This window comes from Leptodactylus fuscus, chromosome 5 (assembly GCF_031893055.1).
Source record: "Leptodactylus fuscus isolate aLepFus1 chromosome 5, aLepFus1.hap2, whole genome shotgun sequence".
Taxonomy (NCBI): domain Eukaryota; kingdom Metazoa; phylum Chordata; class Amphibia; order Anura; family Leptodactylidae; genus Leptodactylus; species Leptodactylus fuscus.
Genome location: NC_134269.1, coordinates 190,777,517 through 190,848,459, shown reverse-complemented (window position 1 = coordinate 190,848,459; position 70,943 = coordinate 190,777,517). Strand labels below are relative to the sequence as shown.

General features: G+C 44.9%; 3 protein-coding genes across 3 annotated transcripts in view; 1 reads left to right on the top strand and 2 right to left on the bottom strand.

The window, feature by feature from the left end:
• The window catches only part of LOC142204581 (poly(3-hydroxybutyrate) depolymerase-like), a 3,401-nt gene extending 558 nt beyond the window's left edge, over positions 1-2,843 (bottom strand). Inside the window, exons 1-4 of the mRNA XM_075275896.1 lie at positions 2,783-2,843; positions 1,955-2,074; positions 1,647-1,844; positions 635-726 (exon numbers count right to left, since the gene is read on the bottom strand). Coding sequence (XP_075131997.1) covers positions 635-726; positions 1,647-1,844; positions 1,955-2,074; positions 2,783-2,843 — 471 coding nt within the window. The remainder of the gene's footprint in view (positions 1-634; positions 727-1,646; positions 1,845-1,954; positions 2,075-2,782) is intronic.
• Positions 2,844-10,440: 7,597 nt separating this feature from the next.
• Positions 10,441-34,464, bottom strand: IPO8 (importin 8). The gene is made up of 25 exons (XM_075274818.1): positions 34,269-34,464; positions 33,829-33,910; positions 32,549-32,705; positions 32,304-32,462; positions 30,358-30,514; positions 29,939-30,028; positions 29,122-29,216; positions 28,393-28,477; positions 28,029-28,163; positions 27,810-27,909; positions 27,634-27,710; positions 27,448-27,564; positions 27,160-27,249; positions 24,010-24,175; positions 23,763-23,923; positions 23,524-23,649; positions 22,675-22,741; positions 14,858-14,983; positions 14,647-14,744; positions 14,415-14,510; positions 13,758-13,978; positions 13,406-13,608; positions 11,534-11,728; positions 11,344-11,460; positions 10,441-10,986 (listed from the first exon to the last, which is right to left on the bottom strand). The coding sequence occupies exons 1-25, from the start codon at positions 34,350-34,352 to the stop codon at positions 10,919-10,921; spliced, it is 3,072 nt and encodes a 1,023-aa protein (XP_075130919.1). The 5' UTR covers positions 34,353-34,464; the 3' UTR covers positions 10,441-10,918.
• A 1,988-nt stretch (positions 34,465-36,452) lies between these two features.
• Positions 36,453-47,902, top strand: CAPRIN2 (caprin family member 2). The gene is made up of 21 exons (XM_075276410.1): positions 36,453-36,650; positions 37,626-37,688; positions 40,974-41,060; positions 41,984-42,222; positions 42,376-42,458; positions 42,666-42,809; positions 43,056-43,102; positions 43,322-43,579; positions 43,860-43,916; positions 44,060-44,167; positions 44,387-44,518; positions 44,690-44,753; positions 45,030-45,091; positions 45,267-45,363; positions 45,436-45,542; positions 45,783-45,923; positions 46,157-46,334; positions 46,499-46,684; positions 46,776-46,876; positions 47,178-47,244; positions 47,340-47,902. The coding sequence occupies exons 1-21, from the start codon at positions 36,453-36,455 to the stop codon at positions 47,900-47,902; spliced, it is 2,982 nt and encodes a 993-aa protein (XP_075132511.1).
• The last annotated feature ends 23,041 nt before the right edge of the window (positions 47,903-70,943 follow it).

The following is a 70,943-nucleotide window of genomic DNA, read 5'->3' as shown; positions in this document are numbered from 1 at the left end:
CCAGTCGCAACCAAAGCTGTTGGAAAATTGAGCATTACAGTGGTTCAAATAAGAGCACAGGAACATGTCTGACAATGGAGACCCCATAGTATCATAGTGTTATCAAAGACAGCCAGAGAAATTTTGAGTTCAGCCCTGGATGTGGCTGCAGTACAAGATATCATTGTTCAATGGGGCAACATAGTGGCTCAGTGGTTAGCACTGTAGCCTTGCAGCATTGGAGTTCTGGGTTCAAATACTGCCAGGAACAACATCTGCAAGGAGTTTGTATGTTCTCCCCGTGTTTGCATGGATTTCCTCCCATTCTACAAAGACATACTGAAAGGAAGGGGAAAAAAAGTACATTGTGAACCCTATATGGGGCTCACAATCTATATTAATATATATATGTATATATATATATATATATTATCATAGTTCAATGTTAAATGTACATAGTAAAGGGCAGCTCAGTGGTTAGCACTGCAGCCTTGCAGCGCTGGAGTCCTGGGTTTGAATCCTGCCAAGGACAATATCTGCAAGGAGTTTGTATGTTCTCCCCGTGTTTGCGTGGGTTTCCTCCCACACTCCAAAAAGACATACTAATGGGGGGGGGGGGGGGGAATGTACATAGTAAAGATCCAGCTCTGCTCACCATTCCATGCTCTGCCGCAATATTATACACAGCTTTAATGGCTCCAGATGTAATATATGAGGCATAATATTCCTCCAGTTTTTTGGCCACACCTACAATATAATGGAACAGGGAGAAAGGAATAGAATGAAAATCTACTATTATGACACAAATATAACTTTATTATAGCAGGGAGAAATACACATGAACGGCTTATGTAATTAGATTGGTAGACAGTATCGCACATATGCCCCCTCTCTTGGTGGTCGGAAGAACTACTTGTATGGACTAATTGCTCCACCCTATCAATCATTGTGCCTAAAATGTACATTTCACCAAGGACAGCACGGTGGCTTGGTGGTTGCCACGGACAACATATGCAAGGAGTTTGTATGTTCTCCTCGGGTTTGTGTGGGTTTCCTCCCACACTTGAAAGACATTGATAGGAAATGTAGACTGTGAGCCCTATATGGGACAGTGACTAACAATGTCTGTAAAGCGCTGTGGAATATGATGGCGCTATATAAGTAAGAGAAATAAATAAATTTGGGAGCACCACTATAACCTGTGCAGCAATGGGTAGTGTAAGCAGTTGAGTGGTAAATTCAGGTGTGCAGGTATGCTGTGAATCCAGTAGGTGGCGCTGCCTCCTGTGACTGTTAGTATGAGGTACCACTTGCTATATCCACATGAAACCAGGTGGGTTAGAGTTACATATAGGACAGGCATAATTATCTTATACTTCAACAATGCAAAACCTAACACTGCCAAGGCAACTTGTGAGTTAGCTGTGACTGGATGACAGACAGCGCCTGCCAGATTGCATACCTAACACTTCCAGAGCCAAGGCAGCGCCACCTACTGGATCCACTGATTTAACTGCAGAGAAACTTGAGGACCTACACAGAATTACCATGTGACCACAGATCCTGCAGCATATAACAGAATAATAATGCAGTTTGACCTCTAGGTGGCAGCATATAAGGAAATTATAGTCCATATGTGAAAAGGCATTTAAGGGTTTGTGTCTCACCCTGGACAAGAACAGAGTCTTTACTTCCAGAGAAGATAAACACTCGACCACGTGCCAGATTTGACAAAGGATCTATTAACCCGGTACTGGCGCAGGTCTCAGTATAGACTTTTAGGGGAATAAGGCTGATGGTGGAAGGAAATTTCATACAAGCGCTTGTTGCGGTCACCATGTTCCCAATGGCGCAGTAGAATGGTCCTGTAAGAAAATATAAAAGTAAATAAAAAGGTATAAATATAAAAAAATACACATTAAAGAGCAACTCAAAAACAGCGTAAAAGTAAAAATATCACACAAATCTCTATTACCTCCCGCAAACAGCGCAGCTCCCACTACTTTGCCTGAATGTGAGACGTGGAACTGGTTGGCCATGTAAGCCCCAGAGGATATGCCCGAAACAGACACTAAACTTTCCAGGTTATACAAGCCTGCGGATGGGGAAGAGAAATGCATTTTACAAGGAAATCAGAGAAAATGACAATAATAAAAATAAGCATATAAAGTATCATAGAATACTAATACTACAAAAGTTATAATAAGTAGAGATGAACGAACACTCCCGTTTCGAATAGCACGCACCCATAGGAATGAATGGACGCAGCCGGCATGCAGGGGGTTAAGCGACCGGCCGCCGGCAAAGTCAGCGTGCCGGCCGCTTCCATTCATTCCTATGGGTGCGTGCTATTTGAAACGGCCGTTTCGAATAATGTTTGCTCATCTCTAATAATAAGTAATCATCATAGAAAACAGAAAGCTAATACTAGAAATATTAAACATTAGCTGTTAATATTATCAAATACTGAAATAAATGTAGTAAAAGTAGAGATAATACGTAATATAAAACACAAAGTAATGCGAAAAAATTTTGCAAAAACAAATGACACATTAATAAAAAATATCACTACTAGTAAAGATAGAGAGGGTCATATCTATAAAAAGAGAAATAATAATAGTAAAAAAATACAATTATATTTTAATACTAAAATATAAATTTGAAAATAAAATAATAGTATATAATAGAAAAATAAAACAGCAATGCTAAGATAATAATAAATAATAATACATTTTAAAAGTACCAATAATACAAAAATAGGACATAAATAATAATGGGGGAAAAAAATTCTCAGTGTTCCCACCCAGACGTGACTGTCCACTGCAGAAGCCAATCAAGGCCAATAAGAAAATGTACTGCTTCATATTTGCTATAAGGTGGTTGTTTGGTGGCGGAGCCCACTGACTATCCTCTGCTGACACCTGCTTTTATATCCTCCTGAAAGCAAGCTCTAATCTCAGCAGTGGCCAGGTGTTTACAGGACCATGTGAAAAGTGATCACTAATGATTAATCTCCAATAACCTTCTTAATCTGTCAATAACGTCCTTGAATGTGTGAAATAAAGGGTTAACATTAGTTTCCACTATGCTGACATTCTCCATACACGAAGCTGCAAAAATTTTGATTTATGTTGTTTGCAACACTAAAGGGAGGCATGAAGCTGAGGATGGTGGGAAGGAAAAGACCACCACCACCTGGGAGCGAAAGAATAAGGCGGGGGCAGGCTTGTACTTGTATATGGGTATATGGCCACGTGCCCAGGGATCTATACTCCAGGAAACCTCCAACACCCACTTTCTTTGCCCAGATGTTTCCAAGCTAGTGGTATCACTACTTAGGTTAATGTTGGACTCTGCCCTGCCAGGCTTCCTGACAGAACACCAGCAAAACAAACAAGGATCATACACAATGCTGAAATAATACTTTAATGTTGCCTGTCTTCTCACCATATTGATGAAACATGATTAGAAAGAGGCAACGCTTCTTCAGGAATATAGAAAAAGTCCGGACAGAAGAGGAATCCAGGATTTATGGCAAACATAATCATAGGGGGCAGTATTACAGTAGTTCTATTCTTATACATAGGAGCTGTATTATAGTAGTTATATTCTTGTACATAGGAGCAGTATTATAGTAGTTATATTCTTGTACATTGGAGAAGTATTATAGTAGTTATATTCTTATACATAGGAGCTGTATTATAGTAGTTATATTCTTGTACATAGGAGCAGTATTATAGTAGTTATATTCTTGTATATAGGAGGCAGTATCGTATAGTAGTTATATTCTTGTACATAGGAGGCAGTATTATAGTAGTTATATTCTTGGACATAGGGGCACTATTATAGTAGTTATATTCTTGTACATAGGAGCAGTATTATAGTAGTTATATTCTTGTACATAGGAGGCAGTATTATAGTAGTTATATTCTTGTACATAAGAGCAGTATTACAGTAGTTATATTCTAGTACATAGGAGGCAGTATTATAGTAGCTATATTCTTGTACATAGGACCAGTATTATAGTAGTTATATTCTTGTATATAGGAGCAGTATTATAGTAGTTATATTCTAGTACATAGGAGGAAGTATTATAGTAGTTATATTCTTATACATAGGAGCTGTATTATAGTAGTTATATTCTTGTACATAGGAGCAGTATTATAGTAGTTATATTCTTGTATATAGGAGGCAGTATCGTATAGTAGTTATATTCTTGTACATAGGAGGCAGTATTATAGTAGTTATATTCTTGGACATAGGGGCACTATTATAGTAGTTATATTCTTGTACATAGGAGCAGTATTATAGTAGTTATATTCTTGTACATAGGAGGCAGTATTATAGTAGTTATATTCTTGTACATAAGAGCAGTATTATAGTAGTTATATTCTAGTACATAGGAGGCAGTATTATAGTAGCTATATTCTTGTACATAGGACCAGTATTATAGTAGTTATATTCTTGTATATAGGAGCAGTATTATAGTAGTTATATTCTAGTACATAGGAGGCAGTATTATAGTAGTTATATTCTTGTACATAAGAGCAGTATTATAGTAGTTATATTCTTGTACATAGGAGCGGTATTATAGTAGTTATATTCTTGTACATAGGATCAGTATTATTGTAGTTACAGTGTCTCATCAAAGTGAGTATAACCCTCACATTTTTGTAATTATTTCATTATATATTTTCATGGGAAAACACTGAAGATCTGACACTTTGATACAGGGTACAGTAGTCAGCATACAGCTTGTATAACATTGTAAATTTGTTGTGTAATCAAAATCACTCAACACACAGCCAGTAATGTCTAAACCACTGGCAACAAAAGTGAGTACATCCATAAGTGAAAATGGACAAATTGTGCCTCACGTGTCAATATTTAATGTGGCCACCATTATTTTCCCGCCTTAACCCTGGGCATGGAGTTCACTAGAGTGTCTCAGGTTGCCTCTTCCACGATGACATCACGGAGCTGAAGGATGTTAGAAACTGCGCTCCTACACCTTCCGTTTGAGGTTACCCACAAATACCACTCCTGTCCACCAGTGGGACCTCAATATGGTCCATTCGGCACTATTCTCAAAACCTTTTGAGCCTCTTGAAGAAGTTGAACTAAAATTTCTGACCTACTAAACAGCATTTCTTCCGGCTAGAACATCAGCCAAAAAGGTCAGTGAGCTGCAAGCTCTGTCTTCAGAGGAGCCATATACCTCCTTTTTCCCGGATCGTGCTCAGCTTATATTCCTTCCAGGCTTTAGGCCCAAAATTCTTTCCTCAACATACATAAACCAGCTGATACCTTACCAGCATTTTTTCCATCTCCTTCCTCTGCTGACAAAGTAAATTTTCATACACTAGACCTTGGGAGATGCCTGAGGACTACCTCCAGCATACACAGTCCTACAGGAAGTCCATAAACCTCCTCATCAACTTCTTGGGGAGACACAAGGGGCTTAAGACATCCAAAGCCTCAATATCACGCTGGGTCAGGGAGACAATTAAAATCTCTTATTCAACCCAGGATTTGTCTCCTCCACCCCTTCTAAGGGCGCATTCCATGAGGTTGGTTTCCACCTCCTGGGCTGAGACAAAAGTTTTGTCTCTAAGTCAAATTTGCTGTGCTGCATCCTGGTCCTCGGAGTCAACTTTTGTGTCCCACTACCGCCTGAACACTCGGGCTTCAGAAGCTACTGCTTTTGGTCGCACAGTTTTAAGTGCAGTTTGTGGTGAGGACCCGCCCTAGGGGATTACTCGCTAACTCCCCATATTGTGCAGCTGGTAGGACGACAGGGAACAAGGGATTATGAAGATAATCTTGTTTCCCTTAGTCCTAACAGTGGCACAAGACTTCCCGCCCAGAGGGAAAAAAATAAATAAAATTTTTTCATTGTTATCAATATATTGTATTACCTAAGTATTATTATATTACTCTTGTATATACAAGGGGGTGGTCCTTGTGCCCTCTTATAGGGCAAGCCATGTATTTAATTGGCTAATTCAATTTAATTTCCAATATCCATAATCAGAAATTTTGAAGCTCACCACAGATGATCTAATGTCCTCTTCGGGGTGTACGATCTGCTTCCCGGACCAAGGAGCGAGACAACAATAACAAAAGAATATAGAGGTAGATCGGCACCACTGCAGAGGCAAAAATTAAAATATAACTTTTAATCCATATGAGTAATAAAATAAGTAATACACTTTAAATAAAGCTGTCTAATGAATCTATAGTAGAGAAAAATCCTCCTCATTAGGGAGGCTTATTGGATCTTGAAATTTAATTGTAGGTTCCCTTTAGGTATGAACATTACGACAGATCTTACTTATATTTATTGAACCTTTTCAGCTATTATATTACATTTATGAAATATCTCCTGTTTGCATTCTATCATTTTTATATACTTTTCTCTTATTGAAATATTCATGTAAAGATTGTTTGTGTATATATCGGCTTTTTCTATACGTGTGCTTCCTTAGATTACTATAAGCAAATATATATATATATATATATATATATATATATTTCAATATGTTTCCCTTTAAAATTGGTCTATATTAACGTATTTATAATATTTATTCCTTACCTTATTATCTCTGGGCCTTTGAGCCATCTTTATAGTCATTAAGTATCATCTTTAACCCTGAGCAGTTCCCTAACCCTAACCCTAACCCTGAGCAGTTCTAGTTCATTTGTATTGGTTAGCCATCTTCATCGATGAAGTAGCACTAATAGTAAAATGTGATTGGTCCAAAGTAGTCACGTGGTTTCGTTGTGAATGTACTGATAGTATCATTGTTCTATTGGCCTATGGGTTCCGCTTATGTGAACAGTAGTGGAATTTCATTGGCTTATTGTCATCACGTGACTTTTCTTTTCACGGCAATGGCCTTGTGAGTATTGCAATATTACGGAAATGAACATAGGGAACGTAGTATGTATGTGTAAATTAAGGTACTATTATGACTCTAAATAAGGTATTTTGTTTTATGTGAAATACGTGGTTTTTCAACTATTGATTCATTAGGCATTAGGCCGGGTTCACACGGAGTATTTTGGCTTGTGATTTGGTACGTAGACGAAGAAAATCATTGATTTGGTACGTAGAAAACAATGGGAGCGTATACGGCCCGCAAAAGCTCCCGCGGTGTCTACGTACCAAATCACGAGCCAAAATACTCCGTGTGAACCCGGCCTTAGACAGCTTTATTTAAAGTGTAGTACTGACAAAGAATTCATTAAATATGTAGTTAATCTAATTGGAAGCACATGTTTCTTTAACCGCATAGGTTGCTTTATTAACCAGCCTTTATCCATCATTTTGAGTTTCCATGACCAAGGAACTGAGTGTTCCTAAACGCGTTGGCGTTTTTTAATGTATTCTTCTTGTTTTTTCATTTCTTTTTTTGTATCCTTTTCTTATTTTATTACTCACTAGCATCTGCCCGCGACTTCGTCTGCGGGTTGGTGTTGGCACTGAGCCGCTTATATTTAGCCAATTGCTGTTGTGGATGGTCAGCCTGCTCCCACGTCTCGGCACTGCTACATCACTGCATATGCGCAGCATACTCAGTTGTATATGTATCTTTGCATATGGAGAGCATATTCAGCTGTGCTACAGCGCTGCCTAAGCTCTGCTACATATGGCTATTTGGATTAGAGGGGTGTTCTTATGTCAGTGTCTGAGCAGCTTCTGTGTTGGAAATGGCTGAACGGATGTTGCAGAAATTTGCCACAGTTCGATCAGCCTGCTCCTGCGTCTTGGCTCTGCTACATGTTTACATATGGAGAGCCTACAGAGGTGTGCTACAGCACTGCCTAAACTCTGCTACATTGGGCAATTGTGATTACAGGGGATTGGTTATGTGACTGTCTGAGCAACTTCTGTGTTACAAAGGGCTGAACGGATGTTGCTGAAATGTGCTAAAGTTCTCCCCCCTCCCCATCAGAGGCAGAACAACACATTCCCTGTAGTACTCACTGAAAATCTACACCCGATATACTCCTCTTGCCCACACACAGCCTGCATGTTCTGTAGTCTCCTGATCTTCTATGAGACTCCATTTTCTTCAGCTTTCACATTGTCCAGCTTCATCCTATATAGCAGGGGTAGGGAACCTTCGGTTCTCCAGCTGCTGTGAAACTACAACTCCCAACATGCTCCATTCACGTCAATGGGAGTTTCAAGAACAACAGAGCAAGTAAGCATGCTGGGAATTGTAGTTTTGCAACAGCTGGAGAGCCATACGTTCCCTACCCCTTCTATATAGCTTTGCCCACAAAATAGCGTGTAGCTCTGCCCACTGCCTAGCATGATCCTATCCTAGAATGGCTCAAGGACCTGTGATGACGTCATCACACGTCCTTTAGTGCTGTGTGACCCTAAATTCCTTCACTGCAGTCGTCTAGTGACGTCATTTACCGGGATAAAAAGTAACCTATGTTTTAATTGGGGTTCCTATCTATGTGTGTGCAAATTTCATGCAAATCCGTTCAGCCATTTTTGCGTGATTGAGGAACAAACATCCAAACTCACAAACATCCAAACACACAAACTTTCACATTTATAATATTAGTAGGATATGGATTAAAAGTTATATTTTAATTTTTGCCTCCAAAGTGATGCCGATCTACTTCTATATTCCTTCGTAATAAAAATTTCCGCCTGTACTACCAGCACACAGGGGCAAAAATACCCCATATTGTGCCGCTGTTAGGACTAAGGGAAACAAGATTATCTTCATAATCCTTCGTTCTTTACCATGAGATACCATGCTGAACTTCCAGTGACCAGTATGAGACAGTGTGAGAGCAACACCAACTTTAAAACATCTGCTCCCCATTTACACCTGAGACCTCGTACCGTTAATCACACGAGTTTCGCTTAGGGGTTTGTGTTAAATGATTTTCAGGACACAACAAATTTACTGTTACACAAGCTGTACACTGACTACTCTGTACTGTACACTGATACTACATTGTATCAAAGTGTCAGATCTTCAGTGTTGTCTTATGTAAATATATAATTGCAAAAATGTGAGGGGTATATTCTAGTACTTCGGAGGCAGTATTATAGTTGTTAAAGTGGTTGTATTAAACTAAATTCTCCCCCCCCCCCCCTCTAACTTCTAATTTACTTCAATCTATAATTACCCATATCCCTGGAGTGGTCATGTGATGTTCCGTTTCACAGATTCCGAAACAGAACATCACCATTACTCTTCCCCCTCCCCTATCTTCTAGCGGTGGGTGGAGTAGGTTAGCTAGGAAGACAGTGAGGTCGGGGCCCCACGGGACGTAAACGCCGTGATTTGCCCGCAGCGGAGACGCTGCAGGAAAAATCCCGGCATTTTACAGTGCAAGCAAAGGGGATGGGATTCATGCGAATCCCATGCCCACTTTGCGGAAGAAATCGCAGCGCGGACATGCTGCGAACTGCAAAGCCGTTGCGGAATATCAATTTTATCTACGGAAATGCCATCGGCTTTCCCGTAGATATAATGTTAAGAGAAAGTCCTCAGAGGAAAACTCAACTTTCTCTTAAAAGCGCTGCAGAAAGAACCGCAATACGTTCACGCCGCGGTTGTTTCCACAGCACTTTAGCGCTGCAATTACGGCCCATGGGGCCTTAGCCTGAAAGGGGCTAGTAATGAGCAGGATCGCTAATCTTAGTGAGACAGGGAAGGTTTTGTAACGGAGTGAGAGGGGGGGGGGCTGAGTGAGAGTGAACTAGTGTAGCAGCTACACAGGAAGCTAATACCATTTAAACAAAAGAGGAGGAGCCAGAGAAACTCAGAAATCACTCCAAACACCACTAAAGGTATACATATGTACATATTGGCCCATAACTAGCACTAACAGACCTTTCTTTGTTTGTTTGGTTTTTTTTTTAAAGATTTTCTGCCCAGAAAAGCCCTTTTAAATTCTTGGACATATGTAGCAGTATTATAGTAGCTATATTCCTGTACATAGGGAGCAGTATTATAGTAGCTATATTCCTGTACATAGGGAGCAGTATTATAGTAGTTATATTCTTGTACATAGGAGCAGTATTATAGTAGCTATATTCTTGTACATAGGGAGCAGTATTATAGTAGTTATATTCTTGTACATAGGAGCAGTATTATAGTAGCTATATTCTTGTACATAGGGGGCAGTATTATAGTAGTTATATTCTTGTACATAGGGGGCAGTATTATAGTAGTTATATTCTTGTACAGGGGAGCAGTATTCTAGTAGTTATATTCTTGTACAAAGGAACAGTATTCTACTAGTTATATTCTTGTACATTTAGAGTAGTATTATAGCAGTTATATTCCAGAACCTAGGTAACAGTATTACAGTAGGAGATTGTGAATGTTATATGAATATTACATTAATTATAATACTACACGGTTTATGTGTTTTTATTTTACTGTGGTGTTTCTCAGGGTGGTATGATAAAGATCTGGCAAAGTTTAAATTTTGTGCTGCAAATGAACACATTTCTTTATTTAAAGACAAAGATGGAAAAGACCAATCCTTCAGCGTTACATCAGTAATCAAACTTGAAAGACTTGTAATTTAGTCCATGCTCTGGCTCCTCAGGGGCGGGGCCAGCAGTACATCAGGTTTATCTACAGCCTAGGCTGTAGTGTTTTAGTCCGTTACAGATCAATGGTAAATGAGTAATGGTGCAGAAACCAAAAGAACCAGGATTCAAGCTTCCCTCTGTAGCCAGTCCTCAGTCTTTACCACAGTTAACCATATCCCCCCCACCCCCCCAAAAAAATCCCCTCATTCTTTATTACTACAAACAGATAGTCCAGAACTTGGCAGGCCATCTCCTCATGTCATAGGTCTGCTGCCATTTCCAATCTCCTGCACAATGTCATTAAGTTTTACAAAATACGTAAAAGGGACATCCCAGAGTTCCTTGTCATGTCCTCACTCACTGGCCCACAAGATGAGAGGCACAGACACTATGTGCTGCCAGCTGTTGTTCCAGCTTTCGTGATGCTGCGAGGAGAAAGAAAAATAAAGCTCAAATTAATCCGCTATCCAAAAATTCTAAAAAGATTATAGTATTATATTCATTACTCGTCTATATTGTCTCTGGGAGTTTCCCAGAATGCAGTACAGTGGGGCAGATTATAACAGATATTTTATGCAGCGGTTCTGACCCAGCTTCACCGAGAGTACTGATCGTAGGAGAGCCACCAATTAAAATATTACACATGCCCCTGCTTAAAGTGACTCATGGGAACGGCAACAGTTGCCAGACTCTGAACTGGCTTTGTTGCCCAAAGCAACACATTTCTTTTTCAAGTAGGCCTGTAAAAAGGCCTGTCATCTAACACCCCTCCCCCCACTTACCGGCTGCGTTCTTCCTCTGCTCCGACAACGTGTATATCTCCTGCAGCTGCTTTTTCTGGTCGTTGCTGAGAGTCGCTGTCAGGGAGTGATACCATGCAGGGTCTCTGCTCTGTACACCTGTGAACCAAAGCAGGTCAGATTTCTGCTCTGTATGCTGCAGGCTGCAATGGTTTGTAAGTCAGGCACTCACCTAGCAATACATCTGTAAAAAGCTGATATTCATCCAGGACCCCATGACAGTCCAGGGGTGTACTGAAAGCTTCCAGTGCCGTCTCCTCTAAAGCTTCATCATCCCAGTCCTCATCATCATCCTCATCGTCGTCATTGCCAGCATTCTCTTGCATGGCCTGGCTGCTGGACTCCTCCTCATCACTGGGGATCTCCTCTACATAATAATAATAATAATAATAATAATAATAATAATAATAATAATAATGTCAGTGTTACTATTCAACCTCACACACTAAAGTCTATTGAGCAGGGACAGGGGAGCAGAAAGCTGCTGCTACCACCGGTTATTAGTGACTTATTGCCATTCTGTAAAGTGGTAGAGCATGATCCTTCTAGATATAGAAAGACATACTGATAGGGAATGTAGATTGTGAGCGCTATATGGGACAGTGCCTGACAATATCTGTAAAGCGCTGCGGAATATGATGGCGCTATACAAGCATAATAAATAATAAATATAGTTGAGCCATGACAGCCCTCTCACTCACAGTGTAGGAGAGCTTAACTGATGTCTTCCCCCATCACCTCCTCCTTCCCTCTCCATAGACTTTATAAGATATATAGCAAAGTATTTTATATTCACCTATACTATTCATTTACAGTACACTTTAAGATATGATTACTGAAAGGTTGAGTATTGACTTACAGGTTAGCTATCCAATAGCTGGTGCTAGAGAGCAGACTTACTTCATCCTAGATGAGTAAAAGTTTGTATAATCTTATCCGCAGAAAATATTTCCTCTTAAAGGGGCTCTATCGTTTGAAAAAGTGATTTTTAACTAAGCACTTACTTGTATAGCCTTTAGAAAGACTATTCCACATCTACCTTTTGTATGTAAATTGCCTCAGTAGTTTTTGAATGATCCCGTTTTTATTCACAAGCTAATTAGCCTCTCTGTGCACCCTGGAAGTCTCATTGTGCACCCTCTTCTATTCTCTCCTATGTATGTATACAGCACAGGCTGCTGCTGACTCATCTCCCTGCTCGTGCACACAGATATATATGAGAAAATAGCAGAGGGTGCACGGTGAGAACTTCCTCTGCTCCCTGGAAGCTAATTAGCATATGAATAAGAAATGGGCTCATTCAAAAAAATACTGAGGCGATTTACATACAAAAGGTAGGTGTGAAATAGCCTATCTAAAGCCTATGCAAGTGTGTGCTTAGCTAAAAATGACTTTTCCAAATGCTAGAGCCCCTTTAAAAGGGGTATTTCAGTGCCAGGTGATTTTTTTTATTATCCTATCTATCTATATGTAATCAGCATACAGTCAGTGGGGGTCGAGACACAGACCTTGCATCTATTAGCTGATCTGTCAGCCTCCTGGCTCTGAAAGCAGCTTAGGATCTATTATAGTAATAGTTGCACAGCTGTGTCACCATCCACTGTCCAGCAGAGGCGCTGGGGTACAGCTTATATTATACTTAAGACCCGGGGGTAAAATATGTAGAGGCCATGCGGTGTTCGGTGTGTGTTCCCTGGCATCTTCAGTTCTCTTCAGGCCTTTTCTGTGATGTCACGAGCCCCAGCAGGACCAAATCATAGGTATCAGGGTTAACACTGGGCCGATGACATCACAGAAGACGGCTGAGGAGACCTAAAGGCAATGCAAATCAGACACCGCAAGGGAGCCCAGGAGAAGTGCGTGAATGTGAGCATCATTATTTTTTAGAACAGCGGTTTGTGGGTGCCAAAGCCAAAAATCTGAAGCGGCCTAACCCAGAATGTTTGGAAAATTGTACAGGAGCTTGCTAATTTGCATCTTGCTAGCCAAAGATAGCAAATAACATTGGCATGGAGACAGTCTTGCTGGATTTTGGTGCATTTACCATTTTCCTCTGTTTCAGTCTTCGTGGTGCGGGATGTTCTCTTGTCTGGATGGTCTCGATGTGCACAGACTTGTCTGATTCCAAGGAATAGGAGGAGAATGGAAGGCACGATGACAGAGGCCACGGCATTGACTGCAGGGGGTCGGTTGGGAAGCTCCATGAGGATGCTCAGACCGATTATACAGATCTTCCGGTCATGTAACCTGTGGAGGAACACAGCTGGTAAGTCATGGAGAAGAACAGGTGGAGTTCAGGTCTCTTAGATGGGACTCTAGCACCAGCGGCCATAAAGGGAAACAAATACAAATTTGAGATTTGCAGGTTGTAATCTACAAATAATGAGAGTACTTGCCCCAGGAAGCAGTCGGTGTCATTAACCCACTGATTGATGAACTGCGCAGTGATGGGCTCAGAGCTGTGCGGGAATCGGATCTGTTCCAAGGTATTCATGAGATATGGCGGATTATAGAACAGCGCAGCGATGACCACCTGAAGACACATGGTGCGCAGCTCGCTGGATTTAACTCCTCGCGTCAAGCGCTCCAGAACAGCTTCTACGAAGAGCGGGATGCACTGTGGGAAAACATTGACATCTCTCAAGTAACTGGGGTCACTGGGATACGCCCCTTTTAACTGGGAAGAGTTGTCAGTGACCAAAGTGGGAGGTGCATGGGAACAGCACACCTCACCTTACAGCGCCCTCTAGGTCGGGATTCAAATTAAACTCTATGGACTCATTTGAAGCTTTGGTTGCCTGGAATAAGACTATAGGGTGGAGTTAATATGTGTGAACACTAAGCCCCTCCCCTAGTTTCTGATTGGTCCTTGGATGAATTTATGCCACTATGTGGCTGTGCCTGATATTGCATATAAGCCCAGTTTATCTGACCGAAGCTGATGAAGTCTGTGGAAATAAAACTACTGGCAACGAAAATTCATGTGCAGGCAATATTAAGAAAATCTGCACAGTGTAAACCTTTATCAGACAATGAATCTTGCCCCATGTTACCTGATCGATCCCCCTTCCTTTACACTGCAGGATGATGACCTCCAGAAGCTTGGCTGCATGACACTCGGCATCTTCACCGGCTTCTCCTGTCAGCACCTGCATAAGAAATAGTTATTAGGACACAGGGTGAGGCACAAGATAGGGGATCATCCTAGTGTGGAGGTCCAACTACCGGACCCTTGTTCATATGGTCATGAACCAATGTATGGCCGTCCCAGGGTCACCTCCTCACCTTCTTACACATGGTGTAAATAATCTCCAGGTGCTTAGGGTTTGACAGCAGAGTCTCAGTGTCTACAGTAACGTAGTTGTGCAGCAGTGGCATCATATCTGCGGCAAAGAAAGAAGTGCATCAAAAACTGAAGATCCATATTCAAGTCTATGGGAGCAGCCCCAAAATGCTAAGGGAAGGGATGCTCAGGAGCCAAATAATGAGTCCACACCTGTAAAGTACTCATAGCAGTCCCTCTGAAAGACGTCAAACAGGATCCCGAGAAGATGCCACATCTGAGGTGAAATGGACTGACTAGTGAGGCTGTAAGCCAAGGAGAGGATCTCCTCATAGAACTCTGCAAAGAAAGACAGAGGGAGACTGATCCTGAGTTACATCCTGTATTATACTCCAGAGCTGCACTCACTATTCTGCTGGTGCAGTCACTGTGTACATACATTACATTACTTATCCTGTACTGATCCTGAGTTACATACTGTATTATACTCCAGAGCTGCACTCACTATTCTGCTGGTGCAGTCACTGTGTACATACATTACATTACTTATCCTGTACTGATCCTGCGTTACATCCTGGTAAAATACTCCAGAGCTGCACTTACTATTCCACTAGTACAGTCAATGTGTACATAACTTATCCATCAGATCATGAGTTCAATAGAGGATAAGTAGTGTAATGTATGTACGCAGTGACCTTTTAGGTATATTTCATGTATATTTTGTACTAGCTTCCACCCGTGACTTTGTGTGGTGTTGGTGTCGATGATCCGTCTGCTTTAAGAACTGCCTAACGCCTAGCTTGCTCAATCCTCCTCAGCTCCGCTTGAGGAGAAGTCTGTTGACTTTTGGCTACCTTCATACCTCTTGTTTTTGAGAATTTTGAGACAAATTAGATTTACGTTTTCACGACATGTTTAAAATTGGGAAACTACCAATTTGGATTAAAAGGGTTTTCCAGTCTCAGAACGCTGCTTGCAGTGTCTGCTTCTCACTTCAGAACACTTATGCAGATCAATTAATATACAGAAGCTTGTACAGAATGAACTTGTTGTTATCTGTGTGTTTACATAGAGAGATAATAGACCAGGCTTTATCAGCAAACTGCAATTAGCTGAATGATTGTCCTGCCGGCAAGAGCAGTTTAATACTAGTAGGATAGTATAGTATATTAACATAAATTGATAACAGTTGTGAAGTCATGTCATTTACCGGGATAAAAAGTAGCCTGTATGTTAGTCCAGGTTTCAAACTATCTATGTGCCAAATTTCATCCAAATCCGTTCAGCAGTTTTTGCGTGATTGAGTAGCAAACATTAGAGATGAGCAAACAGTGTTCTATCGAACTCATGTTCGATCGGATATTAGGCTGTTCGGCATGTTCGAATCGAACACCGCGTGGTAAAGTGCGCCATTACTCGATTCCCCTCCCACCTTCCCTGGCGCCTTTTTTGCTCCAATAACAGCGCAGGGTAGGTGAGACAGGAACTACGACACCGGTGACGTTGAAAAAAGTAGGCAAAACCCATTGGCTGCCGAAAACATGTGACCTCTAATTTAAAAGAACAGCGACGCCCAGCTTCGCGTCATTCTGAGCTTGCAATTCACCGGGGATGGAGGTTTCCGTCCAGTTAGCTAGGGGTTAGATTCTGGGTAGGCAGGGACAGGCTAGGATAGGAAGGAGAAGACAACCACAACAGCTCTTGTAAGAGCTAAATTCCAGGGAGAAGCTTGTCAGTGTAACGTGGCACTGACGGGCTCAATCGCCGCAACCCAGCTTTCCCAGGATCCTGAATGGAATACACTGTCAGTGTATTCCCGTATACCCGATATATACCCCCGATACCCGTTCCAACGGTGTGCCCCCCCACCTTCACCCCAGAAATACCCTGCAAGTCCCCTAGCAATAGAATTGGGGCTATATACACCCACTATTTTTGCTACTGCCATATAGTGCCATTGTCTGACTGGGAATTCAAAGAATATATTGGGCTTACATATAACTTCAATTCCAGGGAGAAGCTTGTCAGTGTAACGTGGCACTGACGGGCTCAATCGCCGCAACCCAGCTTTCCCAGGATCCTGAATGGAACACACTGACAGTGTATTCCCGTATACCCCATATATACACCCCAAATCCCCATTCCAACGGTGTGCCCCCCCACCTTCACCTCAGAAATACCCTGCAAGTCCCCTAGCAATAGAATTGGGGCTATATACACCCACTATTTTTGCTACTGGTATATAGTGCCATTGTCTGACTGGGAATTCAAAGAATATATTGGGGTTATAAATACCCACAATTTTTGCTACTGGTATATAGTGCCATTGTCTCACTGGGAATTCAAAGAATATATTGGGGTTACGTGCACCCACAATTTTTGCTACTGGTATATAGTGCCATTGTCTCACTGGGAATTCAAAGAATATATTGGGGTTACGTGCACCCACAATTTTTGCTACTGGTATATAGTGCCATTGTCTGACTGGGAATTCAAAGAATATATTGGGGTTACAAATACCCTCATTTCTTGCTACTGCCATATAGTGCCAGTTTCTGACTGGTAATTCAAAGAATATATTGGGGTTACGTGCACCCACAATTTTTGCTACTGGTATATAGTGCCATTGTCTGACTGGGAATTCAAAGAATATATTGGGGTTACAAATACCCTCATTTCTTGCTACTGGTATATAGTGCCATTGTCTGACTGGGAATTCAAAGAATATATTGGGGTTATGTGCACCCACAATTTTTGCTACTGGTATATAGTGCCAATTTCTAACTGGGAATTCAAAATGCGCAAGGCTCCCGGAAAGGGACGTGGACGAGGCCGTGGGCGAGGGAATGGTTCTGGGGAGCAAGGTAGCAGTGAAGCCACAGGGCGTCCCGTGCCTACTCCTGTGGGGCAGCAAGCATTGCGCCACTCCACAGTGCCAGGGTTGCTTGCCACATTAACTAAACTGCAGGGTACAAACCTTAGTAGGCCCGAGAACCAGGAACAGGTCTTGCAATGGCTGTCAGAGAACGCTTACAGCACATTGTCCAGCAGCCAGTCAGACTCTGCCTCCTCTCCTCCTATTACCCAACAGTCTTGTCTTCCTTCCTCCCAAAATTCCGAAGCTTTACAGAACAATAACCCAAACTGTCCCTGCTCCCCAGAGCTGTTCTCCGCTCCTTTCATTGTCCCTCAACCTGCCTCTCCACGTCACGATTCCACGAACCTAACAGAGGAGCATCTGTGTCCAGATGCTCAAACACTAGAGTCTCCTCCATCTCCGTTCGATTTGGTGGTGGATGACCAGCAACCCACCCTCATCGACGATGATGTGACGCAGTTGCCGTCAGGGCATCCAGTTGACCGGCGCATTGTGCGGGAGGAGGAGATGAGACAGGAGTTGGAAGAGGAAGTGGTGGATGATGAGGACACTGACCCGACCTGGACAGGGGGGATGTCAAGCGGGGAAAGTAGTGTGGATGTTGAGGCAGGTGCAGCACCAAAAAGGGTAGCTAGAGGCAGAGGTCAGCAGCTTAGGCGAAGCCAGGCCACACCCGGAATCTCCCAAGATGTTCCAGTTCGTACCCAGCCCCGAAAAACTCCCACCTCGAGGGCACGTTTCTCGAAGGTGTGGAGTTTTTTCAAGGAATGCGCCGAGGACAGATATAGTGTTGTCTGCACAATTTGCCTCTCAAAATTGATTAGGGGCTCTGAGAAGAGCAACCTGTCCACCACTTCAATGCGCCGTCATTTGGAATCCAAGCACTGGAATCAGTGGCAGGCAGCAACGGCAGGACAAAGGCCGCCTGCCGTTCACGCCACTGCCACTGCCTCTGCCACTGCCACTGCTGACTGTGCTGGCGATGCACTCCAGAGGACGAGCCAGGACACCACTTCATCTGCCTCCGCCACTTTGTTGACTTCTCCCTCATCCTCCCCTGTTCCTGTCTTATCTCCTTCTCCTGCACCATCAAAGGCACCATCAGGCGCTTCTTTACAACAACCCACCATCTCTCAGACATTGGAGCGGCGGCAGAAATACACTGCTAACCACCCACACGCGCAAGCCTTGAACACCAACATCGCTAAACTGCTGGCCCAGGAGATGTTGGCGTTCCGGCTTGTTGAAACTCCCGCCTTCCTGGACCTGATGGCAACTGCGGCACCTCGCTATGCCGTCCCTAGCCGTCACTACTTCTCCCGGTGTGCCGTCCCCGCCTTGCACCAGCACGTGTCACTCAACATCAGGCGGGCCCTTAGTTCCGCGCTTTGCACAAAGGTCCACTTGACCACCGACGCGTGGACAAGTGCATGCGGACAGGGACGCTACATTTCACTGACGGCACACTGGGTGAATGTAGTTGAGGCTGGGACTGCTTCCCAAACTGGCCCGGTGTACCTCGTCTCCCCACCTAACATTCCTGGCAGGGACACGAGAAGAACACCCCCCTGCTCCTCCTCCTCTACCGCCTCCTCCTCCGCCTCCTCCTCCGCCACCGCCTCCTCCTCCGCTGTTAGATTGACCCCAGCTACGAGTTGGAAACGTTGCAGCACTGGCGTTGGTAGACGTCAGCAGGCTGTGCTGAAGCTGATCAGCTTGGGGGACAGACAGCACACTGCCTCCGAGGTGAGGGATGCCCTCCTCGATGAGACGGCAATATGGTTTGAGCCGCTGCACCTGGGCCCAGGCATGGTCGTTTGTGATAACGGCCGGAACCTGGTAGCAGCTCTGGAGCTTGCCGGACTCCAACATGTTCCATGCCTGGCCCACGTCTTCAACCTAGTGGTGCAACGTTTCCTAAAGAGCTACCCCAATGTTCCAGAGCTACTGGTGAAAGTGCGGCGCATGTGCGCCCACTTTCGCAAGTCGACAGTAGCCGCTGCTAGCTTAAAATCTCTCCAGCAACGCCTGCATGTGCCACAACACCGGCTTTTGTGCGACATCCCCACACGCTGGAACTCAACGTTTCAGATGTTGAATAGAGTGGTTGAGCAGCAGAGACCTTTGATGGAATACCAGCTACAAAACCCTAGGGTGCCACAAAGTCAGCTGCCTCAGTTTCACATCCATGAGTGGCCATGGATGAGAGACCTTTGTGACATCCTACGGGTCTTTGAGGAGTCCACAAGGAGGGTGAGCTCTGAGGATGCGATGGTGAGCCTTACAATCCCGCTCTTGTGTGTTCTGAGAGAATCCCTGATTGACATCAGGGATAACTCAGATCACACAGAGGAGTTAGGGATAGCATCCGATCCGTCACAGCTGGAGAGTAGGTCCACACATCTGTCCGCTTCACTGCGTTTAATGGAGGAGGAGGAGGAGGAAGAAGAGTTGTCCGATGATGTGATGGTGATACAGGAGGCTTCCGGGCAACTTCGAATCGTCCCATTGTTGCAGCGCGGATGGGTAGACATGGAGGATGAGGAGGAAATGGAGATTGAACTTTCCGGTGGGGCCAGAGGAGTCATGCCAACTAACACTGTGGCAGACATGGCTGAGTTCATGTTGGGGTGCTTTACAACTGACAAGCGTATTGTCAAAATCATGGAGGACAACCAGTACTGGATCTTTGCTATCCTTGACCCCCGGTATAAAAACAACATCTCGTCTTTTATTCCGGTAGAGGGGAGGGCCAATCGCATCAATGCTTGCCACAGGCAATTGGTGCAGAATATGATGGAGATGTTTCCAGCATGTGACGTTGGCGGCAGGGAGGGCAGTTCCTCCAGTAGGCAACCAAGTTCTCACCGGTCCACACAAACGAGGGGCACACTGTCTAAGGTCTGGGACACCTTGATGGCACCCCCTCGCCAAAGTGCCGCCACGGAGGGTCCTAGTGTCACCAGGCGTGAGAAGTATAGGCGCATGTTGCGGGAATACCTTTCCGACCACAGCCCTGTCCTCTCCGACCCCTCTGCGCCCTACACGTATTGGGTGTCAAAGTTGGACCTGTGGCTTGAACTTGCCCTATATGCCTTGGAGGTGCTGTCCTGTCCTGCCGCCAGCGTCCTATCTGAGAGGGTGTTCAGTGCAGCCGGTGGCATCATCACTGACAAGCGCACCCGTCTGTCAGCTGAGAGTGCCGACCGGCTCACTTTGATAAAAATGAACCACCACTGGATAGAGCCTTCATTTTTGTGCCCACCTGTGTAAAGCACCCCAACATGAAACTCCATGTCTGTACTCAACCTCTCCAATTCCTCCGCATCCTCATACTCATCCACCATAAGCGTTGCACAATTCTGCTAATACTAGGCTCCCTCCACCCTGATTTCCCCCAACTCTGCTGGTTAGAGGCTCCCTCCACCCTGATTTCCACCAACTCTGCTGGTTAGAGGCTCCCTCCACCCTGCTTTCCCACAACTCTGCTGGTTAGAGGCTCCCTCCACCCTGATTTCCACCAACTCTGCTGGTTAGAGGCTCCCTCCACCATGAATTGGTCCAAACTGGGCTGGTTAGTGGCTCCCTCCACCATGAATTGGTCCAAACTGGGGTTTTTAGAGGCTCCCTCCACCATGAATTGGTCCAAACTGGGGTTTTTAGAGGCTCCCTCCACCATGAATTTGCCCAAACTGGGCTGTTTAGAGGCTCCCTCCACCATGAATTTGCCCAAACTGGGCTGTTTAGAGGCTCCCTCCACCATGAATTGGTCCAAACTGGGGTTTTTAGAGGCTCCCTCCACCATGAATTGGTCCAAACTGGGCTGTTTATAGGCTCCCTCCACCATGAATTAGTCCAAACTGGGGTTTTTAGAGGCTCCCTCCACCATGAATTGGTCTAAACTGGGCTGGTTAGAGGCTCCCTCCACCATGAATTTGCCCAAACTGGGGTTTTTAGAGGCTCCCTCCACCATGAATTGGTCCAAACTGGGCTGGTTAGAGGCTCCCTCCACCATGAATTTGCCCAAACTGGGCTGTTTAGAGGCTCCCTCCACCATGAATTGGTCCAAACTGGGGTTTTTAGAGGCTCCCTCCACCATGAATTGGTCCAAACTGGGGTTTTTAGAGGCTCCCTCCACCATGAATTTGCCCAAACTGGGCTGTTTAGAGGCTCCCTCCACCATGAATTTGCCCAAACTGGGCTAGTTAGAGGCTCCCTCCACCATGAATTTGCCCAAACTGGGCTGTTTAGAGGCTCCCTCCACCATGAATTTGCCCAAACTGGGCTGTTTAGAGGCTCCCTCCACCATGAATTTGCCCAAACTGGGCTAGTTAGAGGCTCCCTCCACCATGAATTTGCCCAAACTGGGCTGTTTAGAGGCTCCCTCCACCATGAATTGGTCCAAACTGGGGTTTTTAGAGGCTCCCTCCACCATGAATTGGTCCAAACTGGGGTTTTTAGAGGCTCCCTCCACCATGAATTGGTCCAAACTGGGGTTTTTAGAGGCTCCCTCCACCATGAATTGGTCCAAACTGGGGTTTTTAGAGGCTCCCTCCACCATGAATTGGTCCAAACTGGGGTTTTTAGAGGCTCCCTCCACCATGAATTTGCCCAAACTCTGCTGGTTAGAGGCTCCCTCCACCCTGATTTTCAAAACAAATGTTGGTGCCAACCTCAACTTACTACAAGGGCCAAATTCACTGCTGGTGACAAGCTCTCCTCACTGCAAGTGCCAAATACACATGTTTCAAGGTGTTTTCCTACTGTCAGAGAGGTGGTATTGAGTGTGTAAAGTGTGTAGTTGTTAGGCTGTGATGTTGGGGTAATAGAGGGTCTTTGGTGTGTTAGATGCCCCCAGACATGCTTCCCCTGCTGTCCCAGTGTCATTCCAGAGGTGTTGGCATCATTTCCTGGGGTGTCATAGTGGACTTGGTGACCCTCCAGACATGGATTTGGGTTTCCCCCTTAACGAGTATCTGTTCCCCATAGACTATAATGGGGTTCGAAACCCGTTCGAACACACGAACATTGAGCGGCTGTTCGAATCGAATTTCGAACCTCGAACATTTTAGTGTTCGCTCATCTCTAGCAAACATCAAAACTTTCACATTTATAATATTACTAGGACTAGGATCGTATGGCTATACATTACCTATAATATGTTTTTGTAGCACTAGACCCACAATTTGCAAACAGATTCCCTCCAGCTGCTGTTTCACCTGTAAAATAAGAGAAAAATTCAGCTTATACTCGAGTATATGCGTTTTATTTTTTTAAAGCACAGTTTTTGTGCTAAAAAAGCCCCACTTGGCTTATACTCGAGTCAGCAAAAAAAAAAAAAAAAAATTATTATTATTATTATTTTTTTAGGGGTGGTGATGGTGGTGGTGGGGGGTCTATGACCAGCCACAATATCAATGTATAGAATCTCCCATAAAATAGTGGGGGGGGGGGAAGAAGCTTTAAAAAAAATGTAAAAATTAAAAGTTCTAAATCACTCCACTCCCTAGAATACATATAAAAGTGTAAAATGACTATGAAACACATACACATTAGGTATCCCTGTGTCTGAGAGTGCCCTGTCTACTGAACATAGGGTATCTGCAGTACTCCTGATACGTCGGGAAAGGGTTAATAGGAGCACTGCAGATACCCTATATTCAGCCAGACTGAATTCCAAGTGGAGGAGAAAAAAAAACAAAAAAAAACAACCCAGTTCTCAAGCTCAGGGAAGGGGCAGACAGACAACCAAAATACCCCCTCCCCTTCCCCAGCACCCAGCAACTACTGCACCCAAAAACGACCATTTTAATTTTTGAAATTTTCCAGTAGCTGCTGAATTTCCCCCCCTCGCCTTATACTCGAGTCAATAAGTTTTCCCAGTTTCTTGTGGTAAAATTAGGGGCCTTGGCTTATATTCGGGTCGGCTAATACTTGAGTATATACGGTAATACCCAGCCCCGAAGATCCTGCGGACTTTGCTGATGCTATGGACACTTACCCCTGTGTGATCTTCTACAACGGTCAGGACAATGTCTATCGTGTGCAAGATTCCCATCGCCATCACAGTCTTGTCCTCCACCTCTTCGTATTCCTCACTCTGCAGGACTTTCACAAAAATTTCCGCCTTTAAAAGTCAACACACCGGGTACAAAAACTCAGCCAGGACAGAGGGTGACAGTGGATTACAGTCCATGACTGTCTGTCCATCCCCTGTAAGAACCCCTGCTCCCCAGTTACCAGGTGTCTGGTCATATCCACTGCAATGGGCGCCACTTCCTGACTGTACTCGCAGATCATCTTCTGGATGACGTTGGTGAGGTCGTCATTTTCGGTCTCTCGGACAATGTGTAGAAGTTCTTGCATGACGGCTCGGATGTACGGCCTCATGTACTCCTTAGCTGTGAGATGCAGGGACATCGGATACATCACTGCCAAGGCTGTCACGTGTGCACCTGACAGATTCTACAAAAAAGCCTGCACTTACCAGCGCCTTGGTTGCTTATTAATGTCTGCATGGCGATGGCAGCCTCGACTTTCACCGGCAGCTCCTTGTCCTCCAGCAGACTCTTCTTGGCTAGCTCTATGGCGTTCCTGAGGTTCAGCTCATTGTGGAATTTCAGTGTACTGAAGGAGTGAAGCACCCAACAGCACTGGAAGACAAAGCAAACAGAGGGTGATCTATAGGAGAAGCAGACTATACATCTGATAACGTGGATAAAAACACTGGAAGACAAAGTGGGAGAAAGGGGACATATTAGGGAGCCTGAGGGGGGGGGGGGGGAGATACTGGAGAAGATAGCAATGAACAGAACACGAGGTTTAGATAGTGGAATATAAAGTAGAAGGAGGGTTGCATATATGAGACAACGGTGTAATGCATGCATTTAAGAAGAGAAAATGCAGGAAAACACTGGAAGAGAAAGAAAACAGTGGGCGATATATAAGACAACACTTGACATATAATGACTAGATAAAGATATCGGACAACAAAGCGAAATTAAGGCGACATATTAGAAAACACAGGAGGAATAAGCTAGAAGAGTAAGGGAACAACAGAGGATTATGGTTAGGACACCTGTTTAAGACACTGGAATACAAAGCGCAAAGACAGCGACATGTAAGATATTGCTGTGCAAATTGTACATGATAAAGAGACAATGCTGGGAGACAAAGTGTACGGAGGGTGACATGCAGTGGGTACGGAAAGTATTCAGACCCCTTTACATTTTAACTCTTTGTTTCATTGCAGCCATTTGCTAAAATCAAAAAAGTTCATTTTATTCCTCATTAAAGGGGCTCTATCAGCAAAATCATGCTGATCGAGCCCCACATATGCGTGAATAGCCTTTAAAAAGGCTAGTCAGGCACCGTGAAAGTCATATTAAACTACCCCCCCCCCCCCCCCCCCGTTTTAAAATAATAACCTAAAAAAGAATCTGATCTACTTACGCATCGTGCACGGTGGTCGGGCATTCAGGGTGTGTCTTCATCTTCATCCACGCCTCTTCTTCCTCTGATGTCCTCCGGTCCCGTCTTCCTCCGGTGCTTGCGAACGGACATTGATAAAAAAAAAATAGCCTGGGCGCATGCGCAGTAGCCGTAGTAGAAGCCGCATGCTACTGCGCATGTGCCCAGGCCATTTTTTTTTATATCAATGTCCGTTCGTGAGCGCCGGAGGAAGACCGGACCGGAGGAAGAAGAGGAGTGGATGAAGATGAAGACACCCTGAATGCCCGCCCAGCGTGCACGATGCGTAAGTAGAGCACATTCTTTTTTAGGTTATTATTTTAAAACGGGGGGGGGGGGGGGGGGGGGGGGGTAGTTTAATATAACTTTTACAGTGCCTGAATAGCCTTTTTAAAGGCTATGCACGCATATGTGGGGCTCTAGCAGCATGATTTTGCTGATAGAGCCCTTTTAATGTACACTCAGCAACTCTTCTTGACAGAAAAAAACAGAAATGTAGATATTTTTGCAAATTTATTAAAAAAGAAAATCAGAAATATATCACAGTCATAAGTATTCAGACCCTTTGCTCAGTATTGAGTGTTTGAACCCTTTTGAGCTAGTACGGCCATGAGTCTAATTGGGAATGATGCAACAAGTTTTTCACATCTGGTTTGGGGATCCTCTGCCATTCTTCCTTGCAGATCCTCTCCACCTTGTCAGGGTGGATGGTGAACATTGGTGGACAGCCATTTTCAGGTCTCTACAGAGATGCTCAATAGGGTTTAGGTCAGGGCTCTGGCTGGACCAGTCAAGAATGGTCACAGAGTTGTTCTGAAGCTGCTCCTTTGTTATTTCAGCTATGTGCTCAGGGTCATTGTCTTGTTGGAAGGTGAATCTTCGGCCCAGTCTGACGTCCAGAGCACTCTAGAAGAGGTTTTCTTCCAGATTATCTCTGTAATTGGCCGCATTCATCTTTCTTTCAATTGCAACCAGTCGTCTTGTCCCTGCAGCTGAAAAACACCCTATAGCATGATGCTGCCACCACCATGTTTCAATGTCGGGATTGTATTGGGCAGATGATGAGCAGTGCCTGGTTTTCTCCACACATACCACTTAGAATTAACACCAAAAAGTTTAATCTTCATCTCATCAGACCAGAGAATCTTATTTCTCATAGTCTGGGTGTCCTTCATGTGTTTTTTGGTAAACTCTATGCAGGCTTTCATATGTCTTGCACAGAGGAGAGTCTTCTTTCGGCCACTCTGCCATAAAGCCCTGACTGGTGGAGGTGCAGTGATAATTGACTTTGAGGAACTTTCTTCCATCTCCCTATTGCATCTCTGGAGCTCAGCCAAAGTGATATTTGGAGTCTTCTTTGCCTCTCTCACCAAGGCTCTTCTCCCACAATTGCTCAGTTTGGCTGGATGACCAGGTCTAGGAAGAGTTCTGGTCGTCCCAAAATTCTTCCATTTAAAGATTATGGAGGCCACTGTGCTCTTAGGAACCTTGAGTGCTGCAGAAATTCTTTGACCAGATCTGTGCCTTGCCACAATTCTGTCTCTGAGCTCCTTGGGCAGTTCCTTTGACCTCATGGTTCTCATTTTCTCTGACATGCACAATCAGTTTAATTACACACAGCTGGACTCCAATGAAGAAGAAGAACCATCTCAAGGAGGATCAGAAGGAAATGGACAGCATATGAGTTAACTATGAACCTCACAGCAAAAGGTCTGAATACTTATGACCAACCATGTGATAAAAATGTAAGTTTTTCTTTTTTAATAATATTTGCAAATATATCTACATTTCATTTTTTTTCTGTCAAGATGGGGCTGAGTGTACATTACTGAGAAATAAAAGGACATTTTTTGCTTTTAGCAAATGGCTGCAATGAAACAGAGTGTGAAATATTTAAAGGGGTTAGAATACTTTCCGTACCCACTGTATATGACAAAACTGCGATGTATATATGAAATGGTGTGGTGGGGACAAAGAAGATAATATTGGGAGTGAAGGAAAACAATGGTATCCTACAGAACAATATTTCACACATGATGGTTGGACAAAGTGGAAGGAGGGTGTCAGATTGGACTACACTGTCAAAGTGTAAAGAGGGTGTGTTATAAAGGAGATATAGATATATTTTTTTTATTGATTATTTATTTTTAAATCTGTGCACACTTACCCGTGCTCGGATATAGCCCAGCTCAGACATGAACATGGGGAACACGTGATTCTGTATGAACATCTCCATCTGGTCCTTGTAAACCGATTTCTGGAATTATAAATCCATCAAATCAACAGTCTGTGCTACCCCAAGATAACCAAGTCACTTGTCTACAACTGAAAGGTTAATAAGAGGAATTTAATGGGGCACTATATGGGTCAGTGAGGTGTATCTCGGCACTTTTAACTATCCAAGGGGGCTGCACACTCTAATCTAGCTTTGCAAGGGCTAACATACAACGTTTACCTTTAATAAAATGTCTGCCAGGGAGCCCAACACATGCAGAGCCCCGTCTATCTTGCGAGGGTCTACAGAGGACGCAGTGAGGATCTGGTAGCAGAAGTTCATCATTTTTGGGAGGACCTGGAGGAGACAGACAAATGTAATATCTCCTAATCATTGATGGAGATCTTATCAGTGGCCATATCTCACCTCCTTTCTCTTCTTGGAGGCCGTAAAGAGGAAATTCTGAGCCGCTGTGGCTGGCGATACATAATCCTCAAATACATCTATGAAAGACAAGAAAGCCACAGTTAGAGTCAGGGCAACAAGTTATATTGCATGTAATATAGAAATTGCTGGGGGCTGGGCCAAGGGCAGAGCCTTACCGAACTTCATGCGGATGTACTCATAAGGGTCGTCCTGCCACAAATCCTCATCTTCATCTTTATAGCACATAAGTGGGAAAATAACTTCTTCTGAAATACTCTAGAAGAAGTTGGAACAATTATACTTGTATATACACTAGAGCTGCACTCATTATTCTGCTGGTGCAGTCTCTGTATATTACCTTGATGTATTATCTATAGGTGACACCTATATCTTACCTGCATGTTTGGCTTTAGTATCTTCCAGGTAACGGCATGAGACACCCCCAGATTCAGGTAGTTTAGAGTCTGCTGTAGCACTCGAGGGGCCACATACTGCTTCTGTCTGTGCAATTCTAAGACTTTCAGAAGAACCTGTGGTAACACAAAGCAAGTCAATGTTCTCAGATCAGTGTAAGCTCCCAGTGGTACATCATATATATCTGTTTTTATACCCAGGAGCCCATATACATGCCTATGAACAGGTCACATGATTCTCAGCACAAGGAGATAAAGGGGCTGATAACAAGGAGCAATAAATCACACAGTAAATCTAAATATTCTTTATGATTAACCTCTATTTAGAAGTATATCCACATCTTACCTGTAAGACTCCAGCTGCATATGTCTTCAGGAAGAACTCAGAGAATTCAATATACTCCTTAGTTACGCTCCCAGGACTCCCGTAACTGAAGAGAAAGAAGTTCCTTGTAAAAAGAGAAAAACTACGGGGGATAGAAGTGACATTGGGTCATATTAGGTCTAATGGCTTAAAGGGCATGTGTCAGCTCTATATCTGAGGGCAGCACAGTACTGAGGAAGCAATGCAGACTTTGGTGATATATAGTTTTCTATCATCTGGTTCAGTATTTTTAGGTAAAAAGCTGAGGAAATGTGCTAACTCCACCTACAAACAGTGACAAAAATGTACCAATAAGCAGTGGGTGGGGTCAACTTCTCTGTAACTCCTCTGGCTGCATTTCAACAGCTTTTACATGAGAATACTGAACCAAATCATAGAAAACTATATATCCCCAAGCTCAGCGACCGTCCCTCTAATATTCTGCCCTCAAATAGAGAGCTGACCAGTCATATGATCATATGATGAAGATGAGTGTGAACAAGCTCAGATTTTTCCATTGTGTACATTCTTCTCTACTGACAATGGCTGTTCAAGCACAGTCATATTTAGCCAAACACCAGGGGTTAGGTTCCCTTGTTCTTAGTACTGGTGCAACAAATCACAAAGGTAACATTTATCCAGTCCCTGGACAACCTCCTACCCCCAGCTTCCTAGACCCCATGACTTGTGAGATCTAATCAGTGATGTTACCGCTCAAAGAGGCGCGTGATGATATGGAGGGCCCACTTCTTACACTTCCACCACACCAGCTCTGGACGGTCGTCTTCGTCCACCTGCAAAGTCTCCTGACAGAAGTGAAAATGTGTTAAGTCAAATATTCTGCCCAGTCCTTTCACAACACACATTCTGCATACAGCAGCCTAGATCTCTGCTTCCGAGACTGTGGGGTGAAACAATGAGTTTAAGGCTCGTTCACACGTAAAAACCTCCTGACTTATTTTGGTCCTGAAAAAAAACGCTTCCTAATTAGGAAGTGGTTTTTTGACCTTGAGGTGTTTTTTTGGAGCGTTTTCTGGAGCAGTTTTTACTAAAAACTGCTACAGAAAACGCCAGGCAGTTTTCCCCTCCACTAAAGTGATTGGACTGTAAAAAAAAATGCTAGGCGTTTTCAGTCGCTGTTTTAAAAAAAAAAAAAGCTAGGCTTTTTTTGCAAAAAAAACGCTGGGCGTTTTTCGCCTCCCATTATTCACTTCTTTTGCTTTACTCAGGCAGAATCCGCCTGAAGAAAGGTCATGTGGCTTCTTTTTTTCTGCTAGCAGAAAAAAACTGCTAGCAGAAAAAAAAAGCTAGCAGTCTCCATAGACCACCATTGTATGGAGGCGGATTTTGAGGCGAAATACACTGTCAAAATCTGTCTCATTGCCCCCATGTGAACTGGCCCTAATCCATCATTACTATATATAAGTGGTGACCTCTGGAGGACCATGGCCCATACTGCTGATAATAGTAACTGGATGTGGGTTATAGGGTTGTGCCAGGGATGGGGTGGGGGTGGGGAATGACTTACAGGAGGGATTTCACGGTCAGCGATACTGCTGAATATCCCCATCCACTGCGTCATCGTCTGATTGTTCACCAACTGGAGCGGCAGCGTGTACTGCAGACAGATACATAGAAGTGAGTGCACCAGTCAGCAAGAACAGGGGTGACCCCCAAAGACACACCAAAGACACACATTGCAAAAACCCTGTAAACAGTCATAGTCCTCAAAATCAAGACATCACCTTTATATACAAGTCCCTGTCAATTTACAATGTTATCTGGGAAATCTGGGTTACAACCACTATACATGCAACTCCAAAACAGAAAAGACTCATGGCCATATATACATTGTTTCCTGGGAAGACATAACCAATCCATCCCAGCAACCATGGAGGTCATTTCCCTGTGAGCAGAGGCGACAGCCATCTACCCCTCTCCTCTTACCTGGATGAGGGCATAGAAGATCTTCAGGATCTGTTTCTGCATTAGTACAGAGTAATGAGTGGGGTCAGGGAGCAGTTGAACAATCTGTTGCTGGAGACGGGGTAAGAAGATCTGCATGGCAGCAATGAGGGGCGCCCGTTCATCGGCCTTCTTGTACCTAGAAAAAAAAAAGTCAAATTATAAAGAAAACAGATGTCTCCATATTCTCTACCCTTTCCTCTATGACACTACTCAGTGTTCCCTACTATGTTCTCTAAAACACTGCTCAGCAATCACTAATGTCTCCTCTATTAAAGGGGCTCTATCATTGGGAAAAGCCATTTTTAACTAAGTACATCCTTGCATAGGCTTTAGAAAGGCTATTCCACACCTGCCTTCTGTATGTAAATCCCCTCAGTAGTTTTTGAATGAGCCAGTTTTTATTCATATGCTAATTAGCCTCCACCATGCACCCCAGAAGTGTCTGTAGGCACGGTCTGCTATTCTCTATGTGTGTGAGATCAGAGAGAAGAGTCATCAGCACAGCAACCTCTCCAATCTCACACACATAGAAAATAGCAGACAGTGCTCACAGACACTTCTGGAGTGCACGGTGGAGGCTAATTAGCATAAAGATAAAAACGCGCTCATTCAAAAACTACTGAGGCGATTTACATAAAAAACTTATGTGTGGAATAGCCTTTCTAAAGGCTATACAAGTATGTGCTTAGTTAAAAATGACTTTTCCCAATGATAGAGTCCCTTTAAGCTACACAGTGCTCCCTACTGTCTCCACTATGACATTACTCAGTGCTCCTTACTGTCTCCTCTATTAAAGGGATTCTATCATTAAAAACTTTTTTTTTCTAATACGTCGAAATAGCCTTAAGAAAGGCTAATCTTCTCCAACCTTTAGAGGTCTTCCTTGCCCCTCCGTTCAGTTAAAAATCCGATTTTTGTCTCCAGCTCCGTCAGCAACGGCCTCTTCATCTTCTTCCGGCGCTAGGGGTCACAATTGTAGAGAGAGAGTGCTCTCAGAGCATTGAGACGCCCCCAGTGCTGCGAGAGAATTAATTTGCATACCGACGAAAAATTGATTTTTTTTACCGAACGGCGGCGCAGAGAAGACATCTAAAGGTTGGAGAAGAATAGCCTTTCTTAGGGTGAATTCACACTGAGTAAACGCTAGCTTATTCTGAACGTAAAACACGTTCAGAATAAGCGGCGTCTAAAGCAGCTCCATTCATTTCTATGGGAGCGGGGATACGAGCGCTCCCCATAGAAATGAATGGGCTGCTTCTTTCACTCCGTGCAGTCCCATTGAAGTGAATGGGGAGTGCCGGCGTGTACGCTCCGGCATGAGCAGAGCTTGCCGTATACGCCGGCACTCCCCATTCACTTCAATGGGACTGCACGGAGTGAAAGAAGCAGCCCATTCATTTCTATGGGGAGCGCTCGTATCCCCGCTCCCATAGAAATGAATGGAGCTGCTTTAGACGCCGCTTATTCTGAACGTGTTTTACGTTCAGAATAAGCTAGCGTTTACTCAGTGTGAATTCACCCTTAAGGCTATTCCGACGTGTTAGTTAGAAAAAAAATGTTTTAATGATAGAATCCCTTTAAGCTACTCGGTGCTCCTTACTGTCTCCTCTATGACACTATTCAGCGCTCCCTACTGTCAACTATGACACTAGCCAGTGTTTCCAACTGTCTCCATTACACTACTTGGTGCACCCCACTCTTGTCACTATTCTCAGTACTTTACATTGCTTACTCTTCTGTGACCTTAAAATTAACTTTAGCCCCTGTTCCCTACTCTCCTCCTACACTGCACCCAACAATCTCTTTTCCATCAATCTGTACTCCCTGTTCTTCTTCTTCCCTTTATCTTACTCCCTCCTCTATGCTCTCCACACTCTCCTATAGTACCCTCAGTCCTGTACCAGTAGCCATGACTAAGGCCTCACTCGTATGTCTTCACCAGCTGGTACAGGCACAACAGACTGCCAAGCCAGCTGCCCGTGTTTGAAGACTGCAGATAGAAACCGATCTTGTCCACCACTCCGGTCCAACGTCCAGGGAAGTCGTGTTTAATGATGACACGTAAGCAGAGGGTGAGCTGAGCCCTGAGGACAAAAAAAAAAAAAAAACTGTGTTAAAGTCCAAGTTAAAACCACCAAATTAGGAACCACCCTACTGCAGTACTTCATACCTGACAAGGTCTGGGGAGCGGATGATACCCTCCACAATGTTCTCCCGGATCTGATGACGATCATTTTCATGGATGTTAAACGGGAAAACAACTTCACCGACCATCGGCTCCCGGTCCGGCCAGTACTGAGTTACCATGTTCTTCAAGTAGATAGCCGCTGAAAGAGGACAACAGAATAGTGAGTGCAGCTCCGGAGCATAGTACACGATTTAACTTAGGATCAGTAAAGTATAAGTAATGTAATGTACGTACATAGTGACTGCACCAGCAGAATAGTGAGCGCAGCTCTGGAGTATAATACAGGATGTAACGCAGGATTGGTATGGGATAAGTAATGTAATGTATGTACACAGTGACTGTACCAGCAGAATAGTGAGCGCAGCTCAAGTATAATAAAGGATGTAACTCAGGATCAGTACAGGATAAGTAATGTAATGTATGTAAACAGTGACTGTACCAGCAGAATAGTGAGCGCAGCTCAAGTATAATAAAGGATGTAACTCAGGATCAGTACAGGATAAGTAATGTAATGTATGTACACAATGACTGCACCAGCAGAATAGTGAGTGCAGCTCAAGTATAATAAAGGATGTAACTCAGGATCAGTACAGGATAAGTAATGTAATGTATGTACACAATGACTGTACCAGCAGAATAGTGAGCGCAGCTCAAGTATAATAAAGGATGTAACTCAGGATCAGTACAGGATAAGTAATGTAATGTATGTAAACAGTGACTGTACCAGCAGAATAGTGAGTGCAGCTCAAGTATAATAAAGGATGTAACTCAGGATCAGTACGGGATAAGTAATGTAATGTATGTACACAATGACTGTACCAGCAGAATAGTGAGCGCAGCTCAAGTATAATAAAGGATGTAACTCAGGATCAGTACGGGATAAGTAATGTAATGTATGTACACAGTGACTGTACCAGCAGAATAGTGAGTGCAGCTCTGGAGTATAATACAGTATGTAACTCGGGATCAGTAGAGGATAAGTAATGTAATGTATGTACTCAGTGACTGTACCAGCAGAATAGTGAGCGCAGCTCTGGAGTATAATACAGGATGTAACTCAGGATCAGTACAGGATAAGTAATGTAATGTATGTACACAGTGACTGCACCAGCAGAATAGTGAGTGCAGCTCAAGTATAATAAAGGGTGTAACTCAGGATCAGTACGTGATAAGTAATGTATGTACACAATGACTGTACCAGCAGAATAGTGAGCGTAGCTCTGAAGTATATGGATGTGCAGTAAATAAACCTGGTAACTCACCTGCCTGGCGTACAGGGAACTCCACCTCATCGGACACAATGATCTGCAGCAATGTTGGAGCAAAGCTGATGATCTTGTAGGACTGAAAGACAAGCAATGGAGTAAAGCTATGATGGATGTTCTGATATCACCTGCTACCCTGAATATTAGGCAGCACATCTATTATTATGTATATAGCACCATTAATTTCCATGTTGCTGTACTTTGGACATCTATCAGCTGAACATACATCATGTGGAGTATCAGGGCTCTGGTCATCACATTAAGGCATTCAGATAACATAAATCTGACAAGATGACATCAGTGCTATACAAATCCCTTACACTCTTGGTTCTCAGTCATGTATTGCCCCTCGCCCCACAATAGGACCCCCCAGCTATTTGCATTCATTTGGAGCCGCTCATTATCTCCCCGGGGGGTGTCACTGCCTTCTCTCTCACCTGGTTAAGTTCCGTTTCTGCTGCCAAGCGCATCTTGGGGTCGATAGTCCCCCGCAAAGCCTGGATAATCCGATTCGGATCCATGACGAACCCGAATAGACAACAACAGACTGAAATCTAAACGGGTTCACACGGTCGTAAAGTAAGAGAGCATCATCCCTCTACCTTCATTTACGTCGGTCGCAAAATGACAGCCAACAACACTGTACGGAAGGCGAATGTTGTGCCGAACAATAAAGTCAGTACGGATGGTCGAGTGGGACAATTTGTACGGAATGAAGCCCTGTACGGATCCTCGTTGTGGTCATTTTATACGAAATTATTGCGTTTATAAAGGTCTTGAGCTAGTGTGTGTTTGTGCCATTTGTTACCAGTTTAGTCACCTGACCACACTGTGAGGTATTGTCTGATCCCTGGAGGATTGGCATCGTTTTCAACCACCATATTGGACAGAGACGAATGTGAATACTACCAAAGACAAACATGAGGGAATTGATTCACCTATTACCTTCATAAATTGTGGAAACTGGGTGAAAAAAAATCACTGGTTTCCACGCGTCATTGAAATGGCATGAAATGGATATTAAAAATAATAATAAAAAACAGAATAATAATTTTTTTTTAAAAAAAAACTGTGTTTTTGACGATTTTTTTGATGATGGCCACAAAATTGCCTGTAACTTTTTATCCCATACAAAAGCATTGGCCATAAAGCTTTCCACAACCCTAGTAAATATCGGTAAGCTGTATCCCCTGTGATGTATAATATTATATTATTAGGTTTTTTCCCTCTTTGGACATAGAACATCCCTCTCATATCTGCAGCCAAATAACCAGGTGTCTAGTGGGTGTGGCTTAGTTAAGATGACACGCAGGTGTATATATTGAGGGTCAGGTGGAAGGCTCTACAGCCATCTGATTTGATGTTCTTGGCAGTGGTGGAAGGATTTGTGGGGCTGGTGGACGTGTATGGTTAGTAAGAACTGTTATTAGTACCATTAGTTGGTGGTTTTTAGTCTAGGGGTTGGGTAAATCTTTATGGGTTCAGCAGGGTGGTGTTCTTTAAAGGTGCAGGCCTCAATGTTCTTTATAAAAATATAATGTATGGAGTGAAGAGGCTGATAACTGTGAGTGTAGTGTGTATGGCCATCTCCTGCTGCGTAGATGTGCAAGGACCCTGATGGACCCCATCATGAGTGAACAGGGTCTGCTGGTTGAATCTGTTGTACTGTTCTGTCCCTTTAATTGTAACTTGGAGAATCTGATCATACTTGTGTTGGGTTTACAGTCTTTTCACAGCTGAAGTTTTGTCACGGTTGTATCCAGTCTAGACAATCCTGTGAGGGCTACAGTCTGGACTCCAGCTTTGCTAAATGTACTGCCCCATATAGCAAAATGCAGCTCAACAAAAATCCCTGTGGGAAGAACAACTGCAGCAAACTGCAATATTTTTTTCCTGTATTAAATCTATAGGAAAATCTTATCTCATTACTGAAATTAACATGTTAACAAGGGGGGCGTTCACACTACCGTCGGTGTCCTTCCCTGTCCGCAAGTGAAGATGTCCGACTTCTCGAGCGGACTGAAGAACACTACATGTCGGGTTTTTCTGTCTGCTTGAGAAGTCGGACATCTTCACTTGCGGACAGGGAAGGACAGGCATGGAGTGCAAAAGAACGCACCCGATGCCCATTTAAGTGAATGACAGGTGTCACGGACACAGCTAGTGTCCGCTCCTAATGTCCGTGCCAGATTTTGCGAGGATACTAGGAGCGGACACTACCTGTCGGAAACCGACGGTAGTGTGAACGCTCCCTTACTTTTTTCTGTGAGCGGCATGTTCCTGTACACAGAAAAAGAAGCGAGCTGCCCTTTCTTCAGACGGCTTCTGCGGCTGATTCAGCCTCGCAGCAGCACCCTCCGGTCTAGGCCCATTATTTGAGCCTACTCCGGAGGGGGGAAGTCGTGGCAGGCACATATTGGTCCAATTCTTATGCGGCTTGACGCATCAGAAGCCGGACCAAATAAACTACAAGGCCTATTAGAAAGGCATCAACTAAGTCTGTAGAGTCTGCCTTTGTTCCAAAACTTGAACTTCCAGCATGCCCAAACCTCCACATGGTAGGAGCTGCAGTATTTTGGGGCCAGTAGTAACTTTACTCTCTCTCAGGTTAATTCTGCACAATGGTCCAGCTCTCACCACCCAGTCCTGGTGGGAATGATAATCTTGCAGGAGACCCCAAGCACCAGTCCAGTCGGGGTCTTGGGTCACTGCAGTCCTCGCTGTCGCCTACTGCAACTCCACTCCAGGTGTATGAGACTTACTTGGAGAACGGCTTCATCAGCTTGAAACACAAGATCCGCAACATTGAGAAAAAGAAGGTAGAGGCTACATTAATGGCATAGACTTGGTAGTTATGACTAGCGCTGGGGGGCATGCATGCTTGGTGGTTGCTGCTCACTCTAAGATCTTACAAATTTTCATTTCAATACTAAGTTGCCCTCTACTGAGTACAAGCAATTAGGTGAACCTGTGGCACATTGCACAGTCTGCTTCTAACCATCCTATAATACCATGGTGGGTCTCAGTGGGTAGATGAAATCTATGAATGTTGCATGGGGTTGGACTATTTGCTTTGTGTTGACCAACTCTGCTACCCCATTTGAATTCACCCCTAACTGCCCATAGGTCTGGGACTCCACTTCACCACCTCTGATGCATCCTGGTTCCTGTCTCCAGGCCTGGTATAGCCAGGACAAGGCCAAGTAGGCCTGAGTATGCATACAACAGATTCCTGAAGCCTCTCATAAAGTTTTGGCGCACACTTTTGAGTTTTGTTCTTCGCGCTTGCTTATTCCGGTCTACAGACACCCCCTGGAAATACATGTAGCTTCAGCTACACACAGACTACACTTCTTGCCCCTGCTACGTCACCACCTAATGGACTTGTATAGTATGGCAGTGCCATCTAGTGATAAAGGTTATTGGGGTATAAACTCTACATAGAAAAACACACACGTCACTTACAGCAGGCCAGTCACACTGACAAGGGGTGATGAGGCTTTTTTACCCCCTTAAGATAATCGTGGTGAAGTGAACTAATATTGGTTCAATCAAAATGTCTCCCCACCATCCTGATATTGTTCTGGAAACAACTAATCGGATCCCTGCCCTTGAAAAATTAGTTTTTTTGTAAGATCTTGCTGTGGGCAGCAAGACAGTCTTACGGAGAGGTCATACTTTGCTGAATGAGGCCCATTGTTTTGCTTGAGTGTCATAGGTCAGCCATAGATGTGAGGACACCACATGTATCTTAATGTCAATTGGTAGAAAAAAAATCTATTTTTGCTTTTCAGGTAAAACTAGAAGACTACAGAGAACGTCTCCGTAATGGGGAGGTGCTGAATCAGGACCAGCAGGTGTCTATTTCTTTAAAAATTGACTGGTTTGTGTTCAGCTCTTATGCAGACCTAGGTGTCGCCATAGTAAGACTACAAACAAACATTGTCATGTAGCTCTGTCCTGTTACTTACTATCTTAACAAATGTGAATTGGTTGTTGTGGTGTGTGTGTGGGGGGGTGTAGGCTCCAAATGAAAACAAAATGGCTGCCGAGCTTGGGGAACACAAAGATATACACACACACATGCTGTATATCAAAATTTTCTTTTTACATGTTACTTAGCTTATATAGAGGAATAATGGCTTTATGCTAATTTAGGCATAATAAATGTCATCACATAAAAATATGAATTATCATTGGTCAAAGTATAGAATAGGCATTTACAAATGATAAATGCGTGCATAAGCAATACATAAGTTAACACATGATTGTCTGTGCCCACCATATTAGTCTCTAATCGTGCAAGCACAATAAGCCAAAAATGGATGCTGTGACCTTCAAGGTTTCATGTTAGTGAATGCTACACAAACCAAGAGATTAGAACTGACTTCATATTTTGTGAATATTGTTTTGTTAAGGAACATGATATACTTATGGACTTGCCAACCTTTTCTTCCAAATAAGACGAGAACAGAACTGCAAATCTCAAGGTTTAAGCAAACTACATGAGACAACTTGTTGTTAGAGATGAGTGAACACCGTTCGATCGAATATCAGGCCGTTCGAGGTATTCGAATACCACGAGGCAAACGCAGTAAAAATTCATATCCCCTCCCACCTACCCTGGCGCTTTTTTTGCACCAATACCTGTGCTGGGGAGGTGGGATAGGAACTACGACAACAGAGGCATTGAAAAAGGAATTGGCTGGCTAATTCAGGTGACCTCCAATTTAGACAAATGATGGATTTAACATTCGATTAATCTGGGACTGTGAACTGAGACAGGGACAGATCTACAGGCAGGGTTAGCTAGGGATCTCCTTTATTTAGGGGGGAATGTTACTCACCCAGCTCTTTGGGGCTCTATCTGGTCGGGATCCCTGTCAGCTTGCGATATGCGTGAGCTGACATTTTTCCCATAGGAATGCATTGACCAACGTTGATTGACCGAATACCATACAGAAGTACAGCATTCGGCCAATCAATGCTGGACAATGCATTCCTATGCCGAGATGAAGCAGAGCTGAACCTGCTACACATTCAGTTCTGCTACATTGGACACTGCTACATCGGCCAGCACTGTACATCGGGCCGTGCACTCATCTCTGCTACTCCGGAGTAGCCGAGCTCAACGAACAGCCAGCTCTGCTTCATCTCCGATGTAGCAGTCCGATGCAGCAGAGCTGTGTGTAGCAGGACCAGCTCAGCTGCATTGGACTGCTACATCAGACACTGCTACATCAGCCAGCACTTGGGGTTGAGCTGATCTTGACATTTCAGGATTGTTTTTAAAATCCGATTTCTGATCATTCGGAGATTGCATTTTAAAAACAATCCTATTCACTACACAGCATGAAAATTTTTGGACCCCACGCTGTGTAGTGATTAACCCCCCTATGCTATAGCATTCGGCCAATCAACGCTGGTTCTGCCGGTGGAGGCGGAATCTGAGTCTAAGAGCAGTCTCCATTCTGGTCTGATTCTTAGAACCAGCATTGATTGGCCGAATGCCGTTCTCTGTATGACATTCTGTCAATCAATGCTGGTCAATGCATTCCTATGGGAAAAATGTCAGCTCGCGCATATCGCAAGCTGACTGGGATCCCAACATAATACAGTGACTTGGGCATGTTAGGCATGCTGTCCCAGTTGCATTCCAGGGTGTTGGCATAATTTCCTGGGGTGTCATAGAGGACTTGGTGACCCTCATGAGTCGAATGGCCGGATCCCCTGAAACAAAGCACTTTTCCCCATAGACTATAATGGGGTTCGATATTCGTTCGAATAGTTGACTATTGAGCCGCTATAGAAACTAATATCGAACACTTTACTGTTTGCTCATCTCTACTTGTAATGAAGAATAATTGAACAAAATGGAACATGCAGACCAAGATGGTGGAAAACTAATCTCTTTTTACAGACTTTTTTTTTTCCCCTCAGTTGTGAAGTGGCTATACTGTAAGTCTTAATGTAGTAACAGTATTGGAGGCAAAAGCTCAAGTTGCATGACAAGAGCTTCTCTACCTGTCCCTACAATAACACATCATGTCCTCTAGCAGCTCAATATTACCCTTAGTTCTTGGCATCACAAGAACTATTTGTCCCTTATGATTATGTTGAACAGCCCGAGAGCATGAAGTGTTATAGGAAAATCGATCTAAAGTCTCCTCCCAAGAGACCTGTGACACTACACAGAATAATCTTAGAGTAAGAGTACAGACAATACCCTTAAAATTTTGTGACTATTAGGGCTAGTTCACACGTGAACTGCCCGCGCGGGTTTTGACACAGAGAGACGCGGCTCGCCGCGTCTCTCTTGTCAAAACCCGCCCGCCGCGACCATCGCTGTCGCGGCTTAACCCTCTGCTGTCGGCTCAAATGAATGAGCCGACATAGGAGGGAGCTGCGGGGGGCGGGCATGTCCTTTCTTTTCTCCGCTAGCAGCAGCTCGCCGCTAGCGGAGAACAGAAGCCCGGCGGTCTCCATAGACCACCATTATAAGGGGAGGTTTTGGACGCGAAATCCGCTGTCAAAAACCTCCCCTTATACTCACGTGTGAACTAGCCCTAAGGTATTCACCTGCATATGGCTACTGCAACGTATGGCAAAACCTCATTTCACCTGGCTTTCCAGCTATCTTGCAACTACAACTCCTGGCATGCCCTGGAGGCACATATAAGAAAAACGTTTTCACCAGCATGTCTTATTAAAAATGAACTACTAAATCATGTTAAAAATGGATCCAAAAATATTTTTAAAAAAAGCAGTTAGGCTTGTGCTTTGGGAAATCCAACTGATCCCTTACTCATAGAGCTATGAGTAAGGTATCAGTTGGATTTGCCGAAACACGTAAGCCTAACTGCATTTTTAAAAAATAAAATAAAACATTTTTTAGATCCATGTTTATCTATTTTTAACATGATTTAGTAAAAGTAAATTTTGAATAAGCCATGCTGGTGAAAAACATTTTCCTTGTGTTACCAGCTCTGAGTAACAGTCCAGAGCTTCACTTGGGCAGCCCAAGTTTTTCATGCTCATATACGCCGAAGTGATTTTTCTGAAAGGTCGAGCGACCCATGTATGCACTTATATCAATATATGCCCTGGAGGCCATCTTGATAGCACCTCCCTTTACTTTGCAGGAGGCAGTCGAGAAGTATGATGAGGTCATCCACAATCTGGATTTTGCCAAGGAACTTCAAAAAGTTTTTACAGCTCTCAACCAAGATGTAAGTTTGACATGGAAGACACACTTGCTTCCTGAAATATTCTGTGCTGCTGGGGACCCAGCTCCTTCCAATATATAACTCATGTGACCTACTTGGTTCAAACTATGCAGCGTTCACACTTGCACCCTGACCTGTCCGCCCTTGTGTTTCTGCCTAAATCTCAGGAAAAACTGCTTGGGAACGGTTTGCTGGCGGGTTAGTTTAAAAACCCATTCACTTTGAGGGGTTGTTAAAGCGAATCGCCGTGAAGCGTGTTTTTTTTTTTTTTTTTTTTTTTTTTTTTTTTTTTAAGAAACCCATTCAAATGAATGGGTTTTTAAACTGAAGGTTGGCAAGCTGTCCCAAGCAGTTTTCCGGGGATTTAGGTGGAATCATGGTGGACAGGTCAAGGCACAAGTGTGAACGCTGCATTACTTGCTCTACAATGACACTGTCCTTACAATTTCTAGTGAGTGGGAACATCACAACCCAGTTCTGACAAAGCTAGGGATTTGTGTATCAGTGTCTGAAATGCTGCTCTTAAAGGGGTTTTTACATCTCACGTTTTGAGCTTTGCCTGCAGTCTCCTCACTTCCTGTATTTCTCCCCCACACCTTGTTGAATGAGGTGTCAAATACTTATGCAGATCAGATAATATGCACATGCTTGTAGAAAATACTTGGTGTTATCTGTGTTTGCATAGAGATAACAGACCAGGCTTTATCAGCAAACTGCCATTAACAGAGCTGATTGGTCTGCCAGCAGAGCATTGAGTAAGTGATGTCACTTCACATAACAGGCAAACAAAGCATTTCTAAGCAATATATTTAGGAAACGTCTTAAATTTACATAACCCATCAGTATAGATGGGATACTTGAGATGGGACAACCCCTTTAATACATTGCTATGATACTTCGGTGGTAATAAATGAGCTTCTTCCCAGTTAATAAAGGCTCAGAAGAAGGCCCTCAGACGGGAGAGCATCCAGAAGACTGAAGCAGAAAAGAAGCGCCTGCGCACAGTCCTGCAAATCCAGTACTTGTTACGGTCCTTCTGTCAGGATAACGTGCAGCAAGACTTCAAGGATGGACTGAATGGTGCCTTGTACATCAGCTCCAAGGAGCTGGACTGTCTCTCTAAGTTCTCCAAGCTCGTCTGTCACAAAAGGTTTCCTCACATGAGGTGAGATTGCTATAACAAAAAATTTGAGGTAGGAAAGAAGTTAGCATCCAACTTTCCTCACAAATCGACAACTCTACTTGTTTCTGGATTTGTCTTTACATCTGTTTTTCCCGGTGACGACTTTGGTCTTCATCCTTGATATTTGTTTCACAGCCTTGAAGATGAGATGGATCAGTTGTCAGTCTACCTGTGGAACCTTCTGGAAGGCAATGAGAAGACTGTGGCTGGGACCAACTGTAAGTAGTTCTTGAGCTGGCAACTAAGTGGTAGTCAATGGTTGATGGGTCCCCTTAAGGCTTCATGTTGACCTTGAACCTGTAGCTTGGGCCTTGGCTACTCACAAACCTTTGTCGTACATGACCAGACAATGTAGTGACTTTACTCATGCCTTGAGTGTATGTCCTGTATACTATTGACCTTATGCCCATCCATGTATGTCTTAGACAAATATTTAAAGGATCTTGTGGCCAGGATGCTGGACTGTGGCTATTTTGAAAGTGTCCCTGATCCTCCACCCAAGGAGCCAGAGATCTTGCTTAAAGAACCTCCAAAGACTGAAACTAGCCAAGGGCCTATAGCTGAACGAGGTAATTGAACATCTGATTTTCTTGGGCTTAAAGATGCCAATCCTTTTCTTAATAAATGTAGGTAAGCAAAGCTACAGTGTAAAGTATAGGGGATGGGAGCCAGAGCCTTCAAGAAGGTTGACTTACAGACCATATCAGACTCAGCTAAACTCTGCATCTAGGATGGAGTCATTGATTCTAAATGACACTGAATAACAAAATGGGCAACCCAATATTAGCTGGTACTGATTTTTGTCTTCTTCCCAGAATCCTCTATAGAACCCCTGAAACTGGAACAGTCTTCTTCCCAAGAGGTAAGAGTGAGACTTTGATCTGGTTGTCCCTGAAGGTGCATAAGACTTGTAAGTCAGTATTCTCCATTATTTCACACAAAGGTGGGGGGGGGTCTATCTAAAGTATCACGGCGGTTGTGGCTCTGTGGACCCTTTCTATCTCATGTGAACTTTCTCTCTAGTGTTCCTTATTTGCTGATGCCGCTTTTTTTTTTTTTTTTTTTTTTTTTTTTTTTTAAGCTTCCTATCAGACACTGTATGCCAAGCATTGAGCAGGTGCCCAAAGCTCCTGAGGTATCGAAACTGGTGCAAGTGAAATGCCTAAAGTCTGAGGTGATAAAACCCTGGGCAGTGGCTGCTAATGTGAAGCTACAAGAACCAGCAAAGAGGTGGCAATCTCCACCATCGCTGACTCCACTGACCAAGCCCTGGGAAGCTACAAGTGTCCCTCAGCCTTTAAGCTCTGAACCAAAGTGTGAACTGGAGCCACCAAAGGAGGTAAGGCAGATCTGGTTCTTGTCTCAAACCTTGAAGGTTCAGTAGATGGACTAGGACTGTTGTGGGTAAAGTCTCCTCTAAATGGTTCTTCAAAAGATATTTGGTATGACAAAGTTTGTAGCTCCTTGGAGGGGGAAGGCTGTAAGTCCTATAGCTTCACATTTCTGTGGGTCACGTCTGGTATTGTAAGTCGGATCAATTGAAATGATGAGGGCTGAGCTGCTGTACAACACTCAAACTTTGGTCAAGTGTGGTTAACCCTTTCAATGCTTATCTTTAGAGGCGTGATCGGGCACCAAAACCTCAGCAGGAAGTAAAAGCTGTGACCCAGCTTAAGGTAAGCTTTTGCAGAGTTGGCCTTATCTGCTGCTTGCTTCATGAACAAAGACCAGTAGGTGGAAACAGTGACCAAGTGGAGACTCCAGTGCCATCTAGAGGTAGCAACTTTCTAAATCAATGACTCTGATTTTTCTCTGACAGGTTTCAGAGATGCCATCTATCCCAAGCATGCCCATTATAGTGAAGAAGCGGGAAGTTCCTGCACCCATCTGTGTCAACCACCTTGCACCAGCTGTGAGTGGCACACAGGTATGATGTTGGGAAGTAAGATGAGTGATGGCATATAAAGGGAAGGCCTAAAACTGTTGGTCATTGACGGGCAGGATGGGTATGTAAGGAGTAAAGGGTTGGTACATGAAACCGATAATTTTAATATCGATCATGTTGTGCCACTTCATGCAGGTATGCTTTGCCTGCAATGTGAAGGTGTAGACTATGGATGAAATGTTGATGTGTTTGCTCCTTCAGCCACAACGTGTGACCTCTCAACCGGCCGCTGAGTTCTGCTACTCTCCAACACTCCCGAAGGATCCTGAACTACGGAAACAAAAACTGGAGGATCTTATTGATCAGATCAAAGGAACATACAACTTCATGCAGGTAAGATGAGCATGGAGACTGGACTTCGATTGACGCACTCTTGTGCATGCCATGAGGTTGGTTTGTTTGGATCACATGGTTAGTCTGGGATGAAGCCATTCAGATGTCTGGGCTGTAATTGCAGGTGGTAATGTCCTTTTAAATGTGTTTTAAATTTTCTTAATTCTTCAGGACTCTGTGTTGGAATTCGAGTTTCCATCTCCAAGAGCAACCAAACCAAGACTTGTAGTAGAAGGTCAGTAACACATGAAGTAGTACTAGTGTACATAGGGAGGGAGGTTTATCTACTCCTGTATAGCTATTCATTAAATTTGTGAACATTAAGCCTTAATGGCTAACAGTAAACCATACACTTCAATGGGAAATAATGGACTTAAGTGCACATACGCTCAAATACAGTGCCCACAATTTATGGGTAATAGATGGCTGCATAGTTCATGACAAAGACTGACACTATAGCATATGGTTTCCTACTAGAACTACTCACCATGGTGTGATCCATTACTTCTAGTTTCATCTGTTCCATCTGAGCCCATCAAAAGCCCAAAGAATCAAATGTTATCAACTGAAAAGGTAAGTACTGGTTATATGCCTTCTTTCTGGAGCATGTCAACATGAAGAACCATGAGCCATCTTGCAGTAAGGTCTTCGCTTCAACTGTAGCTTTAGATGGTATGACCCTACCAATATCTGGAGGTGCTTACTAGTGTCCAGTTGGCTGTCTACTGAATACTGTCTCCTTTGTCAGGTGTCCTCCCCACCATTGTCCATAGAACCAGCTGTTGATCCAGTCTGTCCCAATCTATCAAAACCAGATGATCCTCCAGAACCTGCAAGCTCCCCTGGAAGTGTAAGGTTTCAACTAACACAAATCTACTGGAGAGAAAAATGGAGATGTTAGGTTTTCTTCATCTATCTTTGGCAGGTTCCTAACTCTCCAGTCCATAAGGTGGAGGAACAGACCCCAGATCCCATTTGTGTTTCTAGCCCTCAGCTACCTGAGAGTCTTCCAGAGAGAAGTCCGGTGAGTTGGTTGGCTATGGTTTGGTTTTCTATCTGTTAGAAGTGTTGCTTGGCTACAGGCCAGAATTGTAGAATCCCAGGAATTAAAACTTAAACTTTATGGCAGAAGCTCTATAACCCCTATCATGCACTGACTAACAGAATCTGTGTATTCTCTGTTGAACACTAACTTTTATTGGGTCTTCTAATGGTATAACCAAATCTAAGATGGCCTGTCTGGGGCTGGCTTTTGTCATTGCAGACTCCGTTGCCTCTGCAAACTGAGTCACTTCAGTCTCCTAAGACTCCAACTAACATGCCACTCTTGCAGCTGAAACGAGAAGGAACCCCATTGTCTACCAGGAACTCTCCTCACACTTCTCCTTTCCATGGAATGCAGGCTGTAAGTACTCGCGTTAGTGGTCCATATCAAGAGAACGTAATTCCAACCTAAATATTCAGGGCAACAGTTTGATGCATACTTATGGAGACCTAGTGGTAGATCCAGGTAATAAAGTGGGTAACAGGTCCCTTTTTTATGCTGCTGAATGTTAGCATCTATTGGAATGGAGCCTTCAATAACCTCACAGCAACAATTAGCCTGACTCTTTCAAAATGCTACACATCTTCCTTTAGGTTTTTAAAGTGAATCCTCCCCTGTCGTCTCGTAAAGGCATAGAAGTTAGGGAAGATGCGCTGTATCCTCTGGACTATCAGCAGACCTTTAGCACTGCAAGTACTCAAACCCTTCCTCATGGCTTACTAGATGTGAATGGTGGAGAGTCTCAACCTGTCATACAGGAGACTCTAACCGGTAAGCAAAGGCAATGGTAACTTGGATAAAAATAAAGTTAGTTTCACACTTGTGATGGGCTTCTGCTTGTACCCAGTAGCCTGTCTGGAAAAAGGGCAGTGCTACAAAGAACCACACTATCATGACTCCAAGCCCATCTGCACTACTGTAATTTTGTATCTTAGGGGGTCCCTATCCTTCTGGAATGCCTCCAGTGAGCAATGGCAACCTGCCTTCTTACACATCCACCCCCAACTTGATGCCTCGTATTCCCCAGCAATGTATGGGCACCAGAGGTGGAATAATTAGGGGAGCCAGCCGAGGTGCCCGGGTGATGACCAATGGCTATCGCTGCCAGACAAGCTTTAAAGGCAAGTGTGTGTGTGTGTGTGTGTGTGTGTGTGTATGTATGTGTGATTATAGGCACTTCTTTGTAGTCTTTTTAACAGACTTTTTGTTTAGGGCCTGAGGCATACAGAGGAACCCAGGGTCCGGCCAGTGGAAGCTATGGACACACTCCATGTCCTGGACGAGACTATCCTGTCACCCAGTTCATACCACGGGTAAGATTAGCAGTAATCAAATGGTGAGATGGAGGAACTAGGAGAAGCTTCCACCCTTCTTGAGCAGAAGACCACCTCCTATGTCTATAGGGTTCCTACTATCAATGGTATCACTTTACCCATAGGCATGGTGGATGATGCTGTCCTCAGCCTGTGCCTCTTCTCCATGGGCCTTGTAGCGGTGGCCTGGTCCCTACAGTATATACAGCCTTTTCCTAAAAATACTATTGGCTTACATACAGTTCTACATATATCTACCAAGCTTCTAGGACTTGGCTATTCAAGGTTTCTAACTTTCTAGGATGCGAACACCCACCTGTGCCATAAAAGAGGATCTGTCACGCCTGTTGGACGCCCCACCTCAAGAAGTAAGTACTGCAAGGAGTCTGAAGCAATTCCCTTATTCCCTCTAGAAGTCTTCTGTACAGTAGGCTACTGTGTTTACAGACTTTCTAATCTACAGGTTGGAGTGATTCCTCCCAGCTTGGAAGCCCAGAGATGGAGGAAAGCTTCAACAGTACAGACTCTGGACAGGGGGACTCGCGCAGTATGACTTCTGTGGATATGTCCATGAACAGCCAAGCAGCAACCATTCTACCAGTCCATGTCTATCCCCTTCCACAGCAGATGAGGGTGGCATTCTCTGCAGCCAGAACATCAAATTTTGCCCCTGGCACACTAGATCAACCGATCGTGTTTGATCTCTTGCTCAACAATCTGGGGGACACCTTCGACTTCCAGGTTGGCCGCTTCATGTGCCCAGTTAATGGCACATATGTCTTCATCTTCCACATGTTGAAACTTGCTGTGAATGTTCCTCTGTATGTGAACCTGATGAAGAATGAGGAGGTTATGGTATCAGCCTATGCCAATGATGGGGCCCCTGACCATGAAACTGCCAGTAACCATGCTGTCCTTCAACTCTACCAGGGTGACCAGATCTGGCTACGGCTACATCGAGGAGCCATTTATGGCAGCAGCTGGAAATACTCTACTTTCTCTGGGTATTTGCTGTACCAGGACTGACTAAATGTGGCTTAAGACGCATCATTGGATGAGTTGTACAACTGGTGAATGGTTTGTTTTGGAGAATCAATGTGGTCAGATGTCTCATTCGTGCATTCTGAGTAGAAGTTGGTCTGACCTTGTGAGGTCATTGACCCTGAATGAAGCCAAAGATCTTAAATATAAGAATTTTGGAGAAGTCGAAGTCTTGTCACAATTATGCAAATTATATAGTGTGTAGTGACTTTCTACTGGTGCAGGATGGAGTCGGTGGCTTAAATAAAAAATTATTGCAATCCAGTTGCCTTCTGTCAGTTGTGTGATCAAAATATGTTGGCCAGTACCTCTTCATTAGTCATGTGCTGTTCCTTATGGTACAAGGGCTGCATGTGACCACTTCTAGAACCAGGACTTATGGAGTAGGCTTCCTCAGTAGTCTAAAATACACCATAAAGGTTCATAGGATGAGGTGTCGTCTTTTAAAAAGGACCTTTTCACAACCTGACCCTTCTCAAGTAATGCATGCCTTAAGACTACATTCGGACAACCAAGGTTCAAAATGGTCATTTAAAAAGTCTGTCTTGTACCCAAAGGGCATACTATAAAACATCCCATACCTTTTCACTGCATTAAATGATCCACGATGGCTACCAAATACCCTGTTTCCCAGAAAATAAGACAGTCTTATATAAAATTCTCTTCCGAAATATATGACCTGTGTCTTATTTTCGGGGGATGTCTTATGGAGCGGGGGGACAATCAGCAGTCATGCTGGCGCTTCCTTAATGGAGTGCCGGCATGACTGCCGTGTGTGTGTGTGTGTGTGTGTGTGTGTGTGTGTGTGTGTGTGTGTGTGTGTGTGTGTGTGTGTGTGTGTGTGTGTGTGTGTGTGTGTGTGTGTGTGTGTGTGTATGCTAGTTACCTTCCCCATCTTCATAGCAGCACTGGTGCTGCTGTTGGTCACGGTGGTGGAAGTGGTTGGCGGGGCTTAGCAGAGATTAGTGAGGCTTCCGGCGGTTGTGCCAGAGAGCCTCACTTAGTGGGCATTGCAGCCAGCTGAACGCTGCTTCGTGTGCACAGGAAAGCTGGCTGCCTCCTCTGCTGTGATACCACTGTTCTGGCTGCTGTGGGATGAGCTGGGAGAGTGGACTCCCTGCAGCATACAATGCTTTCTCATCTTACAGCAGCAAGAACAGTGGTATCACAGCAGAGGCAGCAGCCGGCATACCTGTGCACACGGAACATCGTGCACAGTGTTCTGCCGGCTGCAGTGTTTTTGGGGATTTTTTTTTTTTTTTTTTTGGGGGGGGGGGGTGCCTTTATATTAGGCAATTTAACAAAACCTCTCCCATGCCTTACTTTTGGGGGATGTCTTATTTTCGGGGAAACAGGGTATCTTGTAGATATTAAATTACCCCCCCCCCCCCTCCTGCCAAAAAAATAAATAAAAATAAAGCAAACACCCAAACATGCCTGAAATCTGACCAACCTTAAACTATAGATGATGCAAAAGGCTACTGTTTTTGTATTGGAGAACACACATTAGGTTGCCCCTTTCTGTAGGTAAGTTCTCAGGTTTTTCTGTGTAGACTTCATGATATAATTCCCCTGACCTGTAATTCTTTGGTAGCACATCATCTCTCTGGGTGACTATTAGTCAATGGACAATTCTGACCTGGTTCGCATCAGAACGGCCGCAGACAATAGTGCGGGGGGTGCATCTCCATTATACCGCTGTCAGTGAAGAGCTGAAGTGTGTGTGGTTTTTTTTTTTTTTTTTTTTTTTTGAGAAATAATCCACTAATTCGTTTCATTTTATAGAACTTTAATGAACTTCTTTATATCCTCATGTATAATGGAGTACTTGCAATGGTTAGGCTTCCCATTTGGGGGAAAACTACCTGGTTAGCCCATGCTCATGGCTTCAGAATAATGTAGGTCAGACACTCAGGCTTTGCCCCTTTTGTTCCTCCTTATGATGCCTGTGAAGAAAATGGAATCGCTCAGAGGTCTGATAATTGAGTAAAAGGGACTGGATCTGATCAGTAGACTTCCCATAGTGTCTAAAAGCTAACTTCCTTTGTCAATTGTGACTTCTGTATGTCAACCTGCTCTGTATAGACTGATGTTGAATTTACTGGGAGACTATTCTGCAATGTACTTCCCTTCCTTCTATCCAGAAAATAACGGTCTTTAGAGCTCTTTGGCTCCTGTATTTGGTGCTCCTCTGCTGAGTTGGACCATTAGTGAGTCTAGTTACATATCAGGCACCAGAACCTAACAGCACGGATTGCTCAGGTATGGTGGGGGATATAGGAAAAAATCCAACACTTCTAGAATCTGTGTTGGGATATCTATTAAAGGACATGTGCTTGTGATGGGTGGAATTTTTTTTTTAATTTTTTTAAATAGTTGACTAAAAATGGATTTACTCCTTTGTGCTAGCTGATGGGAATACCCCTGTTGATCACAAACGCATGGCCTATCCATAGCCCCACCATGGATCTGGTCTTGATTTAATTTAGTTTTAAAGACTTACAGTAGTAGATGAGCAGTGGCACGAAGGTCAGGAGGAAGAGACTGGTCACTCTTATGATGGGGATAAAACTTTTCTCTGTCATCTCCTGCAATATAAAGCATACAGAAGGGATCACTTTCTTGGCACTCTCCCTTAGGGTTTTTTTTTTTTTTTTTAAAGAAAATGTGTCTGGAAACAACTTTTTACTGGTGACCTATGGCTTGATACAGTGAGGAACACTTTGTGCCACCCATATAATCTATTTTACAGCTTTGGTAATTGAAAAATATTATTGTATCTGAAGACATTTGATGTTCCAAATACCCTGTATACAGTTAAATGAGAAAATTCTGCCAGCATTAGATGGAGTACAGGACCGTGCTGCATACTGGTTTACACTATGTTCACATCTGCGTCTGGTATCCCCTTGGATACATATGTATTGCCAAAAATCGTGTACCATAATTGGTTTATTTTTTGACTGTCAATCTGTTTCCTTTGTTTTTGGAAGATAAATCCAAAAGAGCTGACATGGTGGAAATGCTCCAAAAGCACAGCGGTGGATGGTTTAGGAAGGCTATAGAAATCCAAGAGTTTCTAATCAGTTTTTATGATCTTTTGACAGATTGCAAAAAGTGACTAGGTGTGGAGACTCCAACACATAAAGCCAGCCTTATACATTCATTTAATACAGTACACTAAATTTCTGAGCTCCCCCCTAGTGGCAGAAGTTTATAATATGATATCCTACTGGGGGTTCGGAGCTTCTCTGCACAGAATTCTGGAGCTGCTGATTTAAGTATCAGAACCCGCTGTAAGACACCCGCTCACCTACTCAGACTCAATGTGATCACTAGTGACTCACTCACCTCTACATCTGTGTCTGTGGGGCTGGTGAGCTCTCCTGTACTTGATTGCTCCTAAAGAAGAAAGATTTGTACTTCTGATTCAATCTACAACACATTTCCTGTTGACCTACCTGAACTTTGTACATATAGTCCATTACCTTCCCTATGCTATATTTAGTGCAGACTACCACTCTGCTTGTGTATTTTTTTTTTCTGTCTATTTTTGTAAGCTAAGTGTCAACTGTAATACTGTCTGCTCACTATGTGGCACTACGGTATTATTTGACCAATGGGTAGCAATGTTGTTTGTACAGTATATGGCACTATTTGACCATTGGCTCACAGTGTTGTATGTTCACTATTTGGAAGTGTAGTTTACCACTCATCTGAAGGCCACTATGATGTAATAAGATGAATAAATCCTCCAGCCCTTATTCTGTAGAAGTATACACCTGAAATACTCTGCTCTGACATTTTACATCTGCATCATACCGGTTACCGCACTTACTGTCACTAGTGACACGTCTATCCTTGCCACCGTGGCTTCTGCGGGGCTGAAAGTTACTTCTTGTGACATTTTCTAGAAGGTAAAAATAAAAAAAAAATCCACAGTAAATGATGCAGGTACAGACAGCACCGCCTCCCTGTCTCTCTATGTGAATGATGTAGGTACAGATAGCGCTGCCTCCCTGTCTCTCTATGTAAAGGATGTAGGTACAGATGGCACCGTCTCTCTATGTGAATGATGTAGGTACAGATGGCACCGTCTCCCTGTCTCTCTATGTAAATGATGTAGGTACAGATAGCACTGCCTCCCTGTCTCTCTATGTGAATGATGTAGGTACAGATAGTGCTGCCTCCCTGTCTCTCTATGTAAATGATGTAGGTACAGATAGCGCTGCCTCCCTGTCTCTCTATGTAAAGGATGTAGGTACAGATAGTGCTGCCTCCTTGTCTCTCTATGTAAATGATGTAGGTACAGATAGCACTGCCTCCCTGTCTCTCTATGTAAAGGATGTAGGTACAGATAGCACTGCCTCCCTGTCTCTCTATGTAAATGATGTAGGTACAGATAGCACTGCCTCCCTGTCTCTCTATGTAAAGGATGTAGGTACAGATAGTGCTGTCTCCTTGTCTCTCTATGTATATGATGTCGGTATAGGTAGCACTGCCTCCCTGTCTCTCTATGTAAAGGATGTAGGTACAGATAGCGCTGCCTCCTTGTCTCTCTATGTAAAGGATGTAGGTACAGATAGCACCGTCTCCCTGTCTCTCTATGTAAAGGATGTAGGTACAGATAGTGCTGCCTCCCTGTCTCTCTATGTAAATGATGTAGGTGTTAGGAGTATTTAGGTTCATTGCTTTCTTTCCTGGTTGATTAGTCTGTCCTCCCATTTGCACCTGGGAGGAGTGGTCTCTACTCGGTATTTAAACCCATGCCTCCCATGGTTCTGTGCTGAGTGTCGCTTTTACAGAGCTAGGCCTTAGCAGGAGGAGTAGGTGGTTATCTTGGATAGAGGAAGTTCCGTGGTTGGTTTTTGGGAGGTTTTGGGTGAACAAGTTGGTGTGTGTGTTTTCCCTTCTGTGTTCACCAATCCTCCCTCTGTGTATAATTGACTGTGTGAGTGAATTGCCTTATCCTTTGATTTCTACTCAGTTTCCCTGTGTTTGTTTCCTAGTGTAAAGTTCCTTCCCATATTGGTTTGGGGAATTCCTTTCCTACATGTTTCCTGTGTGCTGCTTGTGTTGTTAGTCAGCGCACACCCTTGTCAGTCCCTGTCAGTAGCAGCTTCACTTGTTCGTTAGGGGTGACCCCCTTTAGTCTCCAGTCCCTAGAAGTCTTTTAGGGCATTCCTTCTCCCACTTCCCTCTAGGCCTACGGTGTCAGTGAGAGAGGAGCTGTCGGGGTCAGGCGTAGCCTGAGAACAGCCGACCTACACCCGTGAGGCAGGGACCGGGTTAGCTAGTGGGAGTAGTGCAGGGCGAGATTCCCTACTGCTATCCCTTAGCCCCGTTGCAGCTACCAGGACTGACATAACAGTACACTCAGCCGGTAAAAAAAAAAAAAAAAAAAAAAAAAAGGTTCGTTTGTATTATGACGGACCTGAAACAGTTGTACCAGGCGGTGCAGCAGATCTCCACTGAGATGGAGGGGATCAAGCTACGAATGGATGCCATCCAAGCTTCTGGCGTATCTCAAGTACAGCAGTTGGCTCAACACACAGCCTCTCAGGTGGAGGGCATACAGAGGCAGGTGAGTAGCGCCCCTGTGGGTCGGCCTCTGGAGCCAAAAGTCAGCTTACCTGAACCCTTCCGAGGTAAGAGGTCAGATTTTTTCCGATTTCAAAAGGACTGTCTTTTGTATTTCCGGCTACGGCCGTTTTCCTCCGGTTCTGAGGTACAGAGAGTTGGGATTATTATTACTTTATTGAGAGATGATCCCCTCATCTGGGCACATTCGTTACCAGCCGACTCAGCTTGCTTACTAACTGTAGAGGCGTTTTTCTCCACAATGGGGTTACTGTATGACGACCCAGACAGGGTACGCACGGCTGAGTATAACCTACGACGTGTGGTGCAAGGGGATCACGCTATAGAGAAATATTGCACAGAGTTTCGTAGGTGGGCAGCAGAAGTACACTGGAATGACCCCGCTCTACTTAGTCAGTTTGAGACAGGGCTCTCGGACCAGGTTAAAGACCATCTAGTTTCTCACCCTGTTCCGGGAGATCTAGATGAGGCCATGCAGCTGGCAATTAGAGTTGGACGGCGCCTCCGGGAGCGTGGAGACAAGAGTCCTGGGGGGCTTAACCCTCCTCAATTCTCCGTTTTTAGAGAGGACCCGGGGGACCAACCCATGCAGATTGGGGCCACTGTGCGAAGTGCTAGACCCAAGAGTGAAGGGTCCCGCACAGTACGCTGTTTTGTGTGTGGAGGGATGGGACATGTAGCAAGGGTATGCCCCTCCAGAGAATGGTTCGCCAAGGAGAGTAATAACCCCAGGTCTATTGAGGGTAAAGGGAGAAAACCTACTAAGGAGGGAGGTGTGCATATTTCCTGTACTCAGACTGCCGGGTTGACCCTTGAAGGAGGGGTAAATGGGCAGAAGTGCCGGATTTTGGTTGATTGTGGTTCGGCAGTCAACCTTATTGACTCAGAGTTTTGTGAGCAATTAAGGGTGAGTCCTTTGGTCTTGAAGTCTCAGATACCGGTGTGGGCTATTGATAAGACCCCTCTACAGCAAGCTGTCATCTCCAAACAGGTGGAGGGTCTGGAGTTTGTTGTGGGTGGCCACCGGGAAGAGATTGACTTGTTCTTGTTGTCTAAATTACCAGCACAAGTAGTGTTGGGGTGGCCCTGGCTGAAGCAGCATAACCCTATTATCAACTGGGAGACCGAGTCAGTAGTTTCTTGGGGGCAGGGGTGTAATGGTCGATGTCTGCCCATATCCGTTATGTCTTTGTCTATAGACAATTTGCCTCAAGAAATATGTGAGTTTAGGGAGGTCTTTGAGGAAAGGGCAGCCAAGACATTACCACCACATCGCACCTATGATTGCTCGATTAAATTCATACCAAATGCAGTGCTACCCAAGACACGGTTGTACAATCTCACTATTCCGGAGAGGGAGGCGCTCAAAGAGTATATTGAGGGGAGTCTAGAGGTGGGGCATATTCGCCCATCTAAGTCCCCAGTAGCAGTGGGGTTTTTCTTTGTAAAGAAGAAAGATGGAGGGTTGCGCCCTTGTTTGGATTTTAGGGAGATTAACAAAATCACGGTGCGGAATCCCTATCCCATTCCGTTGATCTCGGATCTATTCAGCCAGATTACGGGAGCCCGCTGGTTTAGTAAAATAGATTTACGTGGGGCATATAACTTGCTGAGAATCAAGAAGGGGGATGAGTGGAAAACAGCGTTTAACACACCCCTAGGACACTTTGAGAATCTTGTGATGCCTTTTGGTCTAACCAATGCGCCTGCGTTTTTTCAGAATTTTATTAATGATGTACTAAGTGCCGTCATAGGGAGGGGGGTTGTGGTCTATCTGGACGATATACTCATTTACACCCCGGATTTGGAGACTCATTGGGAGAGAGTGAGAGAGGTTTTAGATCTCCTGAGGGTTAACCAATTAAGTGCTAAGCTGGAGAAATGTGTGTTCGCGGTCAATAAATTATGTTTCCTTGGCTATATCCTATCGGACAAGGGGTTTGAGATGGACCCTGAGAAGGTCAGGGCAGTCTTGGAGTGGCCGCGACCCGAGAACCTAAAGGCGGTCCAACGGTTCTTGGGGTTCTCCAACTATTATCGCCAGTTTATCAAGGGATTTTCTGAGGTTGTGAAACCTATCTCGGACTTGACTAAGAAGGGGGCTGACTGTGCTAAGTGGTCGCCAGAGGCGCTAGCTGCGTTTGAAGAACTGAAGAAGCGATTCTCGTCCGCTCCCATTTTGAGACAGCCGGATGAGAGGTTGGCCTTCCGAGTGGAGGTGGATGCCTCCTCGGTGGGGGTGGGAGCAGTACTTTCTCAGGAGTTCGAGGAGGGTACGCATCCCTGTGCCTTCTTTTCTAAGAAATTCTCTGCCTCTGAACGGAATTATGACATCGGAGACCGGGAACTACTGGCAATAAAACTTGCGTTCGAACATTGGCGTCATTTCCTGGAGGGGGCCAGAAGGCCAGTCCAGGTATTTACTGACCACAAGAATTTGGTTTATCTTGGGTCGGCGAAGAGATTAAATGCACGGCAGGCCAGATGGGCTCTATTTTTTGCGCGGTTCCATTTTACCGTGACTTATGTGCCGGGTTCAAAGAATGTTAAGGCTGATGCTTTATCCCGGTATATGTCGACTGAGGAGGAACGAGAGGCGCCTGCCACTATTCTTGGGGATGGAGTGGTGGTAGCAGTATTGGGCGCGAAATTGGAGAAGGCCTTGATCGAAGCGCAACACGCTGCACCTTCCAAGATACCTAGAAACAAGCTTTTTGTTCCAACTACTCTCCGACAAAGTCTCCTGAGGGAGTGTCACGAGTCGGTTCTTGCTGGTCACCCGGGGGTTTCAGAGACCATGAGATTGGTGTCTAGGAATTTTTGGTGGCCAGGGTGGAGTAAGGATGTCTTACAGTTTGTTCAAAATTGTTCGGTCTGTGCAAGAGCCAAGGCGTCGCATACCCGTCCCCACGGTCTTCTACATCCATTGGAACCTCCTAAGGCACCTTGGACTCATCTGTCTATGGATTTCATCACGGGCCTTCCGGTGTCTAAGGGTTTCACGGTCATTTGGGTAGTCGTTGACCGCTTCACGAAAATGTGCCATTTGATCCCGTTTTCCAGGCTGCCATGTGCCAAGACACTATCTGAGGCGTTTATTAAAGAAATTGTAAGGTTGCATGGTCTTCCTGAGGAGATCGTTTCGGACAGGGGACCGCAATTTGTGGCTAAATTCTGGCGGGCTTTTTGCAGCAGGTTGGGAGTTACACTGTCGTTTTCCTCCGGGTTTCACCCAGAGTCTAACGGACAAACAGAGAGGAAGAATCAGGATGTGGAACAGTTTTTGAGGTGTTTTGTTCGAGAGAACCAGAATAATTGGGCTGCCTTTCTCCCCCTGGCAGAATTTTCCCTAAACAACCATGATTCCAATGCCACAGGTACCACACCTTTTTTTTGCTCCGGTGGTAGACATCCTGTTTTCGGAGTATTTTCTTCCATTTCTTCCCCAGTTCCGGAGGAGGAGCTATTTTCTAAAAAGCTGCAAGGGGTATGGTCCCGTATCCGAGAGAATCTGGTGCGGGCGTCGCACCAGGCTAAGGTCCAGGCGGATCGGAAGAGAGGAGAGTTGCAGTTCTTCCCTGGTGAGATGGTTTGGTTGTCCACCAAGAATATCAGGTTGAAGGTTCCTTGCAAGAAGCTGGGTCCCAGGTTTGTGGGTCCTTTTAAGATCATCAAGATGGTAAATGAAGTGGCGGCGCAGCTGCAACTACCTAAAAGGTGGAAGATAAACCGGGTGTTCCATGTCTCCTTGTTAAAGAAGGCCAAGAAGGGAACGTCTCCTGTTAAGGTTCCACCAGTTTCTGAGTCCGGGGAGTATGAGATATCCCGAGTTCTGGATAGCAAATATGTTCGGGGGAAGCTACGGTATCTGGTGGCATGGAAGGGATACGGTCCTGAGGATAATTCTTGGGTTCTGGAGTCGGATATGTCAGCCCCCAGACTCGTGGAGAAATTCCACAAGGAGTTCCCGAAGAAGGATGCTCCTAGAGAATCCGGAGTCTTCTCCTTGAGGGGAGGATCCTGTTAGGAGTATTTAGGTTCATTGCTTTCTTTCCTGGTTGATTAGTCTGTCCTCCCATTTGCACCTGGGAGGAGTGGTCTCTACTCGGTATTTAAACCCATGCCTCCCATGGTTCTGTGCTGAGTGTCGCTTTTACAGAGCTAGGCCTTAGCAGGAGGAGTAGGTGGTTATCTTGGATAGAGGAAGTTCCGTGGTTGGTTTTTGGGAGGTTTTGGGTGAACAAGTTGGTGTGTGTGTTTTCCCTTCTGTGTTCACCAATCCTCCCTCTGTGTATAATTGACTGTGTGAGTGAATTGCCTTATCCTTTGATTTCTACTCAGTTTCCCTGTGTTTGTTTCCTAGTGTAAAGTTCCTTCCCATATTGGTTTGGGGAATTCCTTTCCTACATGTTTCCTGTGTGCTGCTTGTGTTGTTAGTCAGCGCACACCCTTGTCAGTCCCTGTCAGTAGCAGCTTCACTTGTTCGTTAGGGGTGACCCCCTTTAGTCTCCAGTCCCTAGAAGTCTTATAGGGCATTCCTTCTCCCACTTCCCTCTAGGCCTACGGTGTCAGTGAGAGAGGAGCTGTCGGGGTCAGGCGTAGCCTGAGAACAGCCGACCTACACCCGTGAGGCAGGGACCGGGTTAGCTAGTGGGAGTAGTGCAGGGCGAGATTCCCTACTGCTATCCCTTAGCCCCGTTGCAGCTACCAGGACTGACATAACAGTAGGCACAGATAGCACTGCCTCCCTGTCTCTCCCTGTAATGACATTGACTCCTAATAGCAGGTACCTCATTTTCTTTGTGAGTGATTTTAGGGTAAGGCAGTACAGATTCTTTAGAGTTATAGATCAGAGCAACTCTTGGACCATCCATATCATCATCATCATCATCATCATCATCATCATCATCATCATCATCATGTATATGTTCTAAAGTGAAATAAAAAAAAATAGAAATTTTAATTTACTTGAATTTGATAAATCAACATCAGAATATTAGATACTATCATACTGCCCTGTGTGAGAATCTAGCAACCATAATACTGCCCCATTCAGACCATTATACTGCCCCCTGTCTATGAAGAATATACTGATTGTAATACTGCTCCTTATATGCAAGGAATATATTGACCATAATACTGTCCCCATGTGCGACGAATATACTGACTGTAGGGGCAACATGGTGGCTCTGTGGTTAGCACTGCAGCCTTGCAGCGCTTGAGTCCTGGGTTCGAATCCTGACAGGAATAACATCTGCAAGGAGTTTGTATGTTCTCCCCATGTTTGCGTGGATTTCCTCCCATTCTACAAAGACATACTGATAGGAAAATAAATGTACATTGTGATCCCTATATGGGGATCACAATTTACAAAAAAAATAAAAATACTGACTGTAATACTGCCCCTTATATGTAAGAAGTATCCCGTTCATAATACCGCCTTCTATGTACATGGAATCTAGTGATCATAGTACTCCCCTACCTCCTTACTGACACCCTGCTATATACCATCCCTTTGGAGGACGCTATTCTGGCCTCTTTACCTTCATTCACATTTCTTTCCATCTTCAGGTCATTGAATAGTCCTGGTACCTCCACCCTGCAGCAGTATGTTCCTGTATCCTCCATAGTTGCCCTGTTGATGGTGAGGGTCACGTCCCCCTTCTCCATGTCACCCATTAGCTGGTACTTGTCAGATTTCCTCCAGGTCACTCGGCTGCCATCAGTCCAGATAATGTCATCACTACACCCCGAAAGTGGACATTGACCCCTTCCCCAGCACATGCTGTGCGCTCTACTGTGTATGGTATACGTGCAGGTGATCTTCACAATACTTTGGAACGATTGCACCATATCTGATCCTAGGAAAGCTGTGGAAACACAACAGTTATATTGCTCTTGGAGCTGCCTATACTCCATAGGACTTTAAACAAAAATTCAGGAACCCTGGTTTGACATAGGAATGATACAGAGTTGCAGGATGCCACCTTACCTGGGTAAAACAAGAAGATCAGTCCAATAGTGATGAACCCCCAGTGCATGGTTGTCAGCGCCATTAGGATGGATGACTGATGGACATGTAGTCAGCTAATGCTCTTTATGTGCAAGATATGTGGTTCAGTGGTCAGTCACAGGATGTGACCAAGAATATATGTATGTATATGTATAACTACTCTGTAAGAAACCTGTGCACTATAAATAGTGTATCTACATTGCGACCCTACAAAGTTAGCTTAATATACTGCCCTACACAAACTGGAGTCCGCTTCAACTGTTGGTGTTAGCAAATTTCACAGCATTGCACCAGATAACATAGAGAGTTCCAAATTCTCTGCATTAAGTGCTAAACTCCTCTCTGCCTGCTGTCACTCACTATATACATATTGGGATTGTATCAATCTGTGTGTAGTGAGCTACCCATAGTGGTGTGTTTGTGAGCACTACTTGATGATTGTTCCAGTCATTGTGTCATTATCACTATGGCCACTACTTGATGGTTGTAGCACTAACTGTGCTGGTTATCACTAAGGTCACTACTGGTTGGTTGTAGCACTCACTACGTTGTTATCACTACCATCACTACTTGATAGTTGTAGCACTTGTTGGATTGGTTATCAGTACCATCACTACTTGATGATGATTGCTGCACTCATTGTATCATTATCACTATGGTCAATACTGGATGATTGTAGCACTCACTATGTTGTTATCACTATCATCATACTTGATGGTTGTAGCACTCGTTGGATTGGTTATCACTATGGTCACCTCTTGGTTGCAGCACTCACTATTGAGTGAGTTATCATTATCACTATGGCCACTACTTGATGGTTGAAGCACTCTCTGTGTTGGTTATTACTATAGTCACTACTTGATGGTTGTAGCACTCACTACATTGTTATCAGTACCATTACTACTTGATGATTGTTGCACTCACTGTGTTATTATCACTATGGTCAATACTAGATGATTGTAGCACTCATTGGATTGGTTATCACTATGGTCGATATGGTCACCTCTTGGTGGTTGCAGCACTCACTGTGTAATTATCACTATGGTCAATACTGAATGATTGTAGCACTCACTATGTTGTTATTAGAGATTAGCGAACAGCGTTCGATCAAATTGGTATTCGATCGAATATCAGGCTGTTCGAGGTATTAGATTCCAATCGAATACCATGTGGCAAACGCACTAAAAATTCGTATCCCCTCCCACCTTCCCTGGCGCTTTTTTGCACTAATAACTGTGCAGGGGAGGTGAGATAGGAAGTAGGAAAACGTAGGAAAAAAACGGAAAAAGTAATTGGCTGGCTAAATCAGGTGACCTCCACTTTATACGAATAGTGTTTTTCAGATTCCGTTCATATGAGACATTAAACTAGACAGGGTTAGCTAGGAATTAGCTTTATTTAGGTGGGAATCTGTCTCAAACAGCTCTTTGGTGCTCTATATAACTTCTGTGCCAGCCCGAGATACATGCAAGAGTACGGTCAATGCATTCCTATGCGAAAAAGTCAGCTCCCGCATACCACAAGCTGCCAGCATATCTCGACTAGCATATGGTGCGCTGCCACGATGTGTTTGCATAGAACTTACTCTCGCATTTAGCGCTGGCTGGCAAGGTCTCATCACTTTCAAACTTCACCTGCAAGCACATCTCGTGGTAGCCCATTATATGCTAGTCGGGATCCCTGGCAGCTTGCATTATGCGAGAGCTGCCTTTTTCTCATAAGAATGCATTGACCAGCATTGATTGGCCGAATGCCATACAGTGTACGGCATTGGCCAATCAACGCTGGTTCTGCCGGAGGCTTGTCTGTGAGGAGGCGGAGCCTAAGATCGGTCCACAGCAGTCTCCATTGTGGTCCGATCTCAGATGTAGACGAGTTCAGCGCACAGCTCTGCTACATCTCAGGTATAGCAGAGTTGAGCGCACAGTTCTACTACATCTCAGATGTAGCAGAGTTCAGCACACAGCTCTGCTACATCTCAGGTATAGCAGAGTTGAGCTGTGCGCTGAACTCTGCTATACCTGAAATGTAGCACAGCTGTGCACTGAACTCTGCTACATCTGAGATGTAGCAGAGCTGTGCGCTGAACTCTGCTACATCTGAGAGAGCTGTGCCGTGAACTCTGCTACTTCTGAGATCGGACCACAATGGAGACTGCTGTGGACCAATCTTAGACTCCACCTCCTCCGGCAGAACCAGCGTTGATTGGCCGAATGCTGTACACTGTATGGCATTCGGTTAAGTGTTTACATTGTTTCTACCAATTACTAACAACCCTCTACCACCTTTCCTGCTGGAATTCTATCCCTATGTGCCCTTTTTGTACATAAATATGCATCCTTCAGAAATGGTTTTAAATCTACTTGAGAAAGGAGCCGAGAGTTCCGAAACATTGTAATCTGTCATCATTATTAGTTAGCCATTAAAAAGGTATCAACTACTGAAGACTATCAAGTTTTTTGTTTTTTTATATTTCCTACACACTGGCTAACACGGTACGAGAACAAACATTTTCCTTATAAAAAGTTGTTTGTAATATTAAAAGCTCTCTAAGGCCCCATTCACACCACCATATTTTGCGGGTCCATAACTGTCCACAATTGTGGATCCACATAGTGTTAAGGTTAAACTGCTGTGTTGGAACTTTGTGATAAATTATTGGGTTTTGAGTTGGTTTGGACACTTGGTCTCTAGAAGGTTGACCATCACTGGTATATAACATGCCTGGATCCATTACTGAATAATGTATAACATGTCTGAACCCATTTTTGAATAATGTATAACATGTCTGGATTTGTTACTGCATGGTATATAACAGGCCTGAATCCATTACTGAAAGAAAGATTATGAATGATAATCTGTTTTCCCTTAGCCCAAACAGCAGCACAACTGGGGTATTCCTGCCCCTATGAGCTGTTAGGACAGGTGGAATTTTTAATTACCTAACAGCTTTTGACCTCTATAAGAGGCCGGAAGACCTGCTCCTCCCTTGTGTTAGTAACAAGTATGATATACAGAGCAATCTATGCCAAGAGCTACACACACATACACAAAATCTGTACAATAGCACCTCTTAGGGAGGGAGCCTTGTGCTGCTGTTTGGGCTAAGGGAAAACAGATTATCATTCATAATCTTTCTTTCCCCCTACGCCCAACAGCAGCACAACTGGGGATTTAGCAAGTATTATCTCCCCTAGGGCGGGACCTCCTGGCAGGCTGATGCCAAGACGGAGTGCCCAAATGCTGTAGCATCGGCCGTACGCCAGTCCAATCTGTAGTGTTTGGCAAAAGTCAGCTGTGAGCTCCAAGAGGCTGCAGCACATATCTGCTCTAGAGAGAGGAACCGTGTCTCTGCCCATGATGTCGCCACTGATCGGGTGGCATGGGCTCGTAGGAAATCTGGAACAGGAAGATTCTGAGCCCGTAGGGAACAGCTGATAGCTTCTCTGATCCATCTAGACAGGGTTACCTTTGATGCTTTAGCGCCTCTATTGTGGCCAAACACATTAACCAGAAGATTCTCTGATCTTCGGAACGGTGCTGTACGATCCAGGTAGATACGTAGTGCTCTTACCAGATCCAGTGTGTGTAGCTTCTCCTCCTGCTCAGTGGCAGGGGAGGGAAAGAACCCCGGTAGGGTGATCACTTGATTGGTGTTCTGAAGTGTGGGTACCTTCGGCAAGAATCCTGGAACGAACCTTAGCTGTACTCTGTCAGGAAAGAAAGTTATGAAAGGTTCGGAGGCTGCTAGAGCCTGCAATTCGCCAACCCTCTTGGCGGAGGTTATTGCCAACAGAAAGGTCACTTTAAATGACAGGTACTTCCAGTCCACTTCAGATAATGGTTCGAAGGGGGGCGCACATAGCCCTTGTAGAACCGCGGCCAGGTCCCACCTGGGGACAGGGGGCCGTACCTGGGGGCGGAGCCTGGCAGCCCCCCTAAGGAACTGTTTGACAAGAGGATCTTGTGATAACCGTGTCTCCAGGAGAGCAGATAGAGCTGACACTTGAACCTTGAGGGTGGCAGGTGCTAGTCCTCTCTCCAAGCCATTCTGTAAGAACTCTAGGACTGCATCTCTGTCTGGATCGCGGTGGCTGCCTGTACACCAATCTCGGAATATCCGGGCGATCCTTTGGTAGCTCTGATTGGTTGCCTCTGCTCTTGAATGGGCTAAGGTACTTAGCACTCCCTGGGACAATCCTCTGTCTGCGCGTATGGCGCGGTTAGCCTCCAGGCAGTGAGGTTGAATTTTTCTAGGCCCAGGCACGGCCGACTGTTCAGTGACACCAGGTTCCTGACTGGTGGAAGCCTCCAGTAGTTCCCCCGACTCATAAGGATAAGGTCGGTGAACCATGCCCTTTTTGGCCAGAACGGCATGATCACTATTGCCGAAGTCTGGTCCTGCCTGAGTTTTGCCAATACCTTCGGTATCATCGGGATGGGAGGGAACACGTATGCCAGTTCGAACCTCCATGGTATTGACAGGGCATCCACAGCCAAAGGGTTGTCTTCCCGGTACAGGGAGCAAAACCTTTCTACTTTGGCATTGTGTTGGGTGGCCATCAGATCCACCTCGGGGAGACCCCACCTCCTGGTCAGGTAGTGGAAGATGTCCTGGTTCAGGGACCATTCGCCTGCGGTCGGCCGGCCTCTGCTGAGTTGATCCGCTAGGATGTTCAGGCGGCCCTGGATATGTACCGCGGCCAGCTGGGAGAGGTTTCGTTCTGCCCAGGAGAAGATCAGGTTGGTGACTTGCATGAGCGAGGGGGACCTGGTTCCTCCCTGCTTGTTGATATAGTGGACTGTCGTCAGATTCTCTGATCTTACTTTGACCGCTTTCCCTCGTAGAAGTGGTGCAAATGACAGAAGGGCTCGATGAACTGCGGTAAGCTCGCGCCAGTTGGATGAGTGCGTCCTCTCCCGCTGATTCCATGTACCTTGAACCGGGGTCTCCCCCAGATGAGCTCCCCAGCCTGTGAGGGAGGCATCTGTAGTCAACAGGGTCCAGGCGGGCTGGACCGAGGACTTCCCATCTCGCAGATGGGTCCACCAGGGCAAGGTTTGCCGGGTGCTGATGGTTAACTGGATTGGCTTCTGTAAACCTGAAGGACTGTGATTCTAGACTCTCAAGATCTCGTTCTGTAGAGGGCGCATATGCCATAGGGCCCAAGGAACTGCATCTAGGGCAGCGGACATCAATCCGAGGACCTTCATCGCCGTCCTGATGGTGACCTTCCGTGTGGAAGACAAATGATGTGCCGCCCGAGCAATTTTCCTTTTGCGAGGAGAGGGTAGAGAGACCGTCATGTTGAGAGAGTCTAGAATAAGTCCCAGGAACTGAACTCGTGTTGATGGCACCATCACTGACTTCTGCCAGTTTACCAGCCACCCCAGCTTGTCTAGTAGAGCTACGACGGTCTGCACCTGCGTGGTAAGAACCTCCTTTGAATGAGCCTTCAGAAGCCAGTCGTCCAGGTACGGGACTATGAATATGCCTTGAAGGCGCAGGGCGGCAGCGACCGGAGCTATGACCTTTGTGAAGGTGTGGGGGGCGGAGGATATGCCGAACGGGAGGGCTGCGAACTGGAAGTGCGCCTCTTTCCCCTGTATGTCTACGGCAATCCTTAGGAACTTTCGGTGTGCCAGAAAGATGGGTACGTGGAGGTAGGCGTCCTTCAGGTCCAGAGTGACGAAGTGATCTCCAGGGTGCATGAAAGGTAGTACTGACCTTATGGTTTCCATGCGAAACCGCAGCCTGCGGATGAAGTGATTCAGATACCTGAGATCGATGATCATACGCCACTCGCCTGATGGCTTGGGGACCAAGAATACTGGAGAGTAGACGCCTGTGCCTTGTTCTGCGCGAGGAACCATCTCTAGCGCGGCCTTGTCCACGTACTCCTGAATCAATCTCTCCAGATGAAGTTGTTTGGGGCCCTGAAGAGGGCGGGTTCTTACCATCTTCTCTGGCGGCTGGGAAACAAAATTAATTTTATAACCTTCCTGGATCATCTGGATGACCCAGGGGTCCCGAATATTCTGCCGCCAGGCCTCCACATAATGGGAAAGCCGACCGCCCACCCCAGGGGAGGGGGGGGGGGGGAGTAGGAAGGGGGGGGTGTACTGAGAGGGAATTAGAAGGGGGCATTCTTACGGCCACGAGATGAGCCCCGACCTCTTCCTTTCCCGGATCGCCGCTGGCCTCTGGTGCCTCTTCGAGTGCCTCTTCCTCGAAAGGAGGTACTCCGACCTTCAAGGGGCTGTGGCAGGTTCTTGCTCTTAGAGTCGGCCCAGCCTTCCATGATGTGGTCGAGCTCCCTTCCGAACAGCCGTCCGGGCTCAAAGGGGAGACCACAGAGGCTATTTTTGGAAGTAAGGTCAGCCTTCCAGGGCTTCAGCCATAGGGGTCGGCGAGCCACAGTAGCCAGTGCCATGGATCTAGCCGCCAGACGGGTCTGAAAATGGGTAGCTTCTGTCAGGTGATCCACCAACAGCGTGATGTCGGACACTGCCGCGAGGAGATCATCACGATCCACGCCGGAATCGATGTCCTTGGCCAGGGATGACAGTTCTGCGTGTAAGCCAGTTGTTACCTCATTTGCGACCATGCCCAAAGAGGCCTGGGCAGAGGCGGACGAATATACACGCCTCAAAGATCCTTCGACTCGGCGATCCATGGGGTCCCTGAGGCCCGAGCCGTCCTCTGATGGAAGGATGGAGCGCCTTGATAACTTGGCCACGGCGACGTCCACCTTTGGCGGGGGACCCCACGCCTTTAGTTGACTCTCAGAGATGGGAAAAAGTGCCTTGAAGCGTGTGGATGGCGCAAAGGATCTCTCCGGGTGCCTCCATTCGCCCTCCATCAGGCGGAGCATCTCCGAAGAGGGCCTGAAGGTACGAGACCTACGGCTAGAGCCTTCCCCGCCTTCCCGGTCTCTGATTCTTAGGGTCTTGAATACTCTGGACATTTTGTACAGGGGAAAAATCTCCTTCTCCTCCTCCGTACTAGAAGACGACTCCACATCCCTGAGGCACAGCTTTTCCAGAGGCGGCAGGGACAATTCGCAATCCAGCCGTGGCCTCTTGGCCAGGGAGACGGCTTCCATTCTTTTCATGGAGTCCTGGACGTACCCCTTCACCCAGGACACCATCTCTCGCATGGGAGTTGTTTCAACAGAGGGGGCCCTGCACCCCTGACAGAAGCGATATTGGGAGTCATCAGGCAGCAGCACTCTACAAGAAGCGCACGCCAGATGCTTCCTTTTGGAAGTAGCCTTCCTTCTAGGCGGAACAGTGGAGGAAGAAGAAGACATTCTTAGTCAATGAAGACAGTTCTCCAGCACAGAAATTGACCAGGGAGCTTCACCAACTGATGTGCTTGCAACCGGAGCGACAAGCACTAACTGAAGCTCTAAGGGGACTTAAATAGGCCAGGGGGTGGGGTTTTGCCCGGAGCCCCGCCCAAGGGGTAGGGGCTACAACGGAGCCAGAATCTCCTGAAAAAAAAGGGGAGGGGAGAAGACAGGGGGAGGGGGATCTGACCCAGGTATGGTCCCCAGGACCGGGGGACCCCCCTCCCGAACTACCGTGCAATGCTCGTGTCTAGGGGTTGTTCTCTTCCCGTCCGCCGCAAGACCCGCGCACTGCACATGTGCGGCGGACCCTGTTAGACGGCGGACCGGAGGAACCTAAGAAAGGTTCCTAGGTCTAGCGTTCCTAGGGGAAAGCCACGACCCGGCGCGCCAGCCGGACAGGAGCGTGCACGAGCCGGCAGAGTCCCCGCCAGGAGAAGGGGACCTCTGCTGAAAAAAGAGGATGTCCAGAAAAAGATCTTCTGCTGTCAGGTACCGGTGGGGGAGAGTAGTGGACCCCTATAGGAGGTCAGAACATCTGATCCCCCCCTGACCACCTGTCCTGTCCCACAGGACAGAAAAAAACACAAGGGAGGAGCAGGTCTTCCGGCCTCTTATAGAGGTCAAAAGCTGTTAGGTAATTAAAAATTCCACCTGTCCTAACAGCTCATAGGGGCAGGAATACCCCCAGTTGTGTTGCTGTTGGGCGTAGGGGGAAAGGCATATAGCAGACCTATAGCATGTCTGAGTTCATTACTGAATATAGCGTGGCATGTAGTATGCAGCAATCCATTACAGTATGCAATCCGGCATACGAGCGCTCCCCATAGAAATGAATGGGCTGCTTTTTTCACTACGAGCACTCCCATTGAAGTGAATGGGAAGTGCCTGCCTGTACGGCTAGCTCTGCTCATGCCGAGCCATACATGCCAGCACTTCCCATTCACTTCAATGGGACTGCTCGTAGTGAAAGAAGCAGCCCATTCATTTCTATGGAGAGTGCTCGTATGCCGGCTCCCATAGAAATGAATGGGAACTGCTTTATAGGCCGCTTATTCTGAACGTGTTTTACGTTCAGAATAAGCTGCCGTTTACGTAGTGTGAATGCTCCCTTATAGTTATATTCTGCTGCTTTTTTGTTGCAGATTTTCCTTTGATTTTTTTGAGCCAAACCTAGTAGTGGCTACAGAAGTAATAGTATTATTCATTATCTCATAGTACCCAATAATACTGCTATATGATACCAGAAAGAGCTAATGCACCACATTTGAGGTGTTGGTGTGTATTAATACCTTTATTACATGATTATTTAGATATTATATGACAGTATGATTAGGGAAGTGAATGGCAATATGATAGGAACATTGGATGACAATAGTACACAGAGAAAATTGGGAGTCCGAAGGCAGCACAGAGGGGTTTTTATCCCCGCCTTTGACTCCTCCCAGGATCAGCCCTCCTACATAGCAATAAACAGTTAATTAGCATACTCAGTACTATAAGAACCCCTCTTTCCTCTATTCCTTTGTGTTTAATGGAAGAGTTTTTTTGTTGTATGAAATTGGGTGAGTATGCTGTGCTGCCTTCGGACTCAAGGAAAGAAAAATTCCAGGAAAACCCAATTTTTTCTTTCCTATTCATCCTAAGGCAGCACAAAAGGGAGATAAATAGCTACCTAAGGGGGAGCGGAGAACATCACATGCAAACTGTATTAAGCACCACTATGCCAAAGGCTTGACCCTCAGTCAAGACAATAGTGTTTAAAGAAAGTAAAAGAAGATCCCCAGGGAAGCAGCATTACAAATATTCAGGATAGATACTTGGGCATCTTCAGCCCATGAAGTTGTAGAGGAATGTGTAGAATGTGTTAGAGGCCTATTGACTTATAAACTTCCAGAATAGTAGACTTTCTGTTTGGCCAATATGTCTTTGGAGGCTTTCATCCCCTTCCAGGCACCTGCATAATTCACAATCAGATTTTCCTTCTTCCTGAACTCCTTAGTTCTGTCCAGATAAGTCAGAATAACTCTCTTTACATCTAGTATATAGAAACATATCTGATCTTCCATTCCAGGATGTGGATAAAAGACTGGTATGGTGGATTCTTAATTGATATTTTGAAAACCTTAGGCAAGGAACTTGGTAGAGTTCTAAGAAGGATCCCATAAGGCAGGAGTCTTAAAAACAGTCTTTGCAGATGTAATGGTTACTAGGAAGACCGCCTTGCAAGGCAGCCACTTTAACTCTATCTCTTGAATTGGTTCAAATGTATGAGATGTCAGAAATTGACAGATTTGAGAAATCCCAAACAGGTGCTGGAGGTTTTACGTTTGGTCTCAAATTTCTAAAAAAAAGAACCCAAAAAACTGGACACTAGTGGATGGCCAGAGAATTTACCATCAGTCATGGCATTGATAGCTGTCATATGTACTTTGAGAGTATTGACTTTAAGACCGTTATGAAAATCATCCTGCAGGAACTGTAGGATACTAGGGATTTCCACAGAGTGAAACTCTGAAGTATTAAGCCAAGAATTCGGACCAAATTTTATGATAGGTCATATTGGTAGAATCTCTACGACATGTAATCAATGTATTTATTACTGTTGTGGATAAACCTCTATCCTTCAGTCTTGACCCTTCAAAAACCAGACTGAAGGATGGAGCTTGCTCAGAGTCGGATGAAACAGGCCTCTGAATTAATAGGTCTAAATACTGAGGCCAATGCTTGTTTCTCGAAATTTGAAATAACAGAGGACATCAAGTCCTCCGGGGCCAGAAATGTGCTATTAGTATCACTGATGGATCTTCTATAAAGCAGGAGTCTCTTTGGATCCAGAGGACACCGATGAGTTGAATACATAGGCGATTAAAGCAGGAGCTTCAACGCTGCGCTCTGGCTCCTTCATGTGTAGGCACGATGTGATGACATCACATCACGCCTACAACTATGTGAGTGAGACTGCGGAGAGAGCTGCGGGGGAGTGTTGGAAGGTGAGTATGTGATTTTTTGTGTTAAACATTGAGGGAAACATAATGTAGGGGGCCCATGAAACTGGGGGCAGATGAAGGGGGGGGGCATGAAACTGGGGGCAGATGAAAGGGAATGGAATGGCATGAAACTGGGGGCAGAGATGGGGAGGACATGAAACTGGGGACAGATATGGAGGGGGGACATGAAACTGGGGACAGATATGGAGGGGGACATGAAACTCAGGACAGATTTTTCATGTGCCCCCACACAGTATAATCCTCCTACAGTCACCCGTAAATTATATTCCCCAACTCCATCTCTCCCCCAGTTTCATATAACCCCTTCATCTGCCCCCAGTTTCATGTCCCCCCATCCATCTCTGCCCCCAGTTTCATGTCCCCCTCCATATCTGCTCCCAGTTTCATGTCCCCCCTCCATATCTGCACCATATAATGCACCATTTATAGTGATTTCCTATTCATCTTATAGCAGCGCAGAAGCATACCTCCCAACTTTTGAAAAGCAGAAAGAGAGACAAAATGTGTGGCGTGCTCAGCGCACTACGGCAAATTTAGCTTCGCCCATTCTCATTAATTTTTCATGTGCCCGCACACAGTATAATCCTCCTATAGTCACCCGTAAATTATGTCCCACCTCCATCTCTCCCCCAGTTTCATATAACCCCTTCATCTGCCCCCAGTTTCATCCCCCCCCCCTCCATCTCTGCCCCGTTTCATGTCCTCCCTCCATATCTGCCCCCAGTTTCATGTCCCCCCTCCATATCTGCACCATATAATGCACCATTTATAGTGGTTTCCTATTCATCCTATAGCAGCGCAGAAGCATACCTCCCAACTTTTGAAGGACAGAAAGAGGGACAAAATGTGCTATAGGATGAATAGGAAACCACTATAAATGGTGCATTACATGGCAGTATCTTTGTAGTGGCATTTACTGTCTGCTGAGCTGTGTATCTAATCCTATCATGTGTGATAATGGATGATTATGTAGATAATCTATTTTCCCTTAGTCCCAATAGTGGCACAATATGGGGAGCCTTGTACCGCTGGTGGGACGACAGGGAATG

What these genes read in the sequence shown, in the direction of transcription:
- IPO8 (XM_075274818.1), bottom strand. Translation starts at nt 34,352, where the DNA reads ATGGATCCGAATCGGATTATCCAGGCTTTGCGGGGGACTATCGACCCC. An exon ending in ATGCAGCTGGAGTCTTACAG is followed by an intron (nt 28,164 to 28,392) that starts GTAAGATGTGGA and finishes GTGTTACCACAG; the next exon opens with GTTCTTCTGAAAGTCTTAGA. An exon ending in TTGTAGAAGATCACACAGGG is followed by an intron (nt 22,742 to 23,523) that starts GTAAGTGTCCAT and finishes CTTATTTTACAG; the next exon opens with GTGAAACAGCAGCTGGAGGG.
- CAPRIN2 (XM_075276410.1), top strand. Translation starts at nt 36,453, where the DNA reads ATGGTCCAGCTCTCACCACCCAGTCCTGGTGGGAATGATAATCTTGCA. An exon ending in GACTGTGGCTGGGACCAACT is followed by an intron (nt 42,459 to 42,665) that starts GTAAGTAGTTCT and finishes TGTATGTCTTAG; the next exon opens with ACAAATATTTAAAGGATCTT. An exon ending in AGAACCTGCAAGCTCCCCTG is followed by an intron (nt 45,364 to 45,435) that starts GAAGTGTAAGGT and finishes TCTTCATCTATC; the next exon opens with TTTGGCAGGTTCCTAACTCT.